This window comes from Perognathus longimembris, chromosome 12, assembly GCF_023159225.1.
Source record: "Perognathus longimembris pacificus isolate PPM17 chromosome 12, ASM2315922v1, whole genome shotgun sequence".
NCBI classification, from domain to species: Eukaryota; Metazoa; Chordata; class Mammalia; order Rodentia; family Heteromyidae; genus Perognathus; species Perognathus longimembris.
In genome coordinates, this window is record NC_063172.1 from 41,289,853 (window position 1) to 41,361,941 (window position 72,089).

General features: G+C 35.0%; 1 non-coding gene across 1 annotated transcript; it reads left to right on the top strand.

Moving 5' to 3' along the window:
- Positions 1-29,197: 29,197 nt before the first annotated feature.
- LOC125361100 lies at positions 29,198-29,304 on the top strand. Its single transcript, XR_007212887.1, has one exon. It is a non-coding gene; the product is annotated as a U6 spliceosomal RNA (small nuclear RNA).
- Positions 29,305-72,089: the final 42,785 nt, after the last annotated feature.

Consider the following 72,089-nt stretch of genomic DNA (forward strand, 5'->3'; position numbering starts at 1 on the left):
CAATAATGTATAAATAATCTAAAAAAGAGAGAGAAGTCAGTTCTGACACTAAATTTTTTCTCAGAGGGTATTCTTTTTGTCAGTGGCAGCCAGAACTTTTAAGATCTAAAGCAAGGCTGCTTTACAATCTCTTGCGAGCAATTAAAGCAAGTGCACAAACAAACATAAAGCAAATGTCAATATTAATGAATGGTTTATGTTCCACTGGAAAAAGTCATTATATAAGATAAAAGTCAGAATGAATCTCAATGTGCTTTTGTATATATACTAAGCATGATTGTTAGCCTGCATAAGGAAAAGCTACCAAAGAACAGAGAAACATTTTAAAATACAGTCCTATGTTCAAAAGTACTCAGAAAAGTTCCACTGACATTAATAAAAATCATATGTGGGGGCTGGGAATATGGCCTAGTGTCAAGAGAGCTCGACTTGTATACATGAAGCCCTGGGTTTGAATCTCCAGCACCACATATCTAGAAAACGGCCAGAAGTGGCTCTGTGGCTCAAGTGGCAGATTGCTAGCCTTGAGCAAAAAGGAAGCCAGGGACAGTGCTCAGGCCCTGAGTCCAAGGCCCAGGACTGGCCAAAAAAAAAATCATATGTGTCATAATTGACCCTTGAGTTTGTAATCATGGAGGAAAAGAATGCCTTAATTTTACTGGAGTGGTAGCATTAATTACAAATCTTACTTGATTTTTCAGTAATGTTTAAGGAATTAGTAACTTGTTGAAGAAGAGTAGACAGAAATGGTTTTATTTATAAGACCATCTTATGCCATAATCCATGTGGCTTTTACTTGAACAACTTAGACTTCAACTCTGTTTTGTCCTTTTGTGCAGCATCAAGCCAGTAAAGACAGCCTATGTAATATTTTCTTCCAGTATAATTCACTCAAAAACTAAACTGCTGTTTTATTTCTGTGGTGTTATTCTGAAGTGGGTTGTGCAACTTCTAGAAAGCATAGGAAAAATAGAGACAATTACCATTTAGCGATCACCACCAGAGTTATATAAATTTTTATAACAAAAAGTATGATAACTGGCCCTTAATTGGCCTCATAATTTATGATGTGTTTTTGTTCATGTACATTAGCATGGATTTAATTTTTCCTTCTTTACCAATGTTATTGATCAGAATTTGGATCAAGAAATTCTGCCACAACTCACTCCATCACTGAGGCTGTAGTTATCCAGTGTTGGAACAGAAGATCTGTAAATGTTAATGATGATAATGTCTGAATTTTGTGACTTAAGGGCAGAAAGAACAAAATGGAAATTGAGCTCGCTGAACATGAGATAGACTCATAACTACCATGGTCTGTTAGGATTATGAATGTATTTGGCACTGCTGTAGGAATGTCAAGGATACATCAGAGGACACACCTTTCCAGTGGCACTAAGTCTTCTGGACTTAACTAACAAGTGTTTTATACTTGAAAATAATTTCTCCTGCAGAAGCATTTAACAGGCAAAGGACCAGAGTCCAGTGTCCCTCCATAAAACAAAGGGCCTCACTAGCTGGTTGGTTCATAGTGGCGACTCTTCCAGCACTTTACAACTCCAGGTTTAGGCCTCCAACTCTCAAGCATAACATCCTAGGCTATAATTGTGCCTGAAATGACTTTTCTTGTCACTCTATCATAAGGTCATGTTTGAATCAGAGATCAATTAAACACAATTAGGAAGTGTAATATTTATTCCTCAATGGAATCCAAGAACTGAATGATGCCCCTTTGTATTTATTTTGTTATCTCTAACATTATTTTAAAAAATAAAGCAATCAGAATAATTCAGTTTCTAAGGCTTATTAGACAAAACTTGACAACAGCCATTTAGATGAAGAAGAAAAAGACAATGGAGAACCATGCAAACTTTCATTGGCAGTGAAAAGGGCAGGAATTTTTCATGGTTTGCTTATATCATTTGATGTTTGCCACCCTTCCACTTTCGTTCTCTGTCTAGGTGTCGCCGTTTCTTTGCCACTGCTCTTCTTTTTAATTTCATCAAGGCTACAGAACAGATTGATATATTCAAAGTACTCTGCTTATTTCCAGAGTGCTAATGCCACATTTACAGATACAAATGAGTAAGTCTGAGAATTCCCTAGGAACCTGATATATCTACATACTCCATATGCACAAGGACCTATCACTTTACTGAGGCAGAATGATATAAAATCAACCTTTATTTTTACACACAAGATTATGACCTAGGAATTATAAGGATGTTGTTAACTGAAAATAGAATGAAATGCTTTAAGATAGAAGATGGAACAGAAACAAATTTCATGAAATTCCAGATGTCCAGTAAGAGTATATTTTAGTCACTTTTCTCTTAACTATAACCATAAGTCTTTGACTAAGACATTTGTAAAGAAAAAAGAGTTTTATTTTATTTTGTTTTGTTTTCCCCATAGTGGGGCTTAAACTCAGGACCTGGGCACTATCCCTGAGCTTTGTTGCACAAGGCTAGCAATCTACCACTTTGAGTCACAGCTCCACTTCCATTTTTCTCGTGGGTTAATTGGAGATTAATGTCCCACAGACTTTTTTACCCTGCTTGAAATGTGATCCTCAGAACTCAGTCTTATGAGTAGTTAGGGCTATAGGAATTTTTAAAAACAACATTCAAATCATAATAGCACCCAGCTAGAAAAGAAGGTTTTAAGTGATTGTCAGTGACTAATGTCTACCATTGAAACCACCCAAAACCAGGCAGGGCTGACAAAACATTGATACTTTTATTTCTGATTATACAGTGAAAAGCACGAAGTACAGTTGTGTCTTTAATAGTACAGTACATGACATAAGTGAAAAAGCCAAGTAAGACCAAGAACCAAGAGTACAAGTTGTTGTATTGGCTTGAATACTTGTGCACACACATGCGTGTGCTCATGCGCGTGCGAGCGCGCACACACACACACAAACACACAAAGTAGTTCATTAGGCCCACAGTTCCACAAGCTGGGAATATCTTGCAACATACATAATATTTTTAGTACACTATGACAGTGCAACAGAGTTCTTTTCCTGGTTAGGATTTTGTATTAGACAAAGTTTGAAGTAGATATTTTCATATACTTTTTAGATTGGGAACTCTGTTGCACTGTCATAGTGTACTAAAAATATTATGTATGTTGCAAATTACAATTGTAGTTTTCTAAGGTTACAGAATTAATAAGAAATAGTGTTGGGGCTGGGATTATGGCCTAGTGGCAAGATTGCTTGACTCGTATACATGAAGCTCTAGGTTCTATTCCCCAGTACCACATATATAGAAAAAGGCCAGAAGTGGCGCTGTGGCTCAAGAGGCAGAGTGAGAGTGCTAGCCTTGATCAAAGAGAAACCAGGGACAGTGCTGATGCCCTGAGTCCAAGGCCCAGGATGGCAAAAAAAAAAAAAAAAAAAGGAATGAAGCTCTAGGTTCGATTCCCCAGCACCACATAATATAGAAAATGGCCAGAAGTGGCGCTGTGGCTCAAGTTGGCAGAGTGCTATTCTTGAACAAAAAGAAGCCAGGGACAGTGCTCAGGCCCTGAGTTCAAGCCCAGAAGTGGCAAAAAAGGAAGAAGAAGAAGGAGAAGAAGAAGAAGAAGAAGAAGAAGAAGAAGAAGAAGAAGAAGAAGAAGAAGAAGAAGAAGAAGAAGAAGAAGGAGAAATAGTGTTATTCATACAAAGGACACAGCACCTTATACATGCCATCATTTCAACTGATTTATTCTTCAGTATGAATTAGGATTAGGTGAAAAAAGGAGCAGGACCAGATTGGTTCCCTGCCCATGACTGTATTGAATTTTGTGAATAAATCTGCACATAATCGGACTAGACCTATTCAGATAAATGCTCTTACTTAAGGGGTTGCTCTGGAGCTTATGCAGAATATTGCATTTTAGAATGATTTTAACAAAAAAAATCTTAATTTAAAAATGTACTTCATGATATATAAGGAGACTGTCTTTCATCAGAATTAGGTCTCCAAAATCAGACTTCCCTGATTAATTTTTACATTATGAATTATTCATAATTTGTTCATTATGAATCAAATAGTCTGATATTGCAGAACTCATAAAACATAATAGCAATGTAGCACTAAATCAAAGCCAGAGAAGCTCTTTTTATTTCCGTGAGTTTCTTATTCTAGAGAAGTGGTCAAATAGTTTCCCATACAATTGTATCAAATCAAAGATCTACTCTACTTCCTTCGTTGTTCACGTTTATCATATACTTGAAATGCTGTTCCTGTGAGCTTGAAAACCCACGGGAGCACGGATGCCTCAAAGCAGTAAGATGGCTTTGCAAGCCTGAAATGTGATTCAAATAATTTCATTGATTTTTTGATTGGTTGAGTTTGTTGTGCTTTTTGGCTCTAATGCGTTAAACATACATGTAGCACATCTTGTATTTTACTGTTTTGCTATACAATTTTTACATAGAGAGCATTGAACAGGATAGCACATTCCTATGTTAAAATGGGCAGTGAAAAAGTATTATACTCAGGAACTAGGATACGAGATCACTTAGTTTGTATGAATAGACTCAAACTATATGAATTCTAGACATTATGGACTGGGGCAGAGGTCAGTATCTTGGAGACTTTCAGATAATGTGTAGATAGTTCTCTAACAAAATACTTCACCTCTGTTTGTGGGCACTGGTCGATATTTTTCCAATGTCTATTCCAAAGTTATTTGATTTTGCTTTTATAAAAACTCTGTAACATATAAATTATCCCCAAATTGATCAGTAGCAAAAATTTTGAATAGCTATAAAATGCTAAATATCATTTTAAGCTATGTATATTGATTTCCTAACAATATGAAACTCTATGACATGCAATCCCTTTGTTAAGGATGCTTTACACATTTGAAAAATAAATTGTAAACAATGTACTTACTTTTTGTTCATTTCATCAAGTAAAAAATAAATACATGAACTTGTATCCAAGCATTTCTGAACAGAAAACAAGGTATAATTGCAAAATAATGTATTCCTTATAACTGGGATATAAAAAATAGTAAAGGCACATAGAACCATTTAAATTATTACTTCAAACTTTTGCTTTAAACCTGTTTTGGCTAACTACTTATTTCTTTAATGACTTTAGCATAATATTTTAAAATATTTTTTTTAACATTTCCAAATATACCTAGTAGCAGTGTAAATCCCAGTAACAGAATCCATTCAAAAAGATGATGCCTTCAATTTATTTTTTATCGCATTTTGTTAAAGATAGTTCCTGTTTTTAGTAGTTGTTATATAGAAAGACAGTATTAACTTCTTAAAAAATAACACACATAATTCTTGAATGCAAACTTTTCATCTATCAGAAAGGAATAGAATTATCTACTTAATTCCAATATTTATTTAAATCAGGAGTTTTGAATTATTTTCAATGTATATGAAGGAAACAGTATATTACTGTTTCTGAATTTATGTTTAAAACCTACAAGCCCATGGTTCACAAGAGTGGCAAAAATGGCAGAAGAGAAGATAAGCACAAAGAACAGAATATCCAATTGAGTTTCATGGTTTGACCTTTGGTTCAATTTAAGATAGGATTCCATTTAAGATACATATATATTCAACCATGTTAACTGAACTAGAGTATATGCTAGGGAAGATTCTCATTGTGTAACTCATTTTGAAAAACAAATGTACACTCTAAAAACTTAATACTGGGAAAATGGAACTTGTATTATGGGGGTGCTGAGGACAAGAAGAAGGATTAGTGAATGAAGAGAGGAAGAGACAACAGCTGTGATATTCAACGTGTGTGTGTGTGTGTGTGTGTGGTGCATGTGTGTGTGTGTGTGTGTGAAAATGGAACTAGGAAAATTAAGGAAAGGGATGTGGTTTGAAATGATAGGAAACCATGCAATCTCAACATTCACACAATGAGAACAAAGGAGAATAGTCTTAGGAAAGGATCAGGAATGCTCAAAAGCTATCTGCATATGATCATAGAAAATGATGCTTATCAATTTAAACTCCAAGAAATGGAAGCAAGAGGGTTGTTGTTTTTTTCTGTCCTGCTTGTAGGTTTTTTTTCCCCATTCTTCTTTTCTTTTTTTTCTTTGGTTTATTCCCTTCTGTCACTGCTTTTGATTTGTATACCCTTTTTCTACTACATAAGTTTATCTGCTTTAGGGAGGGGAAGGGGAAGCAGGACCAAAGGTTAACCAATTCAGCAGTGAAACCACTAGACACTATGTTAGAACTGAACTATACAACTTGGAGGGGAGGAACTCAGGACAGGAAACCTGGGAAATAATGAGGGAAAAGGAATGCACTCATTATCTGACTTATGTAACTCTAACCCCTCTGTATAACCTTGACAATAAAAGTTTTAAATCCATATAAAGGGACAGGAAAAAATGATGAAAGGAGGGACATTGATCAAAATGTGTTATACTCACAAACTGACATGTTTGAAATAATTTGTACAACTACTAAAAGATAATTTTAAAAAGATGAATTTGAAGGAAGGATTACATGTTTGAAATAATTTGTACAACTACTAAAAGATAATTTTGAAAAGATGAATTTGAAGGAAGGATTCCATTAATGGACACAATTAAATAGTTTGAGATAGTTTTCTGTATTTGAAGAATGCATTGCAATGTCTGCTGACATGCATTTACTTTCAAGTCCAATTCTGTACCATTCCTGAGTGGAAATCTGATACTTTTCTTAGGGTACTAAAAGTATATAAGCAATGTATAAACATAGCCTTTGGCTTGGTGATGTTGCGCGTACAATAGTATTTATTTATTTATTTTATTGTAAAGGTGATGTAAGAGGAGTGATAGTTACAAAAGTAAGTGAATGAGTACATTTCTTTTTGAAAAGTGTTACCCCTTCACCTTTCTTTCATACTCCCAGACTCCCAAACCAACTCTTTGTTTTGTTGATTTTTTCGGTGTTTTTTTTTTTTGTCTCTAATTGATTTAATTCTGATTTGATTTTAATTATTTGCTTCCGTCTATTGCCTTGGGGGTTGGCTTGTTGTTCTCTCTCAAGGAAATTAAGGTACTTCCTTAAATTATTGAGTTGCTGTTTGTCCAGTTAGTTGATGTATGCACTCAGAGATATAAATTTTCCTCTGAGTACTGCCTTTGCTGTGTCCCAAAGGAGCTGGTAATTTGTGTCCTCAACTTGGTTGAATTCCATAAACATTTGAAGTTCCGTTTTAATTTCTTCGATGACCCTCTGATGGTTCACCAGTGTATTGTTTAGTCTCCAGGAATTGTAGCATTTTCTGTGGTGGCTGTTTGAGTTGAGCTCTAATTTTATTCCATTGTGGTCTGAGAGAATGCAGGGAATGTTTTTGATACTTCTGAATTTGAACAGATTTTCTTTGTGCCCTAAGATGTGATCTATTTTGGAGAATGTTCCATGTGCTGCCGAAAAGAATGTGTATTCTGTCGTTGCTGGGTGGAATATTCTGTAGATGTAGATTAAGTCTAGTTGGTCTATGCAATTATTTAGTTCTGTCGTTTCTTTGTTCAGTTTTTGGAGTGTTGATCTGTCCAGAGGTGATAGTGGAGTGTTAAAGTCCCCAATTATTAATGTGTTTGGGTCTATGAGTGTTTTTAGAGTCAGTAGTGTTTGTTGGATGAAGTTGGCTGCTCTTGCATTTGGTGTGTAGATATTTAGAATGGTTATATCTTCATGTAGGAGAGATCCCTTTACTACTATGTAGTAACCTTCTTTGTCTGTTCTCACCTTTTTTAATATGAAGTCAATTCTGTCTGATACTAGGATTGCAACTCCAGCCTGCTTATGGGGAACATTTGCTTGATAGATTTGAATCCAGCCTTTCACTTTTAGAAGATGTTTACTTTTGCTGGATAGATGTGTCTCTTGGAGGCAACAGAAAGATGGATCTTGATTTTTGATTCAACTTATGAGCCTATGTCGTTTGATTGGAGAATTAAGTCCATTAATGTTGAGAGTTAGGATTGAGAGATGATCATTTGTTCCTTTCATTATCACTATCTTGTTTAAAGCTGTGTCTTCCCATTTCTTGATCTAGTGTTTACTAATTAGGGTTCATTTCTCTGTCTGTATTGGGATCTTGATTATTATCCCTGTATAGTACATCTTTGAAGATTTTCTGTAAAGCTGGTTTTGTGGAGATATATTGTTTCAGTTTTTCCTTACTGTGGAAGACTTTTATTTGACCTTCGGCTATGAAGGAGAGCTTGGCTGGGTACAGAATTCTTGGTTGGTAGTTATTTTTATTTAGTGTTTGGTATACTTCATTCCAGGCTCTCTTGCTTTCATGGTCTCTGCTGAGAAGTCTGGGGTAATTCTGATTGCTTTTCCTTTATATGTGATTGTTTTCTTTGCCCTAACAGCTTTGAGTATTTTTTACTTGCACTCTACTGAACCTGTTTTGATCGCAATGTGTCAGTGGGATGTCCTATTCTGGTTTGGTCGGTTTGGGTTCTAAATGCTTCTTGTATCTGTATAGGGCTTTCCTTGTGGATATTTGGGAAGTTCTCAGCTAATATTTTGTTAAATAGGTTGCCTATCCCATTAACCTCTTTCTCCAAGTTTTCCTCATTACCTATTATCCTTAAATTGGGCTTCCTGATCATGTCTTGAATTTCCTGTAATGATCTGTCTTGTTGATTGGACTGGATTTGTATTGATTTTTGATCTTTCTCCATAGAATCTAAGGAATCTTCAGCTCCTGAGATTTGATCCTCTGCTTCAGTTAGTCGGGACTGTAGGCTAGCTACTTGATTTTGAATCTCTTTTCCTTCTGACTGGTCTTTCCTGATGATTTCCATGTCATTTCTTAGGTCTTGTATGGACTTCTTTACTTCATTAACTTCATTACTTTGGTTTTGATTGTTGTCTCTCAAATCTTTAAGCTGGTTAGCTATCTTTTCATTTGACGCTTGAAGTTCATTTATCTTTCTATTTGTGGATGTCATGAAATTCTCCACTAATTTTTGCTTTGCCTCCTTACACTCTAGAATAATTGACTGAAGAGATTCAAACTTTTCATTTATCATGTTTATCAGTAGACTTTGTAGAGCATTTTGAGTGTTCTCTTCTATGTCTTTGAAAAGAGTGGAGAGGTTATTCATAGGAAAGTAATTTTTAAAGAACGAGAATGCAAAGAGAGAAATAAAGTAAAAATCATGGAAGACAGATGCACAAAACAAAGAAAAATTATTTAAAAAAGAGAAAAAAAATAAAAAGGAAAAAAATCAGAAAAGGAACAACCCAAACAAACAGAAAAGTAAAAAAAGTTGATAAAACAAACAGGTAGAAATAGAAAACATGAAAAAAAAAAAGCGACGAAGTTTCCGAAGTGAAAAAAAAAAATTTTTTTTTAAGTTTAAAAATGTTGAAAAGAAATAAAAATGGAGTCCTCCTTGTTTGGGTGGTCTTTCCCCAGTCTCTGGTTTCCTTGTGATAGTCTGCAGTCTATATTCCTGATTGGCTTTGTTTGGCTTGATTTCAGTTTGCTCCTCTGTCTGCTGTGGGGCTGTGGCCTTTAACACCTGGCTTTGAATAGGCTGTGGACTCAGCAGGGTGGGACGCCTCTGGCCTGTTTTACCCAGCTGAGAGTTGCTTGCCTGGGTGAGGCTTCTCCCTCCTGGGTGGGACGGCCTCCTTGGTGGAGTTGGCTATGGAAAGCAGCTCCATTTCGGGCTGGGATTTGGGCTTCCTCTGTGACGGGACCATTTAACTGTCCCAGGAAGTACTCATTTCCCCAACTGGTGTTTCCGTGCCACCAGAAGCTGCTCGCTGCTTTCGCTTTAAATTTAGAAATTCCGCTGGGCAGGGCGGGGCACCTCTGGCTAAGCCGTGGCCCAGGACATGCCTCCCGCCTGGGCAGGGGGCGTTCTCCTGGGCAGAGCTGGCTCTCACTGGTCGGTCCCTCTTGCCCTTTTCAAAGATGGCTCCTTTGACCTCGCTTTCCCCAGGCCCACTTTAGTTCCAATCTGGTCTGACCCTGTGCCAGTGGCAAAGATGGTGCTTTGCTCTGGCGGTGGGGGAAGGGCTGCCTTCCAGAAGCTGCTCTGTGGGCATGAGTGAGAATAAATTTCTTGGGGTACTCATGCTTTCTCTGTGATTTCAGGTCGTCCATGCTCAGCCGCCGTCTGGAGTATTTCTCCCTGGTCTCCGCTGTGTGCTTTAGCTGCGTGGAGTGCGGGTTGCTGTGCCAGGCGCTGTGCAGGTGCCAGCACTGGCGTGGTGGTAGGATGCTGCCCAGAGCTCAAATCTGTGTTTTCTGACGAGCAAAGTCGTTTTTCCTTTCTGGCCAGAATCCCTATACTGTTACAACTTACTCTGGTTGTCTTTCTACTAGTAAAAGTTTCTATGGAGTGAGAAAACTGCAATGTTGGAGGGAGCTCAGCTAGTGCACTACAGCTCCTCTGCTGTCTTCCCGGAAGTCCCCTACAAAGGCTTTTTACATAGTCTAAGTCTCAAGTTATGCAGTACTGTTTTAAGAAATACACTTGATAAGATCAGACTTTAGGTTAGGTCTGAGGTATACAATAGAATAAAGTAATATTAAAAAATTATGAATCCATGACATTTTTCATAACTAATGTAACTTCCATTCATGTCGATTACTATCCATATCATCAAACTTCTATTGATGTGCTTTGTTAAATTCTGCTTTGCAGGTCCAAAACAAAATTTACATATTTGCACAGGAAAATACATGCAATGAATATGCTCATATTTCAGATCTTCACTGGTGGAATTCTATAATCTATTCTTGGGCCCAATATGCCCTTAGAATTCTATCAATGACAGCAAGAAATGCATATATTAAGAATCTCAGTGTCTTAAAAAATGCTATTTTTGATATACTTAAATGTAAGCAATATTAAAAATATAGAAAGCATATGCTGGGTTTATTATTTGAAGTAAGATAGATTCAAGGGAGACCTCAAATGGTGTAATTCCTTCAGTGTAAGTCCTCAGAAAGGCAAAGTCAAAGTTCAGCAAAATAAAACATCAGGAAGCAGGTACTTGAAAGGGATGGTGTAGGATCAAGGGGAAAGGAGCAGAAAAGTGAAGAAGAGGGAGATAATGCTGACAGAAATCCAATATGTACTCTATGAAATTAAGAAGAGTAAGGGAAGGAGTTGGCTGAGGAGGGACCGATGAGAATGTTGAAATGCATGACATTGATAAAAATCTGTTTTATTCATAAACTGATGTATTAACTGACAAATCATTTGTACAGCTACTTAAATAAAATGAAATTTCCCTCACTTTCATTTTTAAGCTTTTTTGATTATTTCGCATATTCAAATGTATGTACTTCCTCTTTGAAGTTCTCCCCACAGCATTACCTCCACTAAATGAATACAACGATCACACCATTGTAAGCTTTCATGTATTTAACATTTAGAAACATCATCACAATATCATTTTCTTGTTTCATATTTATATTTTCATACAAATAAATTATCTTCCTTTTGATTAATGGAATCTCCTGCTGATGAGGAAATAACAGAACACTTACAATTAAAGTACCTACATCAATGAAAGTTTTGTGAATGGATACAAATTTCTCAATAGATGAAGCATGCGACATTCATTTGCTACAAGGGACAGTTGTTTGGATATGTCTCATCTCAAGTTTTGAATCAATAGGTAAATTTCCCATATGTCTAGTGTCTGGTGGATAATGTTGACAGAGGCTACAAATGGCACTTAGCAATATTTTAATTCATTCTCTTAAGGCATTAATCTAGACAGTAACTACAGGATATTAGCATTCAAAATTTTAAAAAAATAACACTGGGTAAACACAAGTGATATTGGGCCTTTTAAAATATAGTGCCCCTAAATTTAAAAAAAATCTGTTAATTATAAAGTATGATCTATCTTAGTCATTGAAGCAAAAAATGGCTACAAGAATCAATTAGTAACAACTTGAGATTTAGATAAACCAAAGGAAAAAGTGCTCTTTCTGAGAGAATCTTGCCTGAGATTGATAGCAGTTGTATTGGACATAGTATTGGAAGTGTTTTATTCTGTCTGATAAATTTTGAAGGACATTTGAACCAGGAAATAAGCAGAATATTAGAGATATACATTGTCTTCTTCTTATATATTGAACTTAAATTCTCTTTATGGCTCGTTTATGACTTCATTTGTGCACAACATTTGTTTTGAAGAAATAGCTATTGTAAGATCCCTAGCTAAGCTCCCTCCGAGATCCCAGTTTTACCACTGCAGAGAAACTTTTACTTCCAGAAAAACAGCTCAAGTAAGTTATAACAGTATAGGTATTTTGGCCAGAAAGGAAAAATTGACTTTGCTGGCCTGAAAACACAGATTTAATCTCCAGGCAGCATTCCACCACCACACTAGTGCCAGCAAAGCACCCAGGACTTCATGCACCTAAAGCACACAGCAGCAAGCAGGAAGAAATCCTCCAGACAGCGGCAGATAGACGCGGATCAAATGCTGAGCATGGACAGGCCAAAACTGCAGAGAAAGCATGAGTACCCCATGAAAGACATTCTCACTCCCGCCCACAGAGAAGCATCTGGAAGGACGCCCTTCCCCCATCACCAGAGCAAAGCACCATCTTTGACTCCAGAATATACCCAGCCAGAGCAGATTGGAACTAAAGCAGGACAGGGGAAAGTGAGGAGTAATGGGCCATCATTGAAAAGGGTAAGAGTAACTGAATGGTGAGAGCCAGCTCCGCCTAGGAGAAGATCCCTGCCCCCACATGGGAAGATCTCTTCCCAGACTGCAGCTCACTGATTGAGATATACTCAGCCAGAGGTACCCTGCCCATTCCCCACCCCCTTGCTGTCTCTGCTTGGTCTACACTTCAGCTGCCAACTCAACAGCAGCTGCAATTTCTAAAATCAAACTGAAAGAGGCAAGCAGCTACTGGCAGCACAGAACAAATAGACAGGAGAGTAAATGGTTCCTGAGACAGATAAATGGCCCCATTACAAAGGACGTCCAATCCCTACCAGCAAACTGACCTGAATTCCACAGCCAGCTCTTCCCAGGAGAAGTTAGCCCTGCCCAGGAGGGAGGAACCTCCCCCAGGCAAGCAGCACTCAGCCAGGTAACCCAGGCCTGAAGCACACCACCCTGCTGAGTCCTAGACCTATTCAGACCCAGGCATTATAGGCAGCAGTCCCACAGCAGACAGGATAAGCCACAGTTCCCAAGACTGCTCAGCGTTCCACAACTACAGAGGACACCCAAGTCCTACCTATAAGCTATGTGAACCACAGAGCCCCAGGATATAAATAATAGGGGAAGAGCATGAGAGCAGATCAACCCCCAGAAAACAAAAAGAAAATAAAACCAGCCAAGCAGCAGTAAAGCAGACTGCAGACCATTGCAAGGAAACCAGAGACTGGAAAGAGTCCACCCAAACAAGGAAGACTCCATATTTAAACATTATTTTGAAACTATTTTATTTTTTATTTTTCATTTTTAAGGTGTCATTTGTTTTTTGTTTGTTTGTTTTCTTTTGTTATATATATTTTTATTTTGTGTGTTTGTTTACCCGTAGTTTTTGTTTCTCTTTTCACATTTTCTTTCTTTTTTTTTTTTTTTTGCCAGTTCTGGGCTTTGGACGCAGGGCCTGAGCACTGCCCCTGGCCTCTTTTTGCTCAAGGCTAGCACTCTGCCACTTTTGGCCATTTTCTATATATGTGCTGCTTGGGAATCGAACCTAGGGCTTCATGTACATGAGGAAAGCACTCTTGCCACTAGGCCATATTCCCAGCCCCCACATTTTCTTTCTTTAAAATTACTTTCCTTTGACTAATGCCTTTACTCTTTTCTTTTGACACTCCATTGTCTATCATGTTAACCTGTTCTTTCCACAGATTCTATTCTTCTCCACCTTTCCACTTCACTGAAACTAAGCAAAAATCATCATCCCCAATTCCTTTTACTCCAATCTCTTCACAACCCCTAACATACTTGCCTAAATTTACTTCCAGGACCTCCAGAATTCATTGATCTCTGGTTATCATCAGACTAGAGACTGGGTATCCCTATTCAATCTGAATGAGTCAAAAGGGTTCATAGAGAAATATCACCAGTCCAAAAAAAAAATAAATAAATGTGAGAACAAGATTGCTCATATGGTTATAACAGTAAGTAAGTAACTACTCAATACAGGGCTCAGGGTTGGTTGCTATATTAAAATGGTATACTTGGGGGACACCAAATCTGCTTTTATATACAAAAAGGAGAGGGAAGGTATCTGGATTTGATTGTGAACTTCTAAGATTTATACAACAGTGCTTGGTAAGGTCTGCTGTGGGTTTTAAACGGTGCTCACAGATGCTTGTAGATTGACATTTCCAATCCAAAAGAGCAGAAAAAGCACAAGAAAGATGGCAAGCCAGGGAATCTCATCTCTCACTCAAAACAAGCAGGGAAGAAAAGCAGTCAACTAGAGACCTAGAAGAGAACCCTCAAAATGCTCTACAAACTCTACTGATAAAACTGTTAAATAAAAAGTTCTAATCTCTTCAGACTACACTTCTAGGGCATGAGGAGGCAAACTAAAGAACAATACACAAATCTGCCCACAAAGAAACAGGATTTCATGACCTCCACAAATAGAGAGATAAATGAACCTCAAGATCCCAATGACAAGATACCTACCCAGCTAGTAGATTTGAGAGACAGCACTCAGAACCAAATTAATGAAGTAAAGAAATCCATACAGGACCTAAAATAAAATTAAAGCAAACACATAGAAGCCATGAAGAAAGATGAGTCAGAAGGAAGGGAGATATGAAAACAAGTAGCTAGCATATAGAGCAGACTACATTAAGATGAGGATTGAATCGCAGGTATTCACTAGACTCTATGCCAAAAGAAGAAAGGAAAATACAAAGCCAAGCCAATCAGCAAGGCAGGTAACTCCAGGAACTCGAAGATACAATTAGGAAGCCAAATTTAAGGTGAATATGTATTGAGAAAAACCTAGAGAAAGAAATCAATGGAATACGCAGCTCATTTTACAGAACATTATCTGAGAACTTCCCGATTATCCAGAAGGATAGCCCTATCCAGATATAAGAAGCATTTAGAACCCCAATCTGACCAGACCAAAATAGGACATCCCACCGACACATTGTGATCAAAACAGGATCAATAGATCTCAAGGAAAGAATCCTTCAAGTAGCTAGAGAGAAGAAAACAATCACATATAAAGGAAAACAATCAGAATTACCCCAGACTTCTCAGCACAGAAAGCTAGGAGAGTCTGAAATGAGGTATGCCATACCTTAAAGCAAAATAAGTATCCACTAAGAATACTATATCCAGGTAAACTCTCATTCATAGCAGAAGGTCAAATAAAAGCCTTCCATAGCAAGGAAAAACTGAAACAATTTATCTCCACCAAACCAGCAGTACAGAAAATCCGCAAGGATGTCCTACACTTGGAAAATATTCAAGATAACAATACAGACAGGGAAATGAACATAAATAGAAAACCTGAATATTAGATAAAGAATGGGACGAGACAGCTTTTAAAAAGTTAGCTATAATGAACGGAACAAATGATCACCTCTCAATTGTAACTCTCGACATTAATGGACTTAATTCTACAATTAAACGACATAGTCTCATAAGTTGGATCAAAAATCAAAATCCTCCTTTCTGCTGCCTCCAAGAGACACATCAACCAAGCAAAAGCAAACATCTTCTAAAAGTGAAAGGCTGGAATAAAATCTACCAAGCACACAGCCCCCATAAGCAGTCTGGAGTTGCAATCCTAGTAACAGATAAAATTGACTTCAAATTCAAAACCGTATGAAGAGACAAAGCAGGTTTCTAGATACTAATAAAGGGATCTCTCCTACAGGAAGATATAACCATCCTAAATATCTATACACCAAATACAGGAGCACCCAACTTCATCAAACCAACACTACTGACTCTGAAAGCACTCATAGACCCAAACACATTGATAGTTGGAGACTAACACTCCACTGTCACCTCTGGAGAGGTCAACACACCAAAAACTAAACAAAGAAACCACAGAACCAACCAACTGCATAGACCAACTAGACTTCACCTATATCTACAGAATATTCCATCCAGCAACACCAGAATACACATTCTTTTCAGCAGCACATGGAACAGTCTCCAAAATAGATCACATCATAGGGCACAGAGAAAATCTGTAAAAATTCATACGTGTCAAAATCATTCTCTGCATTCTCTGAGACCACAATGGAATAAAATTAGAGTTCAACGCAGACAGCCACCACAGAAAACCCTACCATTCATGGAGACTAAACAACACATTGCTAAACCACCATTGGGTCATTGAAGAAATTAGAACAGAAATCCAAATGTTTATGGAATTAAAGCAAGATAAGCACACAAAGTAACAGCTCCTTTGGGACACAGCAAAGACAGTACTCAGAGGAAAATTTATATCTCAGAGTGCCTACATCAACAAACTGGAGAAACAGCAATTCAACAATTTAAGGAAGCACCTTAAGCTCCTTGAAAGAGAACAACAAGCCAAACACCAACCCAATAAATGGAAGCAAATAATTAAAATTAAATCAGAAATATATGACTTAGATTAAAAAAAAAGAATCAACATAACAAAGAGTTCGTTCTTTGAAAAAAATTAACAACACAGACCCCTAGAAAATCTCAGAAAAAACCTGAAAGCAATACATCCAAATAAACAAGATCAGAGATGAAACAAGTAACATCACCACAGAAACAGCCAAAATTCAGAGCACAATAAGGGAGTATTTTACAAACCTCTGTGCCAACAAATTAGAGAACCTGAAAGAAATGGACAAATTCCTAGCAAAATTGATATGTCCAAACTTAACTATGAAGATTTAAACCTTCTAAACAGATCCATATGCAGCATGGAAATAGAAACTGCAATAAGAGATCTCTCATCCAAGAAAAGCCCAGGTCTAGATGGATTCACTGCAGAATTCTACAAGGCCTTCAAAACAGAACACACACCAATATTTCTCAAACTCTTCATTGAAATAGAAAAAGAAAGTTCGCTAGTAAACACATTCGATGATGCCAGTATAACTGTCATCCCAAAACCAGGCACAGACTCATCAAGAAACAAGAACTGTAGACCGATATCTCTGATCAACATCGATGCAAAAATCCTCAATAACATTCTTGCCAATTGACTTCAACAGGTCATCAAAAAAATCATGCATTATGATCTAACTGGATTCATCCCCAGTATGTGGAGCTGGTTCAGTATATGCAAGTCAATCCGGGTAATCCACCACATCAAACAGAACAAGGTCAAATATCACATGATTATTTCGCTTGATGCGGAAAAGGCACTTGATAAAATCCAGCACACATTTATGATAAAAGCTTTGAAAACTAAGATTCCAGGCAACATTCCTGTATATAATTAAGGCTGTGTATCACACCCACAGTGAACATTACTGTTAATGGGAAAAGCTCAAGCCATGTCCTGTAAAATCAGGAGCAAGACAAGGTTGTCCAGTCTCCCCTTTCCTCTTCAACATAGTACTAGCCAGAGCAATAAGGCAAGAGGAAGACTTAAAGAGGATCCAAATAGGAAAAGATGAAGTCAAACACTCTCTCTTTGCAGAGGACATCATCCTGTACCTAAGGAACCCCATAGACTCCCATGTTACTAGAGCTGATTCAAAACTTTGGCACAGTAGCAGGATATAAAATAAACCCTCAAAAATCAATCGCTTTTCTATATGAAAATGACTGGAGGTCCGAGGCCAAAATATGGAAAGCAAGTACTTTTTCAATAGCCTCAAAAAACCTAAAATACCTAGGAATAACCTTAACCAAAGAAATGAAAGACTTTTATGATGAGATCTTTAAAAGCCTAAAAAAGGTAATTAAGGCAGAACTGAAGAAATGGAAAACCTCCTGGATTGGAAGGATCAATATGGTCAAAATAGTAATATTGCCAAAGGCTATCTACAAATTCAATGCAATACCCATTAATATCCCAACACCATTTTTTAATGAAATAGAGGAAGCAATCCAGAAATTCATATGGAACAATAAAAGACCCAGAATAGCAAAAACAATCCTAAGTAGAAAGAATAGTGCTGGAGGAATTACAATACCAAACTTTAAGCTGTATTACAAGCTATAGGAATAAAAACAGCTGAATATTGGCAAAAGAACAGGGCTGTTGACCAGTGAAACAGAACTGAGGACGCAGAAATGAACCCACAGAATGCCTACTTAATCTTAAAAAAAGGAACTAAAAAACATATGATGTAAGAAAGATAGCCTCTTCAACCAATGGTGCTAGCAACTGCTTCAACACCTGCAACAAATTAAAACTAGATCCTTATATACCACCCTGCACCAACATCAATTCCAAATGCATCAAAGACTTCTAAATAAAAACAGATACCCTGAAAACACTACAAGAAGGAGTAGGAGAAACACATGCCTCCTTGGCACAAGACAAAATTTCCTTAACAAAGGCCCAGAAATGTAACAAATCAAAAATAGGTTGGACAAATGGGACTGCATCAAACTGCAGAGCTTCTGCAGGGCAAAGGACATAGCTTGCAAGATAAACAGAAAGCATATAGATTGGGAGAAGAACTTTTTCAGCCATACAATGGACAAAGGCCTTATATCTAAAATATATGCAGAACTAAAATAAAATTAAATTCCTCCAGAGCAAAACTGCAAAGAACCAATAGCCCCCTCAACAAGTGGGCTAAAGGCCTAAAAAATAAATTTCCCTGAAGAGGAAATGAGAATGGCCAAGAGACACACCTCACCCTAGTAAGACTGTCCATTATCAGGAAAACTAACAATAAATCCTGGAGGGGATGTGGCCACAAGGGGACCCTACTACACTGTTGGTGGGCATGTAAACTGGTTCAACCACTCTGGAAAGCGGTGTGGAGATTCCTCAGAAGGCTAAACATAGAACTCCCCTAGCACCCAGTAGCCCCACTCTTGGGCATCTACCCAAAAGTTTACAAACAAGAACGTACTAAAGCCACCAGCACAACAATGTTCAACGCAGCACAATTTATCATTGCTAAAATACGGAACCAACCCTGATGCTCCTTAGTAGAAGAATGCATCAGGAAAATGTAAGACATATACACAATGTAATTTTATGCTTCTATCTCAAAGAATGACATTGCCCTATCTGTAAGGAATTGGAAGGACTTGGAAAAAAATTATTCTACGCGAAGTGAGCCGGACCCAAAGAAACATGGACTTTATGATTTCTCTCATAGGGAAAAATTAGCACAGGTTTAGGATAGTCACAGCAGAGAATCACAAAAGTCCAAAAGCTATGCCCTTATGAGCACATAGGATCATGCTAAATGAAATGAACTTCATGTTATGGAAAGAAGTGTTATATCACTGTTGTAATTACTTTCAACATGCTATGTGAAACCGTATTTTTGTTGTTGTTGATGATGATCCTCTTACCCCTTCCTGTGGTTGTCCCTGCTCTATCACTGTATCTCATCTGGGTACCCTGGATAATGTATATACTGGTATTAGAACTAGGGAGGGAAAGGGAATATTGAAATCGAGAGACAAAGGATTAAAAAGACAAATAAGTCCAAAAGCAGTACTTACATTTGGTGTAAACCAACTGAACAACTCATGGAAGGACAGGTAAAGGGCGAGGGGGGAGTGGTTAAATAAGGGAGGAGATAACCAATTGTACAAGAAAAATACCCACTCCCTTACATATGAAACTGAAGCCCCTGTACATCACTTTTCATTAAAAAAAAGAAATAGTATTGCAGATCTACATTACTAAATCTAATCTTAGAATGTGATATGTTAACATATTTGTCTTTTCTACTTTACTTGAAATTTAGCGACATGTATTTTAAAATAATTTCATTGTTATTGCTAACATGCTTTTAATGTATAATGTCATTCTTTGTCATTCTCAGAAGAGTTTTGTATATAGTATCAGATGGTTAAAAAACATGGTTCCCAAAGCAGTTATGGCAGCAGTAACTGGAGTAAAGTTCAGTTGCATAGAAAGATTTGTGAATTCCAGACTTCGTTCCTACAGAATTTTCCAGAATGTTTAAATACTTGTTCACTTTATGAATACAAAAAGCATTTTTGGAAAAAAAGTTGTTTCAAATGTCTTTAAAAATTTGAAAAGACTTTTCACTTTATATAACTTTGTGAATGGATTTTAGGCAACACGGAGAATATCGTTAAGTACTATGAGGATGCAGTTACTAATTTAAATATTTTCTAATGATTTTGTTAATCAAGTTTTACTTTGGAAAAATAATTCTAAATAATATCAGTTATAAAACATCTGATGACTTCATTTTATTCTAGTTAGGCGTGATTTTACACACCTAAATTTGTGTTCATAAACACTTCAATAAAATAATGACTATCAAAATAGAGTTAATTTTTGAAAATATGAATAAAAGACCAATGATACTAACCTTAATTCCAATTTGAAAAAGATGAATGATTTATTGTTATATTCATCATTATCTCTAAATAAATATTGCCCTGTGCTATCAGCTTTTATCCTGCATACAGGATAAAAGGAAAAAAATTACACAGAAATAAAGTAACAAATGATACCTGTGATAACACAAGTAATAAGAACATTACACTGACTAAAAATAATTCCAACTGTATCTTGCTTTATATTTCACTGATAGTGAATTTTGAAATGTCACAAGTTTCTGCAGTCAATTTTTTTCAGAGCTGAGATGGAGACTATCTTCAAAGGGCCCTGGTAACTTCCAGATGAGGTGGGGTACGTATTCTATACTGTGACTATGGTATCACTTATCTGGTTCTGAATATTTCCCAAGATTTGGAAACTTAGTTTCTTAGGTCACTGTTTTATTTTTATGTAGACTTTCTTCCTTAGTGGTGTTTTTATGAAAATAACAAAAAGTCTTTTCGATCAGTCCAGTCTTCATTTCTTCATACCTAATGTACCATATACTATCATGTATTTAATTTTCAGCCCTTCTAAATGCTTTTTATTTTGGTCACCCACGAGGTTCTTCATGAAGAGAAAAAAAATATTAGTATTCATTTTCTCTGTCATTTATTAGCAATAAATCGACACAACATTTCAAGGATTAAAGATTTCAGAGAAAAAAAGCCTCAGAAAAAATACAGCCATTGCTACAGAATAGTCTTATGGATATTCAAGGATAGTATTAAGAACCACAATAAAGTCCATTTTGAAAATTGGATGTACGTTTACAAACTTGAAAATTACTCAGTCTGTTTCCGTGCAGTATATGGTGGAAGGAAAATGAACACAGCCATTTAAGACCCTTGTAGTAGGTCCTAGCACCTTAACAGAAACAAGATATCTTATTAAAATGTTTCATAAATGACCTTTAAGAGATAAAGGGAAAAACTGGGTGTGGTTTCTCAACCCACCACCTAAACTGATTGAGGGGTTATATGGAAAAATCTTGGCTCAAGATCAAACCAAAGGAAAACCATAGAGTCTATGCTTCTTTGGGTCTGCCTCACTTCACATAGTATGATTTTTTTTTTCCCATTTCCTTACAAATTGGGCAATGTCATTGTTTCTGATAGAGTGATAGAATTCCATTGTGTATATGTACCACACATTCTTGATTCATTCATGTACTGAGGGGCATCTGGGTTGGTTCAATATTTTAAAGGAGGACAAATTGTTCTGCAATGAACATACTTGTGCTGGTGGCTTAAGTGTGATCGTGCGTGTAATCTTTTGGGTAGATGCCCCAAAGTAGGGCTGGTGTGTCAGAGAGGAGCTCTATGTTTAGCCTTTTGAGGAACTTCCATACCCCTTTCCAGAGTGGTTGAACAAGTTTGCATTCCCACCAACAGTGTAGCTGGGTTCCTTTTTGGCCACATCCCCTCCAGCATTTGTTATTTTTAGTTTTCCTGATAATGGCCACTCTTACTGGAGTGAGGTGGCATATCAATGTTGTTTTGATTTGTATTTTTTTATGGCTTGTGATGTAGAGCACTTGTTCATGTGTCTCTTGGCCACTCTCATTTCCTCTTCAGAAAAGTCTCTTTTTAGATTTTTAGCCCATTTGTTGAAGGGGCGTTTGTTTCTTTGAGGATATGATTTGGAGGAATTTAATTTTATGATCACAACAGCTCAATAGCTATATCCATATGAACACAAAAGATGATGATAAGTAAAATGCACTCCAAGTTATGAAAACAAGTGGTATACCATTGTTTTTGTTATTTTTTAAAATGTCATGTGAAATTATGTCCTTTTTCTGTATTTCTTTCCCATTGTTTTACCCTTGATATCACTGTAACTGATTTTAGTGCTGTGGATATTGTATATACATGTGTTGAAACTAGGGAAGGGAGGGGGAATACCAAAATAGAGAGACAAAGGATGAAAAGACAAACCAATGCAACATTAACACTTACATAACTATGTGGTGTAAACCAGCTGTACAACTCATGGGTGGGAAAGAGAAAAAGGCATAATTTCATAGGGTGCATTGGAAATAACAACACCAAAGATGAACTAATTATTTCCAAATCTTGTGGTGGGACAGTATTTTTTAAAGCATCTGAAATATTTACCATGTTAATTGCCAGTTGCTAATATAATCAGGTTGTTAGATTTGAAGACCTATTTTTATGAGGAAAGGAAAGAAACATTATGTTAACATAAGATGTCTTATTTTAGTTTTGGTTCACATATACATATGAGCATATGCATATACACATATGTATTCATATAAATGGATATACAGATATACACTCACACAGATACACAGGGAGAAATTATTCTTGAAATTTTTAAAATCCAATTTAAAATAAAGACTGTGAAATGAAGAAAGGATCAATGTATCAATTGTAAAAGAAGAATCCTCAAAACTTGAAGAAAATAAATATTGTTCTAGCCAGGCACAGTGACTCAGATCTGTAATCTGAGCTACTCAGGGGAAGGAGCTCAAGAGAATTAAGACCATGACTGAGATCAGCCCTGGCAAAAAAAAGAGAGTACCAGAAAAATGACAAAACCCAAAGGCTTTGGGACAGGCTAAGCAACAACTTCAAGGCCCTGTGTTCAAAACCAAACTATGCCTTCCCCGTCAAAAAATCTCTTTGCTTGTACAAAGAAAGAAGAGAATATGGGAAGAAAATTATACTAGTAGGGTCTGTTTCTTCCCAGGTCAGGGGTTGATAATATACTTTGTAACTTGAGATGGTAAAATGCAATCTCTTGAAACTTTGAAGTTTTCCAAAAGTTTCCAAATCAGCAGTATCTTAAATCCACCCTGACATATTTATTTGGAACACCAATGGCTGTAGAAGATACTCAGTAGTTGGGCCTAAATAAAACTATTCCCTAGAGAGAAAAGGCAGTAGAATCTGTTCCATGAATGCCCCCTTGGAGAATTTAAAGAAGAGCCATAAGCTCAGAAAAAAAGGCAGCTAGAAAATACAACATCTCATAAATGAAGTCAATGGTTGATTCATGGTAATTTGCAATGGTTTCTGATCCAATTAGCTGTTAAGATCTTTCTGGCAAAGTCAGTACATAAAGTTTAGGAGGATCAATGACCTTGTGGAAAAACCTCTACCAGAATAGAGACCAAAGAAAATTTAAATGGCTTAAGAACATGGACCAAATGAGAACTATTCACCAGGGTTTAGGGATAACTGATACTACCAAGCCACTACTTATGTGCAAGTAGAAGGTGCACACAAAGGAAGCATTTAGAAAAGAAAAAAAGCTCCCAAACTGCTCAAAACCTCAAAAACATTTAAGTAGAAAGAAAAGGGATTTCTTTCACTTTTTTAAGTGGAAACCTGAAAGTATGATCACTAGAGAAAGGCAAAGTCTGGTGTCAATTCGCTGCTTGAATACATGAATTTTAAGTGATCCCCTTAGATTTATCTTGCCAAGTGAATACTATCCTCTTTTCTGGTTTGGATAATACAAAAAAATAGGCTCCTGTGGGATGCTTGACTTTTCTAAGGTATCTATGCAAAAGGACTGGTGAAACCATACCAGAATCTGTTCCTCTGGGCTCTGAATTCTGTATGTGTGCATGCTTATACTCCACCTTCATGTCTTTCTCTCCACACAGGAGCTGGAATTAATGAATAAGCTAATATCCTGTGATCTTTCCTCACTGTGGAGATACCTGACTGCCTCACCTAGCAAAACTGCTGTAAAAAGATTATTTCTGCCTTTTTCCCTTAATCCTTTAGCCCATGTGGTTTGGAACTCAAAAGTTCACACAAGGACATGCAAGACTTAGATAGTTGGAAGTCATTTTCTGCTTTTAAGATTCAGTGTCTGAAAATTTGTTTTTAATTATCAAGTCTTTTATTTCCTGGGGCTATGAACTTTGCATAACTCCTCTGAGGTTTACTTTATTAATCCCTAAGTGGAAGATATCCTGCCTGGCACAGAGATGACTTATGAACATTACTTGGAATAATATATGTACAAGTGCTTTGCAAGTACTAAAACATTCAATATATACATACAATATTTTAAACATTAAAATCACATTTGCTTTGTAAGGGGGCTCCTGTGTGAATGATCAAACACAACCACTGGAATATAGTTAAAAAGTACATATGTTATAAAAATTGCTTGATAGTATGTGCCACTTATGGAAATTGGTATAATATTGATGCAAATTCTGAAGACAATAGTAAAAGTTTAAACACAAACCTGTTAAAGAATAAATTTTACTGACACTGGTATATTGCTTTTAAAGTGTATTAATACACATTCAAAATTATAGAATGGAATTGGTACCAAGTTCTAAATGTGTGATGAATTCTTCATGAACATAATACATAATATAGTTTATCTTAAAGGATGAGATTTAAATTTACTCATGAATGTGAAGAAGCCTTCTGAAATGTAACATATAATTAGCACACATAAACAGATATAAGCCTTAGATTTTATTGACAATTACTCTCGTTAGTCTTACAGATCCATAGAATAATGCATTAGCTCTCAGAAATAAACATTGACTAGTACTAAGAAAAGTTAAACGCTTGTAACAGCAAACTTAAATTCTTCTTGAATAAAAGGATATGGGAGGAATGATGGTCTTTCATTACATTTTTATGATGCCTTAAGGTTTTACATTTTATTTAAGGAATGGGTTAAAGCCATATGTACAGATTAAAATCATATCGACAGTAAGTGTTCAATTAGATAATTTATTTTCTATGGAAATACAGAAAAATTCTACTATCTGTTAATCAAAGATATAAATTCTGTGTTTACTCAAAGCATCATTTGTTTTTGTTCCTATCATTCCAGAGTATACAACAGTTCTGGTAAATGTCAGTGAAGTTCTTTGTATGAATAAGTGAATTTTCAACCTTAATATAGTCTGAGAATAATATACTGTTTGTTTTTCTTAATTTTTCTTTATTGTCTAGGTGATATACAGAAGGGTTAGAGATACATATTTATGGTAGTGAGTACATTTCTCGTCAAACTTGTTACTTCCTTCCTCATTTTTCTCGCACCTTCCCTCCTCCCCACCAAGGCTTATAGTTAGTTTACAATATATTGTCTTGTAAGTATCACCGTTGCATTATTTCACCATTTTGATGCTTCCTTTCCCTTCTGTGATTCAGATAAATGTATATATAATACCCAGAGTACCAAAATCAAATACAGTCAAAACAGGGTCTAAACCATAGGGAAGAAAAATGCAAGGGAAAAGAAAAAATTTCACATAGTACATTAAAAATAACAACAATGAAAAACCAATTGTTTTCATATCTTAGAGTTCATTTTGCTTAGCATTCTCTTATATAATCATATGTACATAGTCATTGAGCTATTGTGATCCTCTGCTAGGACTACCCCAGACATAAACTAATTGTGGAACAAACCCAGATGTTCCTCAGTAGATGAATGGATCAAGAAAATATGGCAGATATACACAATGGAATTCTATGCTTCTATCATAAAGAATGGCATTGCTCCATTCATAAGCAAATGGAAAGACTGGAAAAAAATCACAGTAAGTGAAGTGAGCCAGACTCAAAGAATCATAGATTCTATGTTTATCCTCACTGGTAAAATAGTCTCTTATAAGCCCAATAGCTATGCCCCTATGAACACACAAGATGATGCTAAATGAAATGAACTCCATGTTATGGAAACAACTGTAATATCACTGTTGTAATTACTTTCAACATGCCATGTGTAACCATAGCTACTATTGTTGATGATCATCTTGTATCCCCTTCCTGTGGTTGTATCAGCACTATCACTGTATCTTATCTGAGTACATTGGAAATTGTGTATACTGGTATTAGGTACGAGGTAAGTGAAAGGGAATACCAAAATTGAGAGACATAGGATAAAAAGACAAACGACTACAAAAGCAAAACTTGCAAAACTGTTAGGTGTAAACCAACTGAACAACTAACGGGAGGAGAAGGAAAAGGGGATGGGGATGGGGGAATGAGGGAGGAGGTAACAAACAGTACAAGAAATGTATCCAATGCTGAACGTTTGAAACTGTAACCTCTCTGTACATCACTTTGACAATAAAAAAATAGTCTCTTATACAATTATTTCATTTTAAAGCATTCTTATTTTCCCAGTAATATAGATAAATTAATGTATTACTGAGATTAGAAACAAATGTACTGTATCTACAAATTTTGATAATTTTTTTATTTTTTCTGTACAGTAAAAGAACTTCTAGAGAGTCTTTACACTATATTTTTCATATCTCTCTTTGAAAATACGTTGAAATTTGAGTGTGGGAATGCATCTCAATGGATATCATTAAATTTAAATTATATGCCGATAAAAATTAAATGATTCAGTAATAAATCAGTAAAAGAAGGATAACATTAAAGTCCTTGATTTCAATAAATAATATTATTAGCACATAAATTGTTTCAAATTGATCTGCTTATTCAAGGTCTTCCAATCCATACTGTAGCTAATTGTCCCATAAATATTAGCAACATTTCAAAACAGTTTGTGTTAGAAAGCCATAATATCTTGAATATTATTTTAAATGGAAGTCTTAAACTACTTAATTTCAAAGGCAATTCAAAAGATACAATGGGAAAGGCAGTCTTATAATATAAAATACCCTTTATCTTGTATATAAGTTTACCTGATTTGGGGAAGGGAAGGAGAAATCTCAAAAATGCAATAGTGATAGTCACTAGACACTATTTTGGAAATTAACTTTATAATTTGTGGGAGAGGGAAGTTGAGGTGGGTAGGAAAATGGGAGAAAATGTGGGAGGCTAACACTGTTCAAAAGTAATGTACTCATTACATTAGTTCTGCAACTGTAACTCCTCTGTACATAACCGTTACAATATTTTTTATTTCAACATAGAAGTTTGTTGTTGTTTGTTTGTTTCTTTGTGCAGACACTGAGGCATGAATTTTTGATTATTGCCATCTAGCATTTCCTTTTCTTTTTTCTTTCTTTGCTTAAGGCTGGCACTGTACCACTGAATCACAAATCTACTTCCAGATTTTGGGTAGTTAACTGGAGATAAGAGTCTCTCAGTTGAGAGTCTAGCTTTGAACTGCCGACCTCCCATCTCAGCCTCCTGAGTAACTAGGATTGCATGCATGAGCCACTGTCTCCTAAAAGTACCTAAGCACAAACTTTCAGTTACCAGCACCTCTGTAGTTTCCTTCTAGTAATTTTTTATACATGGACTCTCATTTTGTTTCTTAGCTGAACAGTCCCTCTTGCCCATGCATTCACAGATAAATCAATTTCTCCTCTTCACTGTATGCTTCCATTGCAGTGGACCTATAACCAAGATACATTTATGTATGATTAAAGTTCCGTCTTGTCTTGAGAAGCGTCACAAACATTTTTTCTTTGATTTTTTTTATTAAAGATACATATCTTTAGTATGCAATCTTCCAGTTCTAATTGAACAATATCAGTAGTAGGTAGATGATTAAGAGGTACCTTATGCAAATATGCTGTGCTATTGTGGCATCATGTGCTGAGTTATCTTCAAACTTTGGAAAGGGTTTATTAGTTAAAATAATTAAACAACTTATTGCCACAGAAAATACCTTTGAATATACTCTTTCCTGATATTTTGACTGCTGCTCTTCTATTATCCCTTGAAGCAAACAAAATTCTCTTCCAGCTATTTTATGTGAAAGACATGGTCAAATTGCTTCCATAAGACTTATCTTGTATTAAGTGATTGTCCAACACTGCTATGTTGTAGGCACTGGGATATGCTCCAAGGTCCAAGAATGGGAAGAAACAAACAAACAAACAAATCTTTTTCTCCTCAAGTTCCCATCCCCTTTTCTCAGAATTTCCTATTCCTTAAGTAAATTAATCCTAGATAAATTCACAAATACATTCAAAACCATAAATTTTTTTTGGTAGCTGTAAAAGAGTGTGATGAATCACATTTGCTTTAGGCTATATGCAGTACTTAGTCATTTTCATGGTGATTGCCTGAGGATGAATTTAGTATGTTCTTTTGAACAACTTTTAGCAACAAAATGTGACAGTAGAAAAGAGAGATCTGGAAGTACCTTTCTCATATGCATTTTCCCACAGATAAGGAAGAAGAGTATCAAAGAATTCAATTGCATATTGCTATTTTCTCCCTCAAGGTTTTTTTCTTTTTTAATCATTTTTCAGATAGAGAAAATTTAGCAGATATGTATATGCTCATGCATTTTATTGAAGTTTTTATTTTAATTTCAGGTACTAAATCCTTCAAATTCACCATTGGCTGTCATTCTCAAGTTTACTTCAGAGCACATTAAAAATAATTATTTTGTTGGGGATTTATCTGGTTCAGTAAAAACATATGAACCCCAATGCTGACATATCACTATTTGCAAACACATTACATGAAATATTAGCCTAAAACAATGAGAGCTGCAGTTGTTGTAGTAAAGTCTATGGTGGGTCTTACCCTCTAGACAAATGAATAAATTATCCTCAATACTTGTTACTCAAAAAAGAATTTGATGCAGAAAAATTATATTAAGATAAAATTTATTTTTGCTTTGTCAGTCACTAGGCGTATTGTTCTGCTGTTGTTGCAGTGTAGGTTCTTTAGAAGATTGCTAAGTTATTTTGAGATTTTTGTCAATTTTGCATTGTCATTGGGAATAACGGTTTTGATAGACACTTAAAAAGACTATTGTGTGCATTCCTTAGAATACATTATGTCATGCTCGCTCCAGCAGCACATATACTAAAATTGGAATGATACAGAGAAGATTAGCATGGCCCCTGCGCAAGGATGACACGCAAATTCGTGAAGTGTTCCATATTTTTGGAAATGGAAAAACCTCCCATGCTCCTGGATTGGAAGGATTAATATAATCAAAATGGCAATATTGCCAAAGGCTATCTACAAATTCAATGCAATACCCATTAATATCTATTTTTAATGAAATAGAGGAAGCAATCCAAAATTCATATGGAACAATAAAAGACCTAGAATAGCAAAAACAATCCTAAGCAGAAAGAACAGTGCTGGAGGAATTACAATACCCAACTTCAAGCTGTATTATAAAGCTATAGTAATAAAAACAGCTTGGTATTGGCACCGGAACAGGCCTGAAGACCAATGGAACAGAATTGAAGACCCAGAAATGAACCCCCAGAACTATGCCTACTTAATCTTTGATAAAGGAGCTAAAACAATAGTATGGAAGAAAGATAGCCTCTTTAACAAATGGTGCTGGAAAAACTGGCTCAACATATTCTACAAACTAAAACTAGACCCTTATATATCACCCTGCACCAAAATCAATTCCAAATGGATTTAAGACCTTGAAATCAAAACAGACACCCTGAAAACACTAAAGGAAGGAGTAGGAGAAACACGTGGACTCCGTGGCACAGGACAGAACTTCCTCAACAAAGACCCAGAAAGACTACAAATCAAAGAAAGGTTGGACAAATGGGACTGCATCAAACTGCAGAGCTTCTGCACGGCAAAGGACATAGCTTGCAAGATAAACAGAAGAAAGCCCACAGACTGGGAGAAGATCTTTACCGGCCATTCAACGGACAAAGGCCTCATATCTAAAATATATGCAAAACTAAAAAAATTACCTTCCTCCAAAACAAAACCGCAAAGAACCAATAGCCCCCTCATCAAGTGGGCTAAAGACTTACAAAGAGACTTCTCTGATGAGGAAATGAGAAGGCCAGGAGACATATGAAAAAATGCTCTACATCACTGGCCATAAAAGAAATGCAAATCAAAACAGCATGGAGATTCCATCTCACCCCATTAAGAATGTCATATATCAAGAAAACTAACAATAACAATTGTTGGAGGGGATGTGGCCAAAAGGGATCCCTACTTCATTGTTGGTGGGAATGTAAACTGGTTCAGCCACTCTGGCAAGCAGTATGGCAATTCCTCAGAAGGCTAAATATAGAACTCCCCTATGACCCAGCAGCCCCACTTTTCTGTATCTATCCAAAAGTCCACGAACAAAATCACAGTAATGCCACCAGCACAACAATGTTCATTGCAGCACAATTTGTCATAGCGAGAATCTGGAACCAACCCCGAGGCCCCTCAGGAGACAAATGGATTAGGAAAATGTGGTACATATACACAATGGAATTTTATGCCTTTATCAGAAAGAATGACATTGTCCCATTTGTAAGGAAATGGAAGGAGTTGGAAAAAATTATACTAAGTGAAGTGACCCAGACCCAAAGAAACATGGACTCTATGGTCTCCCTTATTGGGAATAATTAGTATAGATTAAGGCAAGTCATAGCAGAGGATCACAGGTCCCAATAGCAATACCATTATGAACACCTAAGATGATGCTAAGTGAAATGAACTCCATGTTATGGAGACAATTGTTATATCACAGTTGTAACTACTTTCAACGTCCCATGTGTATCTGTAGCTTCTATTATTGATGATGTTCTTGTATCACCTTCCTGTGGTTGTACCTACACTATCTCTGTAATCTTATCTGAGTATATTGGAAACCGTGTATACTGGTATTGGAACTAGGAAATTGAAAGGGAATATCAAAATTGAGAGACACAGGGTAACAAAAGACAAACAACTACAAAAGCAATACTTGCAAAACTGTTTGGTGTAAGTGAACTGAACACCTCAGGGGGGGGAAAGGGTAAGGGGGAGGGGGGAGGGGGATATGAGGGACAGGGTAACAAACAGTACAAGAAATGCATCCAATGCCTAACGTATGTAACTGTAACCTCTCTATACATCAGTTTGATAATAAAAATTGGAAAAAAAAGAATAGATTATGTCATAATTTGTAATTTAAAATAAATAGGTCCTAAAATAGGCATCACACTGCATACAAACATGCAGGGATAGTTTTCTAGATTTCTCTATTTGAGGGAAGTTTTTGTATTGTAGTTATGGACAATATGGACAATCAACTAATTATTTACTAAATATTGACAGTTATAGAATGTCAAATTAGTACACAGAAATTCAGGATCTTCTTCACACTTCTCTTCTTAGGAAAGTTCAGTATATTTCCTGCATTTAAGAATGCAAAATGGGAGGCAGGGCTGTTGAACTACAATAGTGTATCCAGAACAGTGTTACCTGCCAAAGTTTATGCATAAACATAATAAAGCTGTTTTAATTTATTACATTGGTTCTAGAAATAGAATATTTGCGATCTCACATATTTTTCTCATAACTACCCAACTAAAATATAAGTTCTTTGCAATACGTAAAATTAAACTAATAAAAACATAACGTATACACACGAAAATCAGCTCCCTCTCTTAATGTTGCTCTTATCTTACTGCTGAGTGCCTCTCTGTATTTTTTCTTTGAATATTCAAACAAATAGGATTGTTCATATAAATAATGTTAATTTTACTTACCAAAGGTACTTTTGTTGTGCCAGCAATGGGCTTGAACTTATGTCGTGGGCATTGTCCCTGGGCTTTCTTTGCTCAGATCTAGCACTCTACCCATTGACCTTAGCTCCAATTAGACTTCATTAACCGGAGATTAGAGATTCATGGATGTTCCTGCCCTCATTGGCTTCAAAGGTCAATCATCATACAGCAGTCTACTGAGTTTTAACAGTTACATGTTTTCAAATGAGAAGTTTTCAATTTTGCATTTAATTTTTTAATAGTTATTTATTGTCAAAGTGATGTACAGAGGGGTTACACTTTCATACATTGGGTCACGGGTCCATTTCCTGTACTATTCCTTACCTCTGCCCTCATTTCCATCTCCCCCTTTTCCTCTCCTCCCCCCCTCCCATGAGTTGTTCAGTTGGTTTATACCAAATTGTTTTGCAAGTATTGCTTTTGGAGTCGTTTGTCTTTTTATCTTTTATCTCTCGATTTTGATTATCCCTTTCACTTCTCTATTTCTAATACCAGTATATACAGTATCCAAGGTACTAAGATGTGATACAGTGATCGCGCAGGGACAACCACAGGAAAGGGATACAAGTGGATCATCAAGAAAAGAAGCTACAGTTTCACATGGCATGTTGAAAGTGATTACAACAGTGATATCACAGTCTTTTCCGTAACATGGAATGCATTCCACTTAGCATCATCTTATGTGTTCTTAAGAGCGTAGCTATTGGGCTCTTGTGATACTCTGCTGTGACTAGCCTAAATCAGGGCTAATTATTCCCTATGAGGGAGACCATAGAGTCTATGTTTTTTGTGTCTGGCTCACTAAGCTTAGCATAATATTTTCCAAGTCCTTCCATTTCCTTACAAATAGGGCAATGCCATTCTTTCTGATAGAGGCATAAAATTCCATTGTATATAGGTACCACATTTTCCTGATCCATTCGTCCACTGAGGGGCATCTGGGTTGGTTCCATATTTTAGCTATGACAAATTGTGCTATGATGAACATTGTTGTGCTGGTGGCTTTAGTATGTTCTTGTTTGTAGTCTTTTGGGTAGATGTCCAAAAGTGGGGCTGCTGGATCATAGGGGAGCTTTATGTTTAGCCTTCTGAGGAATCTCCATACCGCTTTCCAGAGTGGCTAAACCAGTTTACATTCCCACCAACAATGAAGTAGGGTTCCCTTTTGGCCACAACCCCTCCAGCATTTATTATTGTTAGTTTTCTTCATCTTTTTTTTTTTTTTTGCCAGTCCTGGGCCTTGGACTCAGGACCTGAGCACCATCCCTGGCTTCTTCCTGCTCAAGGCTAGCACTCTGCCACCTGAGCCACAGCGCCCCTTCTGGCCGTTTTCCATATATGTAGTGCTGGGAAATCGAACGAGAGCTTCATGTGTAGGAGGCAAGTGCTCTTGCCTCTAGGCCATATTCCCAGCCCTAGTGTTCTTGATAATGGACATTCTTACTGGAGTGAGGTGGAATCTCAATGTTGTTTTGGTTTGCTTTTCTTTTATGGCCAGTGATGTAGAGCACTTTTTCATATGTCTCTTGGCCATCCTCATTTGCATTTAATTTTGAAACACAGATAGAGACAAAAGTTGGTATCTCAGTCACTAGCCTTTCAATAGAATATCAATAGTAACTTGTAGATGTATTCTCTTTTACATCAAAAATTTAAATACAACAAATGAATTGTCCATTTGTATAACACACAGTCCTTAAGAGTCATTGAATTGAGTACAGTGTTTTCTCAATATAAAGGAAGGGATCAATTCAATGTTAAAGAATTTGAAGAGTGTGGTGCATCACAGTTTTTAGCAGCATGCCAATACTGTGGACTGAAGCAGATGGCATGAGGCTGGAGACACAGGGCCAATCTGATGATGTGTAAGATACTTTGAAGTTCATAATGAGAGTTTGGACTTTGTTCCAAGTTATCATTAATAACAAAAAGTTTTATGCAGGCAAAAACCACCACAATAAAACCTTACTTCTGCTTTCTAATGTACACTCTGGTTAGAGAGGTAAAATGGATTTTCAGTAGAAAGCAAGGGACATGTAAGTCAAATCCAGGGTTACTCAAAAGGCTAAGAGAAGTTGACAATATCATTAACCAAAAATATTTTCAAGGAGTTGGAGTGAAATAGTTGGGTTTGAATCTTGCATGATTCATTTACATTTTAAATTAAATTATGAGTCAATTCTTAAAATATATGCTCTACAGTTAAAACTTTTTATTTTTCTAATTCGTGGATCAGAAAATCTTGAATTCTAGAGGATATATTTTAAGTTTCTTATCTATTTGAAAGTAATTTTGTTAGCTAAGAAAGCATCAATTATTTTATGTAGTTACCTACATCTATTTTCCTTGAAAATACCAAAAATTATATTGCTGTAACTTTTAAGAGATACATGATGACTAGAGTCCTAATTATTAGACTTAAGTAAATAAGATATAATATTACAATAGAAAACAAGCTGAATCAATTTCTACTCAAGTGAATAAAGTGCTCATTTTTAATAGTTTAGCTATTATAATATTTTGCAAAGCACTATTTGAGAAATATTTATAAACAAATAATTATTGTGTGTGATTGAATTTTCAATGTCTCTTTTTCCTTAGAGAAAAAAATACATTACGGTTGAATTTTTTCTTTACTTTAAATATTAATGTTCTAGGTAATGAAATAGTAATGGAAACTTTTACTATAAGAAGAGATAGTTTTGTTTCTTGATATTTCATTTTTCTTTTAGAAAACACATTGATATAAAAATGAATAAAGCATAGCACTGTACATCTTGAAATAGGTAAATAATTGCATTGCTGGAGCATAATCAGAATGAATTTTTAATGCTGTTCTTGGAGCCACTATTACTATAAGCAAATCTGATGGGCCAAAGCTTTATGAAAATATTAATGTTTAGAAAATAGGATAGAAGAATCATAACTAAGGTAAATATCCAAATTTTAAATATAATGTTTAATTGTTTAATCTACTCTCATTGAATGTAATTAGAAACATAAGAAATATACAATCTTTGCTATTGATTGTTTTTTCTATAAAGTTATGGTGAGATGTATGCCCAATGGTAAACATTGTTAGGTGTTAATCTTTATACACTAGGTGTCCATTACCTACAATTTTACCTCGCTTGCACTTTCCAACTAATCATCAGCCATGGAATTATTCTAGACCGTTTCTCTTCATTCATTAACTTTTATCATTATTGTCAGTCTCTTAAGGATTAACAAATATTTTTATTATGTTTTGCTTTAGTTTCATAAATTCAAGGGTACAACATTATAATTAGTACATGGATATAATGTATAATAATCCAGCCAGAATAGTCGAAACTTTCATGCTTTTAAACTTTAAAAATGCATATTAACCCAATAATTATATATATTATGAAGTACATATTTATTCCCACTCTTGTATAAGCTATATAATAATTAAATGAGAGTATCTTTTTATCATTGATTTGTGATTGGTAATTTCAAACTGCTTTCTTCCAGGCATGCTTGCAAATTACTGTTAACAGTATGGGTATGGAGTGTAGAAAAATGTCTAGTGTGAACTGGGAAATGGTTCATGAGGAAGGTAAAATTGATACTTTAAAGCAGTTATATTTTATAATTAGTAGAAATACTAGAAGGATTGGGGAAGAGACCTCAAGAGTAAAGCAGCAACATGAATAATAACACAAGCAATAAGGGATTGAAAAGTGATTTGTGGATATAAAAAGCAGACTGAATGGATGCAGTCTGCTTTTCTTTCTGTATTTTCATCTTTATGAACAGACAAAACAGTGCAATGCTGTTGCTGTGATTTCAATGTTGCAAATCCACTGATCTTTATCTTTGCCATTCATCCAACTCACATAACATAGACACACATTGTGCCTGGGGGTCTGCATTCAATTTTCCAAGTGGATTTAAAAACAACCTTAAAGAAAGATTCTGTATCCTCATTTTAGAAATCACTACCCTGAGGCTTAGGTTAAATTACATTCCTAAAGAGTACAACTGAAAGGAAAATAATTCTCATCTCTCTTTTCTTAACATTAAATTGGAGTCCCATTGTGGTTCTAAGATGCTTCTGAACAAGTTTTATCATATTCATTTAATTTCAATAGATAAAAATATTCACTCATTCTATGTTCGTAAGCTGTATGTGAGCACACTGTCACTTGAGCAATACCCTCACCCCAGCCTTTGAAGAGTTGATGGCTTCCTTTCCTTGCAATAAGTCTGTGTATAACTTCGTGTATTTTTGTTATTTATATTCACATATCTAATTATACTCAAATTCTGCATGTAAGAAAAAGTGTATTTGTCTTTCAGAGTCTTTCTTACTTTAATTAACATAATGTTCTCCAATGTATACATTTTCCTACAATCCCTGTATTTTCTTAGCTTTAATAGTAGCATGTGTAAAGCCACACCTATAATGCATACCAAGTTTTAAACAGTGAAGCAGTCACAATAATGGAATATCTGTTCTGGTTAGAGCCACACTATTGAGGAAATTGTCAAGAATTAAATTATTATAATTATCAAGCACTTTCTAACAAATCAGTGTTTTCCGGTTTAAATAAATATGGTATGCTAAATATAAAATAATTAAATGTTTCATTTCAACTAGTAATATTTATAGATTTATAATATTTATAGATTATGAAATGAAATTAACTATTAAGTAGAATGGGATATTGTAAAATAAAACATAAAGAAGTTCAATTTCATACAGTTTTGAATTTCCTAATTTCTTTTCAAATGAAAAGTGATTTCTCTTTGATGTCTTTCTAAATCTAAAGTAAGATGTACTTCAGTATTTTTACTTTCACTTGAAGCATGTGTTTTAATGTGGAGTTACATATTTTAAAAATATTCATATTAAATAATTTTGAAAAATAATAAAAGACGAGATAAAAGGTAAAATATATATTTTAACAAATTGAATATGGACAGTCACTTATGTAGAGTAACATTAGCAGTCATGGTCAAACCAAAGAACCATCAAAAGACTTGAGTTTTTATCTGTAGGATTGCATGTTCATAGATATCCCATATTTGAAAGGATTTACTTTAGAACAAAGCTTAGATGGAAGTTTCCACCTGCGATCTTACAAGAGTATCTTCTATAAAGAATAGACATTGAACTTGCAAAAATCATTGTCTCATTCTTTAAGATCAATGAGCTATTTAGTTCCAAGGCATTTGGGGAAATAACCTTAATTTATTTGATTATGGTCTCAGGATTATGGAAAGCATTTAGTGTTTCTCTTGGGCAGAAGTAACTTCCAGTTATTTCTTTTGGAGTCTTTACAAATGGATAAATTTTGGGCAATGCCGTAAAATAAATGTAGAGCATATATAGCATTGAAACGTGGAACAAATAGTAACGAAGAATGAAAAAGAGAATGTCACTAAATGACAAAATGATGTACAAGAGTCTCATTGATGATTTTTTTTAAATTTCCATACAATAACTCCTCATTCCCACTACACAAACTGGATTTTTTATCGTTTGGAAATGAGCAAGGATAGAAGTTTTCAAATTTGCTACAAGGAGTTACTTTGTCAGGTTTGGATGCCATGTACTTTAAGTGATTTTTTTTTTTTTTTTTACCACTTACTGAATGTCAAGGCTTTGGTATATATTAGTTATACTTACTCAAAAGATTATGTCTATCGAAAAAACAGAAACAGGGCTAACATTTCATTATAATAGGCACATGAGGTCAAGTACTATATTAAATATAAACCTAATTGAATTAAATTCTAGCCTGTAATAAATAAAAACACTCAAAAATTGATTTTTTATATATACTTCCACTTAAAAAGTGAATTTGACTGCATTTTTTCAGCTGACTTTGCTTCTGTTTCTCTACCAGCACAGCTTTCAAGCCTACTTTTAAGAGGAAATTAATGTTTTTTCCTTGAGTGCATTGGGATGACTCAGCAAAAGTGAAAAATACTGCTGAGTTGATGACACCTTTTAGAGCTCAAATCCAGGTTTTAATGAAGTCTCCTAATCTCTTGGCAAGTGATAGCAAAGCCAAATGTTTTCCTTGGTTAACAACATGAGAGTGGAAGATGGATCTTTATTTATTAGAATTTTTAGTCAGGACTGCTTCTTTTCTTGTTTATAACTGAAAAAAAAATCTGCTTTAATTTGAAAAGACTTTGTGATCTAATTACAAATACTGGACCCAGATGAAACAGCAAACATATATACACTTAAAAATTCTTTTTTTCTTTTATAAGTGGATGAGTCGTGAAAATAATGGGTCATGATATATTCATAGAATGACATTTCCTTTGGATTTCTGAGTATTATATTATGAATGCTTTCAACTTTATTTGTGTCACTGCTTTGTCATTTCTTATGAATCCTGACAAGAAAAAGTGTAAATATTTGCAGAATTTCTTTTGCCATTGTTATCTAACTTATATATAAGTCATTGATAGTAACTACCCATAAAGGGAATTAGACAAACTTTGTTTATAGCAACATTTAGAGAATGTAATAACCAGTACTACAACGCTCCCACTCAAAGTATTTTCTTTGGGTGTTGTATATGCTTTTGCTCATTCATTAAATCCCTGAGTGTGAATTGAATACCAAATTAAACAAACACTTTGAAATCACTTTTGAATATGTGATTGACTCGTTCCTGAAGGAATAAGGAATTTTATACCAAATGAGCCACTATTTGATAGGAAGTGTTTCATGTTGGAAAGTGAATGGGATCGATTTTTAGGTGCAGAAACCCATGGTACCACAACATGAGGTAGGTAGAAGATGAGAATATAAACGTAAAAAAATGATAGTTTACAACATAAGTTCCATGCTTTAGATTTTTGGGCATGTCCTGTTTTAATTTTTTTTTTAATAAATATGAATGTTTCAGGGCTGTAAGAACAAGAGTAAAGGATCCCAGATTTCATGATTTCCCCCCTTTTAAATAATAAACATCTAGTGTTTATATGAGGGATTATAGATGCATTGAGGAGGTTATCATGAAAAAGAAAATAAGATCTGGAGACCAGTGGCTCAATCCTGTAATCCTAACTACTCAGGAGGCTGAAAGCTGAGAGCAACTACTGTTTGGAGACATCTAGAAAAAATAAATGCTCTAGACTCTTATTTCCAAATAATCCACAAAAAGCTGAATGTGAGGCTTATCTGAAGTGGTAGAGCACAGCCACGATTGAGTGAAAAAGCCAAGTGTGAGCTTGAGGTCTCATGTGCCAGTAAAAGTATCGAAAAAGAAAAAAAAGGAAAGGAAAATTGGAGACCTTTCAGCAGCAGTAAAGTAAGAAGAGTGTGTCAAAAAGAGTGTGTCAATCCATCTTTCTAGATAATAGTTTGGGTTTGTTTGAGACCAGCACCAAGTTGATATGGTTGAGTTTTAGCACTTTGACGGAAATACAGAAGCCTGCTTTCTCCCAAACCAGAAAGGAGCACTGAGATTTATGAATAAACTATGAGGAGAACTTGGATATAGTTTAAAATAGTATAATTTAAAAAAACAAACAGATCACTCACAACGCATTTTTTAAAAGTATACTGTTATAAACTACAAGAGGAAAAATAGGAAGGATAATTTTGTATTTGAAAGAAAAGTACAGCTGATGTAGATGGTATTGACATTTGGTATTTAAAATTGAATAAAGAAATAGCGAACAGCTATTGACTTCAAAAGTAAGAATCTGATCTTTTGTTAGTTTTCTGTTTTTATCTTCTACCTCTTTCTACACAAATTGTGAAAACGTATTTTCATTTCTTCTGCTAGTTTCCTACTAGGCCTCCTCCTTGAAGAAAACATCATGATTTAGCCTTTTTGGCTAAAATCATAGAAGGAGACGATTTCTTTGGTAAAGGTCATGTTTTAAGACCCTGGCCAACACTGAGAGCTGTGAGTTTCTATTCAGGGTTCTTGCCTATTAATTCTTTATTTCTCACATGTTTGTGTTGTATATATTAAGTATTTTAGTCCTGGAGTTAGTCAATTTTCTGCTTCTTTGCAATGAAATAATTCTAAGAATTTTGTTGTAGAAATTATATATTTCATGTGTGGGGTGAATGACTTTTTATGTTTTTCTTTGAAGAGCCTTGGATTTTAGTCTAATATACACAAGTGTCTTATTGGTGAGCTTAATCCTTTTGAGTTTTGCTGATAGGTTGTAGTGTGGCCAATGTAGAGTTGCACTTTTTCTGGGACTAGTTTAGCTCCATTAATGGGATGAATGTATCCAATGTTCTAAGAGTTACAACTTTTCTCTTCTCAGGCTAATGAGAATTCTATTTCACATCTTTTTATCCTCAGAAATTATTTGACCTAATGATTTCTAGGAGTCTCAGAGTTTCTTTTTATGCATGTAAGATCAGTACTTAACTGAATATAACAGGAAATAGCTCCAGTTCCTCTCTCAGTGCAGTCCTTTCCAGGACAATATTCTGCTCTACAAATTTAGTGACCTCATGCTTCATAACTTCACATATATCATTTCTCACCAGAATGGGATTATTAGCGTTTGTTTGGATCCATCTTTTTTGAGGAGTACTTTTCTGCAGGTAATCTTGTAGGTTAGTTAAAGGGAAAAGTAAAACAAAACCAGACTATCTTTTGCAATATATTTATTTCTACCTAACTCTAACCACCATTATTTCAGACAAGTTTCATTTACTAGCATCATTGAAAATTACTCTTATTGTGTATTCTTCATGTGTCATTGTCACCTTCATATCCATGCCAACTCTTATTTCGGTGTTTTACTGGAAATGATTTGGTATAGGAAGATGACAACCATTCAACTGTCTGCCAAGTAATCAATGTGTGTATAATTTTCAAGCATCTTTTAAAATCTTATGATAGTCTTATTATATTTTATTTTAATGTTATCTGTCAAACTCTTTTTTTAAAATCTAATACAGTATTTAACTTTATTTCTATAGGGTTTGTAATAAAGAAGATAAGGCTACTTCTTCGAAAAGAGGTCTTTAATTATGAGCACTTCCTGAGCAGTAGAAAAAAAAAAATAATAATGTTTGAGACTACGCAGAGACAATGCTGATGAATTAACATTAACAATATGATTTGCCTTTAGGCCATAAATGTTTTTCATGCAATAATTGCTTGAGGGGAAATGATTGGTTATATTCATCTTTCAGAGCCATAAAAATAATATGAGAGGTCTAGAATTAAAAGCAAAGAGAAAAGGTTGGCTGTTGTGTTGGAAGCCTGATAGTAATACAAAAGAATGATGAGACAACAGGTTTAATTAATTTTTGTTAAACTCAGTGTTTTCAGTGGTCAAAGGTAAAATGGGTAATGGGACATGAAGAGGTTTTCATGTACTCGTCTGGTAAGATAAATGTGTTCTCATTTGACATTAAAAGCACAGAAATATGAATTTCTTGAATAAAAAGTACTTTTGATTTGTTGAGTTCAAATGCCTGTGGGACAAACAGACAGAAGCCTGAGGCCTATAGAAAATATTGACTAGAGTGGCAATTTAGAATAATGAGCTCAGGTATCATTCGAAGGAGTTTTATATAAAATATATTGCTCTCTTTCTTGATGTCCCTTGCCTAATCTCAATCATTAAATTCTATGTCCAGTATCTAATTGTTAAAAATGGACAAAAAGATTAAATGTGATAATACTGAACCAATGCCAAACAAGAATATTTTATATTTTCTTGATAATTCATATCACAATTGGTGAAATACGAAGCTAATAAATGTTTAATTATATTCTATATTAAACATTAGAGAAGGGAAGATTTCACTTCTGGTCAGTAGCACAGAAAATGACCCTTAGTTCCATGAAGAGAATTTGGTTCCTGTGAATATAGACAAAATCTATAAATGGTAAAAAAAAAAAAATGTGGCACAGGTAACCAAAGTTTTGGTCAACTAATATTTATTGTCTTTTCTGTAAGTTGTTTAGATATGACATTTAGGATGAAAAAAATAAAGGTCTGACAAACGCACAAATTTTGCTTATGTTCCTTGACATGTAAAATGGACCATTAACCCAACAAAAACAACTAAAATCAACAACTAAGACTCTGGAACCTACTTGTGGTATTAGATCTTCAGTAACTGGGAGATTGCACACTAAAAGCAATGATGTTTATCACAGTAATGCATAAGTATAATTCTAGAGGTGAGCAGTACTATTGGCATTCAGTACAGTCAGCAATCAAAGCTCATCTTTCCTTATGCATAAGGAAAGTTAATGGCAGATTATCTAGGCAAAATTGTGATATGCTGGGCTAAGAACCTTTTTATACTCCCTGTCTCAAATTTTAGTCCTGATATTCATTTTCTAAACTTCAAAATCAGCCATATTTTGACTTTTCTGACATTGTGATATTACATCTTGTTCCCAGCTGTGCAGCACATCTCTAATAATTGTAGGAGATAAGATGCTATTAGTGTTTTCAAAAGTTCCATCCATATGTAGAAAGCAAAGATTTGAAAGAATGAAGGATAGACTGATAATAATTGCATCACCATCTAGATCTCAGGCCATCCACAAGGCTGAAAACATCATCCATGGTTTAGGTACAAAGCATTTCTCTGCTATAACTATTGGACAAGAAACAAGAAAAAAAATGGCCTTCATATTTCCAGAGAAATTTTCAATGTCTTTTTATTCTGTAATGTTATGAAACTCCTAGGACTTTTGGAGCCAATTCTCCCAGTTTGAATTTTGCCATAAGTGCAAATGGTCCATGATGAGATTAAAGAAATCAAACAGCATTATATTCCTATACATTCAAAAATATGATGTTCCTCCTTACTCCTAATTTAACCTGAAGGAAAAATACATACTATTATAATATATGGAATGATTTTAAACATAGTAATCACGCTTAAACTACTTTTTTTTTTTTTTTTGCCAGTCCTGAGGTTTGGGCTCAGGATCTGGGCACTGTCCCTGGCTTATTTTGCTCAAGGGTAGCACTCTACCTCTTGAGCCACAGCATCACTTCTGGCCTTTTCTGTTTGTGCGGTGCTGAAGAATCAAACCCAGGGCTTCATGCATATTATGCAAGCATTCTACCATTAAGACACATTCCCACCTCAACTTTATCTTTTAATTGTACATTTTCAATGCCATTGAATTCTGGAAAATAATCTCCAAATATTAGTTGTCCAAAAATCATAAAATGTAAAATATCAAGATATATTTAGAATAGAGGCATTTCAGCAGGAAAAATGATATCTTTCTAGGAGAGCAAATACAATAAGAAGACGCTATTAATATGAAAAATAAATTATTTATTGAAACCTTACTACTTTAAAAATGAACTAGTCTTTTCTGATAAAAACTTAAAATGTAACCCCTTTGCATAACCACATAAAGATAACAATAATAAAAATTAAACTGTGCACATATTAATGGGATATCAATAACATGTACCTATTAAATATTGTTTACATCAGAATAAGCACATATATCCACTCAAAAATGCATCAGTTTTCATGGTAAAAAATATCCAAAGTGATTTCTTAAGCTTTATGAACTATGTCATACACAAATGTTATTTATAATCACATTCCTGCACAATATCACAAGAGAAATGTTGCTTCTGTTAATGATGACCCTGTACCCATTGATGCCTATCAGTTCTTCACTATTGCCCTACCCAGTTTCTGGCATTTTCCAATCAACCATGAACTTCTATGAGCCATTTTTTAAAAATTCCACATAAGAATGATATTCTTTGATATGGATCTTTCTGTGTCTGGAATATTTTGTCTCATATAATGGTCTCAAATTCCAACCAGGTTGTGGTGAATGAATAATATTCCATTCTGTGTGTATGTGGTGTGTGTGTGTGTGTGTGTGTGTGTGTGTGTGTGTGTGTGTGTGTGTGTTCTATTCTTTATCCTTTCAATAGCTGATGTACACTGGGATTGTTTCCACTTCTTAGATGTTACCAAATCTGTAATCAATATGGAAGTGTAGGTCTCTCTTCAAGGAACTAATTTTATTTCTTTAGGAAACATACATGGGAATGTGGTTGCTGGATTATAAAATAATTTTACATTTTTGATTAACCTCCAGTTTGTTTCCAATAATGACACTAGTAATTCATATTCTCATTAGCAGTGCATTGTTGTGTTCTTTGCTCCTTATCTTCACCAAAACTTTTTATATTCCATGTTATTTATAAAAGTTATTTTTAATTTAATTTAATTTTAAGGTAAAGGTGATGTACAGATGGGTTAGAATTACATAAGAAAGGTGCTGAGTAGCTTTCTTGTGGAACATCTTTATTCCCTAATTTTTTTAATCCACTTTCCCTCCTTCACAAATAGTAAAGTTAATTTCCAACAAAATGTCTTGTATGCCAGTTACATTGGTTCACTCTTTGTCCTTTGTCTCACCATTTTGTTATTCGTCTTCCCTTCCCCAAATCAGATAAATGCTTATGCAGCGACAAGGTGCCAAGATAACAAAAAAAAAATGACAATAGGGGATAAACCAAAGGAAAAAAAGCAAAAGAAAAAATAAATGACTTCACAAAGTACATTAAAAACCTGCCTCTATAGTTTTGTTTTGCACATGCTTCTACTGGAGAGTGATGGTATTTTTTCATATACCAATTGCTGATAATTGCTTTGAGATATATTTGTTTATCCCTCTTAACTAGTTCCAACTACCAAAACGAACTTGCTCTCATCATTCTGTCTTATGAAACATAATTTTACTTTGTTTCATGCACCAACAAAATGAACATTGCTCTGTAAAACTTCTTATGTCACAAATGATAGAGGGGATTTTGTTACTGCTAACAAGCCTGGAATACTTTTATTTATGTTAACACCACTCTCTCTGTTATACAAATCTTTCATTACCTCACAAGGTCCTATCTTCATATACTTTTATTGTTAGTTCTAACATTATTTCTCTATAAGAGCTACTTTGTAAATGGCTCTTCCTGTGTCATTTTGTTATGCTTTTTTTCTAATACATATAATTCTGAGGAAACATCAGAAAGTTTCCAAGAATATGTGTTCCTTTACTTTTCTAAACACTTTTATTTAGTTACTTTTAAAATTTATTTTTTATGTTTATGTGGTACTAAGGAATCAAACCCAGTGCCTCACACATGCTGGGCAAACACTCTACTATTAAGCGACATCCCTTGTCCGATGCTTCAATTCTTACATAAGGGAAATTAATCATTCATTCATAATGATCCCTGGTTTTAACTTAATACAAAACTTTATTTATTTGGTTATTCATCATGGTCCTATAGGAAATAAATAGATAATTATATAAATTAGTATAAAAATTACACACCTGATAGTTTTCTACTGGTATATATTAAGTTGCAAATGTGTTAAGAAATATTCATTCATCTCACCATCAAGTTTTTATTTATCCAGTGGTTGACTGAGGCTTCATAGTTTTCTGTGTTTTCAGGCTACTAGTATTTCAAGAAAACCTTGAATGTAGTAACTTTGATTTTAAAAAAGGACTTCATTGGTAGATAACGCTAAGTCTGCTTCTCACATGAAAATCAGAAAATCACATTTGTCCTCTAGAATGTGCTTATGCTGTCTCACTCATTTTTTAAAACTGTTAAATCATGATCAAACCTTCACAATATTGCACATAATTATGTTTTTCAACTCAATAAAAAATAGGTCCATTAATAAGAAGTTTCTGTTATTTTTTCTGGAGCCCCTCAATTATTCTGCTTCTACCTTTCTCTACCCTTCCTTCCCCTATCTCTGTTTCTTCTTTCCACCCTTCCTCAATTCCTTTCCTTTCTCCCCCTCCTTCTTGTCCACCTTCCCTTCTTCCTTTCATGCCACCCTTTCCTTCCTTCTTCCCTTTCCTCCTCTTCTCTTCTTTCTTTTTCAGGAGTTAGATGTCCATAAACCTTCACAATATCTGATTAGAAAAACAAAAATGTCTCAGTAATGTGACAATTTTTAGCATATTTTTCTTGGTAATACAAAAATCTAAATTATTATTCTGAGCTCTGTGGTTTTGGTTATTTTTCAAATAAACAGGTTGTTTGCTAAAAAAAAGAATAGAGTAAATGTCTCTGAAGATTGATGTGGCTTGGAAGGTTTCTTGAGTATAGAAATTACTATGCTATACCATATAATTTTGTTGAAATTTGATACCAGAGTTTATTTAATTTATACACTAAAGTTGGTAACTCTAGGCTTTCTATTCTGATTTATGCTAGAGGAACTGTGGGAAAAGAAGACATTATTTTGCAGTCATGCTCTGTAAGTGTTACATGCTGTAAAGACTGCTGTGGTAAATCGAAATAATTACAATGTTATCTGTTCACTTTGACATGCTTTCCATTCTCCTGGGATGGCAAACCACACTAAAAATTCTATGATTTAAACATCTGCTGATAGTATTCTCCAGTTAACTGTGAACTATATGATTGTCCATCAAGGAAAGACTTACCTTGGCTGACCCAGAACAGGGAGATGGCCATTATGATATATGGGAGCCTGTCATTCCTTATTTTCTATTAACTGGAATTTAATTTATGTGACTAAGGAGAAACACTGGGAAAGTGATATGAAATTATCAGACACTGTCACATCTAGAAAAGAAAAGGTTTTAAAAATGACTAAACCAAGGTTTGTCTCTCAGTTTTATTTGTATTTATTTTCATTGTTTGTTATTACTTTCATGTGCATCACTGATTATTCAAACTTGAATGACTACTATGGGTACAATTTGTTCTTGAAGATTTTTGTGTTTGGTGTGTGCATATGAATAAAATTAAATATTTGCCTGTTATTTTTAAATAGTATGATACATATGTAAAAAATTTTAAAGAAAACTTTTTCAAATAAATACACTAATATTAAACTAATATAAAAATACATATTTGTGACTATGCAAATTATTTTTGAATAATAAATGGCTACTATCCACGTAATTTCTGTAACCTGATGCCCTTTTTGGCATTTAGCATGGAACTCATAATTATTACAAAAACCTACAATGCCTCCCATATTCTGGCTTGTTTAAATCACCATTCTCACATCATATTCTTCTGATTAGAGTCTGTGACTCACTATACCCTTTCTACTTGCTAAAGGTGTCACTATATTTCCTCCATAACATTTTCACTCTTGTTGTTGTCTCTGCTTCAAAATCGCTGCTTAAAGATTATGTATTATTGATTCTTGTAATTCAATTCTCAGCCAAAGTATTACTTGCTCAGATAAGCCCAACTACATTGCTCCATTTATTTGCCCATGAAATCGTTTTTATAAAGAATAATTGTTTGGGGCTGGGGATATGGCCTAGTGGCAAGAGTGCCTGCCTCATATACATGAGGCCCTGGGTTCGATTCCCCAGCACCACATATACAGAAAATGGCCAGAAGTGGCGCTGTGGCTCAAGTGGCAGAGTGCTAGCCTTGAGCGGGAAGAAGCCAGGGACAGTGATCAGGCCCTGAGTCCAAGCCCCAGGAGTTGGCCAAAAAAAAAAAAAAAAAAAAAAAAAGAATAATTGTTTGTAACACTTATTGCCTCAAATCCTCATTTTGTGCAGTTAAACAATTTTGATTTCTGTCTTTCTATTTAATATAATTATATGCAATAGATTCCTGAATCAGCCAATTTATATCAGTAGCTATTAAGGGATACTGAAACATGATGAGATAAAAGATAATTGAGCAGATTTAATCTATTCCTTCACAAATTAGTTAATGATCAAATGGGAAAGTGGTAGCTTCACAACAAAGAAGCCTGTGGAACTGTACCTTAGGTAACAGATCAAGTGTGGCCGCATCACTAGGAAGCACTAGTTGCCATCAAGTTCCTTTTTTTGTTGAGATCTCCAGCATTGAATCAGCATGATGTGATTCGAATATCACATAAACTGAAATGAAAGATGTTTGACCAAAATAACTGGGCAGTAAAGTCTGAAAATTGAAATGATTAGAAACAAAAAACCCACTATGGAACTGTATCATATTAAAGCAGATTCAGTTAAAAGAGAATATTGGAAAGGGACAAATGAAAACAAAAAATAGTTATATACACAATGGAATTCTATGCCTCTATCAGAAAGAATGGCATTATGGCATGAGGAAATTGAAGGACTTGGGAAAAATCATACTAAATGGAGTGAGCCAGACTCAAAGAAACATACTGTATGGTTTTCCTCAGAAAAAAATAATTAGTACATGTCTAGGATAGTCCTAGCAGATCACTATAGCTCAGTAGCTATGCCCTCATGAACACATAAGATGATGTTAAATGAAATGTACTTCAAGTTATGGAAAGAAGTGGTATATCATTGTTGTAGTTATTTTCAACATGCCATGTGAAACCGTACCTTATAAAAATATATATTTTATCTTCTTTCCCTTCCTGTGGTTTTACCGCTACTATCACTGTAACTGATCTTAGTGCTCTGGATATTGTATGTATGTATATTGGAACTAGGGAAAGGAAAGGGAATACCAAAATCAAGACAAAGAATAAAAACACAAACCATTGCAACAGCAATACTTACAAAACCATTTGGTATAAACCAACTGTACAACTCATGGGGGCGGGGGAAGAAAATGGGGTGGGGGAGGCAGAGGAGGATGAGGGAGGTGGTAACAAGTTGGATAAGAAATGTACTTGCCTTACAAATAAAACTGTAACCCCTCTGTACTTCACTTTGACAGTAAAGAAGAAAAAAAAAACTTAACAATAATTCTGTTGTTTGGCTAGCTACCTGCTGGGAAGAGGATAGTAATACAACATAGGAAGGCCAAAATCTGATATATTAGTACTTATTAAGGAACTTGAGAGGGGGGTATGAAGGACAAGGAAACAAACTGTACAAGAAATGTATCCAGTGCCTAACGTATGAAACTGTAACCTTTCTGTACATCAGTTTGATAATAAAAATTTGGGAAAAAAAAAAGGGGGAACTTGTTACATATTTCTTAGACATTTTTGCTCCTTGACTTTGATCTTCAAAATTTAATTGAGATCTAAATAAAATTGAATATGAGGTATTCATTCTTCAACAAACAGGTTGTAATATATTTTCTTTATCTATTTCATCAATAGCAATTGTGATATTGTTTTCTCTTTGGAAAACAGTGAAGACTAATTTTTGTCCAAAATTCAATGCAAACAGTGGTAAAATTTTCAGATATATAAAGTCTAAACACAATACTTTTTTAATACAATATGAAGATGGTATTTTTACATTATAGCTCATTATAATTTTTCAATTATATACAAATAAATACAACAAAGTCTTATGTCAAAATTTTCAACTCTCTAAGTGAGTTAAACACAATGATTCCCACCTATGGTTTTCATGTTTGCTGGACAAATTGACTTCTAAGTTAAGAACACAATAAGTGGAAATAAAGTAAATCTATTTAGATACTTTCTTTATTTTTGAATATTTTCCCATAAGAGTTAATATTTTTGAATTTCCTGCTAAAATAGACGATTTGAGATTCTTTCGTTAGCTAAATACTTATTTGTACTGTGTTAGGAGGAGAAGGCAAGAATTTTGATAAGAAATCAAAAGGAAGAAGCTAGATACAAAGGCCTGAATATATCGGGGATAAGAAAGAAATAGCTAGAGACCCATCGAAGGAGGAAATTTTTGTTTTTTGGTTGTTGTTTTTTTTCTAATATTTTTTGCAATAGCGTTAAGAGGAAGAGTTCTTTTTAATAGATCAGATAATCATTAAGCAGTGACTGGAAATAGGTCTCATGGAGTTTGGAAACGAGGGCCTGGGGTTTCTGCAGGGCAATAAAAAACACTAGGACAAGCTCTAGTGTAGCAGTGAAAGAAACAAATTGATCATGGCCTCCGAGTCACTAAAAACTTCTGGGATGCATAGATGCTGACTCTGGAAAGACAGTATCAATAATGAGGGCAATTAATCAAGTGGTAATAAGCATTAGATTGACATGGATCACTTCCCACACATGTAGAGCAATCACCAACTTCATAAATCAAGGTGGGAAAAATGCTCATGAGCTACTAGTGACGGATTTAGAAAATATCATGTATCCATACCACTTCTCATTATGAATAAAAAGGATCCAATATTTCTACTATGGTATGTTTAAATTTAATTTGCATTAAAACATTCTGTTTTAGTTTGAAGAACATAGGGTTCATGTAAACTCAAATTACAGTTCCTCAAAATCTAGTTCAAAAATAAATTATCATCTCACATGAAGCATAAATTTACAATTATATTATGTTTTCTTTTTAGAATCCTTCCCAATATTTACAATTTATAATAGAATTTCTCTTTGGTTCTATTTTTCCCTTTAACTTACCCACCATATTAGACACACAGATTATTTTAACTCAGGAATCATATCATTGTACTTTTACCCCAAACCAATTTCAAGAAAAATAATTTACATTGTCTTTTAGGACCTCCAGGTAGGACAACCATATAATTTTTTACTTAGAATATTTTCTAAAAAAAAAAAAAGATACCATTAAGAGTAATGGTAGAACAACACCACTGGCTTCTTGTCTAGGAAGGTTTAGCAGGTGTGAGCCACTGGAACTTGGCTAAAATATATATTTTAGGGAGGCTCATGGTAGTCAACACAATTCTAAAATCAATTATCATGTACTCTCCTTTACAAAATATAAAATAGGGTCTCTCTCATTTCATTTTGTTCTCTTGTGACAGGACAATATTTTATCAAAGTTATTACTTGATAACTGATTTTGGAATTGTGTTGACTACCGTAAGTCTTCTTGAAAATGTATTTTAGTCAAGTGCCAGTTAAGGCTTAACACCTGTTAAGCTTACCCAAAGAGGGTGCCGAGATGTTAGAATCAAAGTTTGAATCCAGGTAGAGCAAACAAAACCAATTAGCCAGCAAAAATTTGACATAGGAGATGTGGCTAAAGTTGTAGAGTATCTGCCTTGAACAAAATACTAAGCAAAAGACATTGGGATCAAGCCTCAATGTCAGAAAATATAAAAATATAAACAAACCTTCAAAACCACCTACATTTTATATTACATTATTTTGTGACTTATTTAAAAATCATCTACCAATAAATCATCACAATATTTTCACATAGCGGTATAATCGTCAACTTATGCTTATTAGAACCAGGGCTCTCTGTCAATTCTTTTAGATATTTATGAGTATGTCAAATACAGCCCTCAGTAAATTTTGTTTAAAAATATGTATTTAAAACAATGGTGCTCACTACAAATTCTTCAGTTTCCAAACTTGTTCTGTATCCTACTAGTGCCTTGTTATGGTGCTCTTAGGGAACTGTCTCATGCCATGTAAGTCAGTGGGTAAGGAGGGGGTAGGTTATTCAAGGAAGGCATGTGAACATGTTGGGTACTGTTTTTGTTAGTTTGAAGAAGTTAGGGTCACATAAACTCAACATCCAGTTTCTCTAATTGTTACTGTTAATTGTAACTTACTATTGAGTAAGCAACATACAACACTTAGCCAATGATGAGATGTTATAACTAAACACTAGAATTTTAGTGAGCACCATTGTTTTAAATACATATTTTAAACTGAATTTACTCACATGATTAAAGAGAACTAGACATAATCTGCAAAGTGAAAAGAGATGAAAGTATGGTTCAAGTGGTAAGTAGTTGCTTAGAACGAGCAGGATCTTGAGTTCAATCACCAATATAGGAAAAAAGAAAAAAAGTCCATGGGACACGTACTCACTGATGTTGAAGGACCATTTTAAACCCTCTTGACTGAGCAGAATTAAATGGCATGTTTGTTTAAGCCCAGATACATACATCCACTTAAATGTAATTTTATGAGCAACCAACTGTGTCTCTATTAAGCTACCATGATTTCACGTTAATATGTCCATTGTGCCATGGATCCAGAAAGCCTGTCCCATTGGATAAAATTATTTTTTTTCAGTTTAATTCTAAACATTTTATTCTTTTTTTTGTAAGTGAGATTTAGCTATTTTTCCCTGTTAAAATTATTCAGTTACCAGAAATTACTGAGGGAAAGATTAAACAGAAAGACCAATCTAAAGTGGGCCTGGGAAAAGCAAGGTCAAATTAGCCATCTTTGAAAAGGGCAAAAGGGACCGAACAGTGAGAGCCAGCTCCGCCCAGGAGAACACCCCCTGCCCTGGGCCTCGGGTTAGCCAGAGGTGCCCCGCCCTGCCCAACGGAACTTCTAAATTTAATGCGAAAACAGCCAGCAACTCCCGGCAGCACGGAAACACCAGATGGAGGAACCTGAGACAGTTAAATGGTCCCGTCACAGAGGAAGCCCAATTCCTAGCCCGAAACGAAGCTGCTTTCCATAGCTACCTCCACCAAGGAGGCCGGCCCGCCCAGGAGGCAGAAGCCTTGCACAGGCAAGCACCTCCCAGCCGGGTAAAACAGGCCAGAGGCGCCCCACCCTGCTCAGTCCACAGCCTATTCCAAGGCAGGCGTTAAAGGCCCTGCAGCAGACAGAGGAGCAAGCTGAATTCTGCCAAACCCAGACAATCAAGAATATAGACTGCAGACTTTCACAAGGAAACCAGAGACTGGGGAAAGACCACGCAAACAAGGAAGACTACATTTTTTTTCTTTATCTTTTCAACATTTCTTAAACTTAAAAAAAAAATTTTTTTTTCAATTCGGAAAATGTCATCGTTTTTTGTTTTGTTTTTTTTTTCCATGTTTTCTATTTTTACCTGTTTGTTTTATCAAGTTTTTTTTCTTTTTTTTTTTTTTTTGCCAGTCCTGGGCCTTGGACTCAGGGCCTGAGCACTGTCCCTGGCTTCTTCCCGCTCAAGGCTAGCACTCTGCCACTTGAGCCACAGCGCCGCTTCTGGCCGTTTTCTGTATATGTGGTGCTGGGGAATCGAACCTAGGGCCTCGTGTATCCGAGGCAGGCACTCTTGCCACTAGGCTATATCCCCAGCCCCAAGTTTTTTTTCTTTTCTGTTTGTTTGGGTTGTTGCTTTTCTGATTATTTTTCTTTTTCTTTTATTTTCTTTTTTAAATATTTTTTTCTCTGTTGTGTGCATCTGTCTCCCACTATTTTTACTTTATTTCTCTCTGCGTTCTCTTTCTTTAAAACTTACTTTTCTATGAAGAACACCTCCACTCTGTTCTGCTAACTCTCCATTATCTATCATTGCAACCTTATTCTCTCTACTGATTCTACTCTTCTCAACACTTCCACGTCACTGAAACTAAACCAAAATCACCAACTCCCCTCCCCAATACATTTTACTCTATTCTCTTTACTACCTCCAACTTACCCTCCTGACATACTGCCTGGACCTCCAGTCTCCAATGACTCCTGGTTATTGGATAGAGGGTATCCCAGCTTAATCCGAGTGAATCAAAGGGGTTCATAGAGAAAGCCAGTCCTAAAAGAACTTAATATAAAAATAAGAATTGCGTATAGGGTTGTAACAGTAAATAAGTAACTACTGAATACAGGGCCGAGGATCAGTTGTTATATTGAAATTGTATTCTTTAGGAACACCAAATCTAATTTTATAGACAGGTACACAGGGTATCTGTACATAATTGTGAACTTGTAAGATTTATACAACAGTGCTTGGTAAGAGCTGCTTTGGGTCATAAACGGTGCTCACAGGTGCTGGTAGACTGGCATCCCCAATTCAAATGGGCAGAAGAAACACAAGAAAGTTGGCAAACAATGAAGTCTTATCCCCCACTCAAAACAAGCAGGAGACAGAGCAGTCAATCAAAGACATAGAAAATAACACTCAAAATGCTCTACAAAGTCTACTGATAAACATGATAAATGAAAAGTTTGAATCTCTTCAGTCAATTATTCGAGAGCATGAGGAGGCAAAGCAAAAATTAATGGAGAATTTCATGGCATCTACAAATAGAAAGATAAATGAACTTCAAGAGTCAAATGAAAAGATAGCTAACCAAATAAAGATTTGAGAGACAACAATCAAAACCAAAGTAATGAAGTTAATGAAGTAAAGAAGTCCATACAAGGCCTAAGAAATTACATGGAAATTATCAGGAAAGACCTGTCAAAAGCAAAAGAGATTCAAAATCAAGTAACTAGCCTACAGTCCCGACTAACTAAAGCAGAGGATCAAATCTCAGGAGCTGAAGATTCCTTGGATTCTATGGAGAAAGATCAAAAATCAATACAAATCCAGTCGAATCAACAAAACAGATGGCTACAGGAGATTCAAGACACGATCAGGAAGCCCAATTTAAGGATAATAGGTATTGAGGAAAACTTAGAGAAAGAAGTTAATGGGATAGGCAACCTATTTAACAGAATATTAGCTGAGAAGTTCCCAAATATCCAGAAGGAAAGGCCTATACAGATATATAAGAAGAATTTACAACCCCAAATCGACCAGACGAGAATAGGCCATCCCACTGACACATTGTGATCAAAACAGGTTCAGAAGAGTGCAAGGAAAAAATACTCAAAGCTGTTAGGGCAAAGAAAACAATCACATATAAAGGAAAAGCAATCAGAATTACCCCAGACTTCTCAGCAGATACCATGAAAGCAAGGAGAGCCTGGATGAAGTATACCAAACTCTAAATAAAAATAACTACCAACCAAGAATTCTGTACCCAGCCAAACTCTCCTTCATAGCCGAGGGTCAAATAAAAGTCTTCCACAGTAAGGAAAAACTGAAACAATATATCTCCACAAAATCAGCTTTACAGAAAGTCTTCAAAGATGTACTATACAGGGATAATAATCAAGATTCCAATACAGAAATAGAAATGAACCCTAATTAGTAAACATCAGATCAAGAAATGGGAAGACACAGCTTTAAACAAGATAGTGATAATCAAAGGAACAAACGATCATCTCTCAATCCTAACTATCAACATTAATGGACTTAATTCTCCAATCAAACTACATAGGCTCATAAGTTGGATCAAAAATCAAGATCCATCTTTCTGCTGCCTCCAAGAGACACATCTATCCAGCAAAAGTAAACATCTTCTAAAAGTGAAAGGCTGGAAACAAATCTATCAAGCAAATGGCCCCCATAAGCAGGCTGGAGTTGCAATCCTAGTATCAGACAATATTGACTTCAAATTAAAAAAGGTAAGAAGAGACAAAGAAGGTTACTACATACTATTAAAGGGATCTCTCCTACAGGAAGAAATAACCATTCTAAATATCTACACACCAAATGCAGGAGCACCCAACTTCATCAAACAAACACTACTGACTCTAAACACCCTCATAGACCCAAACACATTGATAGTTGGGGACATTAACACTCCACTATCACCTCTGGACAGATCAACATGCCAAAAACTGAACAAAGAAACCAAAGAACTAAACAATTGCATACACCAACTAGACTTAATCTACATCTACAGAATATTCCACCAGCAAGGACAGAATACACATTCTTTTTGGCTGCACATGGAACATTCTCCAAAATAGATCACATCATAGGGCACAAAGAAAATCTGTACAAATTGAGAAGTATCAAAAGCATTCCCTGCATTCTCTCAGACCACAATGGAATAAAATTAGAGCTCAACTCTAACAGCCACCACACAAATTGCTACAATTCCTGGAGACTAAACAACACACTGGTGAACCATCAGAGGGTCATTGAAGAAATTACAACGGAACTTCAAATGTTTATGGAATTCAACCAAGTTGAGGACACAAAGTACCAGCTCCTTTGGGACACAGCAAAGGCAGTACTCAGAGGAAAATTTATATCTCTGAGTGCATACATCAACAAACTAGAGAAACAGCAACTCAATAATTTAAGGAAGCACCTTAACTTCTTTGAGAGAGAACAACAAGCCAAACCCTAAATCAGTAGATGGAAGCAAATAATTAAAATCAAATCAGAATTAAATCAATTAGAGATGAAAAAAACCATTGAAAGAATCAACAAAACAACAAAAGAAAGAGTTGGTTCTTTGAAAAAATTAACAACATAGACAGACTCCTGGCAAACCTGACCAAAAAACAAAGGCAGCACACTCAAATAAACAAGATAAGAGATAAAACAGATAACATCACCACAGAAATAACTGAAATTCAGAAAATAATAAGGGACTATTTTGCACACCTTTATGCCATCAAATTTGAGAACTTGGAAGAAATGGATGATTTCCTAGATAAAATTCATATCCCCAAACTGAACCATGAAGATTTAAACCTCCTAAACAGACCCATATCCAGTATTGAAATAGAAACGGCAATAAATGATCTCCCATCCAAGAAAAGCCCAGGTCCCGATGGATTCACTGCAGAATTTTACAAGGCCTTTAAAACAGAACTCACACCAATATTTCTCAAACTCTTCAATGAAATTGAAAGAGAACGTTCACTTCCAGACTCATTCTATGAAGCCAGTATAACCCACATCCCAAAACCAGGCAGGGACTCATCACAGAAAGAGGACTACAGACCAATTTCCCTGATGAACATAGACTCAAAAATTCTCAACAAAATTCTGGCCAATCGACTTCAACAGGTAATCAAAAAAATCATACACCACGATCAAACTGGATTCATCCCAGGGATGCAAAGTTGGTTTAATATACGCAAGTCAATTAATGTAATCCACCACATCAACCGGAGCAAGCTAAAGAACCACATGGTTTTATCTCTGGATGCGGAAAAAACGTTTGATAAAATCCAGCACCCATTTATGCTAAAATCCCTGGAAAAACTGGGATTCCAGGGAACACTCCTGAATATAATCAGGGCAGTTTATGACAAACCAACAGCAAGCATAACTCTAAATGGTGAAAAACTAAAGCCATTCCCTTTTAAATCAGGAACAAGGCAGGGATGTCCACTCTCTCCCCTGCTCTTCAACATAGTACTAGAATTCCTAACCAGAGCAATCAGGCAAGAAGAAAATATAAAGGGGATCCAAGTAGGTAGAGATGAAGTTAAACTTTCTCTCTTCGCAGATAACATGCTCATATACCTAAAGAATCCCATAGACTCTACCCCCAAGCTACTAGAGCTGATCCAAAACTTTGGCAAAGTTGCAGGATATAAACCTTCAAAAATCAATGGCCTTTCTCTATGCTAATGACCCAAAGACCAAGGCTGATATCAGGAAAAAACTCCATTTGCAATAGCCCCCAAAAACATAAAATACCTAGGAATAACCTTAACCAAAGAAGTGAAAGACCTCTTTGAGGAGAACTTTAAAACCTTGAAAAACAAAATTAAGTCAGAACTAAGTAAATGGAAAAAACTCCCATGATCCTGGATTGGGAGGATTAATATAATCAAAATGGCAATATTGCCAAAGGCTATCTACAAATTCAATGCAATACCCATTAATATCCCAACACCATTTTTTAATGAAATAGAGGAAGCAATCCAGAAATTCATATGGAATAATAAAAGACCTAGAATAGCAAAAACAATCCTAAGCAGAAAGAACAGTGCTGGAGGAATTACAATATCATACTTCAAGCTGTATTATAAAGCTATAGTAATAAAAACAGCTTGGTATTGGCAAAAGAACAGGCCTGAAGACCAATGGAACAGAATTGAAGACCCGGAAATGAACCCACAGTACTACGCTTACTTAATCTTTGATAAAGGGGCTAAAACAATAGTTAGGAAGAAAGATAGCCTCTTTAACAAATTGTGATGGAAAAACTGGCTCAACACATGCAACAAACTAAAACTACATCCTTATATATCACCCTGCACCAAAATCAATTCCAAATAGATTAAAGACCTCGAAATCAAAACAAATACTCTGAAAACACTAAAGGAAGAAGTAGGAGAAACACTTGGGCTCCTTGGCGCAGGGCGGAACTTCCTTAACAAAGATCCATAAAGGCTACAAATCAAAGAAAGGTTGGATAAATGGGACTGCATCAAACTGCAGAGCTTCTGCACGGCAAAGGACATAGCTTGTAAGATAAACAGAAATCCCACAGACTGGGAGAAGGTCTTTACCGGCCATTCAACAGACAAAGGCCTCATATCTAAAATATATGCAGAACTAAAAAAATTACCTTCCACCAAAACAAAACCTCAAAGAACTAATAGCCCGCTCATCAAGTGGGCTGAAGACCTACAAAGAGACTTCTCTGATGAAGAAATGAGAATGGCCAAGAGACATATGAAAAAGTGCTCTACATCAATGGGCATAAAAGAAATGCAAATCAAAACAACATTGAGATTCCATCTCACCCCAGTAAGAATGTCATATATCCAGAAAACTAACAATAACAGTTGTTGGAGGGGATGTGGCCAAAAGGGAACCCTACTTCATTGTTGGTGGGAATGTAAACTGGTTCAGCCACTCTGGCAAGCAGTATCGAGATTCCTCAGAAGGCTAAATATAGAACTCCCCTATGACCCAGCAACCCCACTTTTGGGTATTCATCCAACAAACCACAAACAAAATCACAGTAATGCCACCAGCACAACAATGTTCATTGCAGCACAATTTGTCATAGCGAGAATCTGGAACCAACCCAGATGCCCCTCAGTAGACGAATGCATCAGGAAAATGTGGTACATATACACAATGGAATTTTATGCCTTCATCAGAAAGAATGACATTGCCCCATTTGTAAGGAAATGGAAGGACTTGGAAAAAATTATACTAAGTGAAGTGAGCCAGACCCAAAGAAACATGGACTCTATGGTCTCCCTTATTGGGAATAATTAGCACAGGTTTAGGCAAGTCACAGCAGAGGATCACAATAGCCCAATAGCTATACCCTTATGATCACATATGATGATGCTAAGTGAAATGAACTCCATTTTATGGAAGTGATTGTCATATCACTGTTGTAACTATTTTCAACGTCCCATGTGTATCTGTAGATTCTACTATTGATGATGTTCTTGTATCACCTTCTTGTGATTGTATCTATACTATCTCTGTAATCTTATCTGAGTATATTGGAAACCATGTATACTGGTATTACAATTAGGAAATTGAAAGGGAATACCAAAATTGAGAGACAATGGGTAAAATAAGAGAAACAACAACAAAAGCAATACTTGCAACACTGTTTGGTGTAAGTGAACTGAACACCTCAGGGGGGGGAAAGGGGAAGGGGGTAGGGTGGTATGAGGGACTAGGTAAGAAACAGTACAAGAAATGTATCCAATGCCTAACGTGTGAAACTGTACTCTCTGTACATCAGTTTTATAATAAAAACTTAAAAAAATTTACAGTCTTAAACAAAAGATTTTTTCCTTTACCTCCACAATCTCCATTCCTCCAATAAAATATTGTGTAGATAATCACAGATAAGTAATCAAAATCATACCACACAGCAGTTACATGAATCCTGCAATGTATATATCTGTGACTATGTGGGTGTTCATATATGTGTGTATGCATGTGGGCATGTGTATGATTTCAGAGTTCAACTTATTTTACTTATTCTTAATAATTCTTTCATAATGTACATAAAGCAATCATTCAACTTATAACAGCACAGTAAACACTTTCTCTGAGTATAACGGTTTGATAATTGGAGTCAAAAGGAGTCCCAGATAAACCTACTATCAATAGATTTATTCCTTTCCATATGTGGTACCTAATTAGTAAGCAAGCCTTAGTATAGGAAAGAAAAAAAATATTTAGACTTGTATTAAGAATGAAATTACATTAACACGTTAGTTCTTTATGGGTGTGGAGAATATTCTGATATGCAAAATAATGGCAACATTAGCATAATAAGCTCTTCCTATGCATGACTCAGAGTATTAGAGGATCCCAGAGTTGGCTTGTCTAAACAAGCACAGACAAGCACAAATTAAAGAGACTTGTTAATTTGTGTCTTTGGTGTTCAATGCAAGTTTTTTTAGGGGAATATTAAAAAGGTCTTAGTAGTAAAATTCAAAGTGATGGTGAAACAGATTGTATTTAGGAAGAGAAGAAAAAAATTTATTTAATTTTTTTTAATTTTACAGTAAGGAGTATGCACAATTAATTGAATAAAACTCAGTGTTCAAATTATGAAATAAATAAAGTGATTAGTCTGGTTTTTGTAATGAATTTGTTAAAATATTTTGGATTTAGAAATATTATCCAGGTTAAGTGTGAAATAATTATGCATGCTCTCTTAAAAACCTTACCTTTTATATTTCATATTATTATTACCTTGTTTCCTCTAAATTTGTGCTTCCTGACAGATACAAACACATATGTACAAACACACACACACACACACACACACACACACACACACAGAGAAAGTCACATTGATACAGTCCCATGCTTGGGGAAAGGATATAGTTCTTCCACTCGGCTTCAAGACAGTAGTGTAGAGAATAATGTGTAATTGCCTATAATACCCAAATTTTACATGTTGAAAAACTTTCCAGGTTTTTCATACATCCTAAGGTGATACAAAACTCAATAATGGATTTCCATATTTGATGCCTATAGGTTATATGCATTTCTTTACCATCTTTTATATACTATCTTTGTTTAGTCTTATGTTAACTTTATAGATGTAAGGGATTGAGAAAATATATCGCTAGATGTTTATTTTGATAACAATTTACTGTACCATTTGTTATTCTTTTCTTCCAGGAACTTTCAATTCTTTTCTTCATTTGATAAATTCACTCTAATTTTAGATCTTATATAACATCTTTGTTAATAGCTATAATTTTTGCCGTATTAATATAAGACCTAAATAGACGAATATAATTTTAAAAATCATATTAGAACTCAACTCACTATTCATATAATTTGAACAAAGCATTTAAACTAGTCTTTTACATCTTGTTCTGTGATGTTTATTGCTCATTACAGTCAGTTGTAGTATAATCTCATCACTCCCAAGACAGATTCCATGATCAATGGTCACTCATTGTCTTTCTTCCATTCCCTTCCCCTACACCATTTACCTTCTTTCTGTTTCAAATCTTTTATTATTGTCAAAGTGAAGTACAGAGGGGTTATAGATTGATACATAAGGCAGTGAGTACATTTCTTATCCAACGTACTATTTCCTCTTCCATTTCCCTTCCTTCCTATTTCCCTCTCCCCCACCAAAAGAGTTATATAGTTGGTTTACAACATATAGTTTTGTAAGTATTACTGTGGCACTGGTTTTTCTTTTTATCCTTTGTCTCTCAATTTTGGTATTCCCTTTCCCTTCCCTAGTTCTAATACCAGTACATACAGTATACAGGGTACTCACATTAGATACAGTGACAGTACGGGGAAACCACAGACATGGGATACAAGAGGATCATCAACAACAACAAAAAACTACAGTTTCACATGGCATGTTGAAAGTAATTATGACAGTGATATAACACTCATTTCTCTAACTTCAAGTTCATTTGACTTAACATCATCTTATGTATTCATAAGGTTATAGCTACTGGGCTCTTGTGATCCTCTGCTGGGACTAGCCTAAACCTGTACTAATGATTCACTATGAGGGAAACCATAGAGTCCATGTTTCTTTGGGTCTGGTTCATTTCACTTAGTATAATTGTTTCCAAGTCCTTCCATTTCCTTATGAATGGGGCAATATCATTCTTTCTGATAGAGCAATAGAATTTCATTGTGTATATGTACCACATTTTCCTGATCCACTCATCTACTGAGGGGCATCTGGGATTGTTCCATATTTTAGCAATGACAAAATTGTGCTGCAGTGAACATTGTTGTGCTGGTGGCTTTAGTACGTTCTTGTTTGTAATCTTTTGGGTAGATGCCCAACAGTGGGGCTGCTGGGTCATAGGGGAGCTCTATGTTTAGCCTTCTGAGGAACCTCCATATTGCTTTCCACAGTGGCTGAAGATGTTTACATTCCCACAAACAATGTAATAAGGTTCCTTTGGCCACATCCCCTCCAGCATTTGTTATTATTAGTTTTCCTGATAATAGACATTCTTACAGGGGTGAGGTGGAATCTCAGTGTTGGTTTGATTTGCATTTCTTTTATGGCTAGTGATGTAGAGCACTTGCTTATATGTCTCTTGGCCATTCTCATTTCCTCTTCCAAGAAGTCTCTTTTTAAGTCTTTAGCCCACTTGTTGAGGAGGCTGTTGGTTCTTTGTAGTATTGTTTTGGAGGAATTTACTTATTTTTTTTACTTCTGCATATATTTTAGAAATGAAGATCTTTACCGGCCATACACCTGCTAAAGATTTTTAAAACAAGTTCACATTTTGCTTATCACCATACTAACAACCTTTTGTCATTGGTAATACAATAGGAGACTAGATACCTTTGATAGGTAAACGTGTTTTCATTTGTAAATATGCCCTAATGTGTTTAGTATCTTTGCTTGGTATCCTGGAATCCTCACAGTAAAATTCCATTAGTTGTTACTCAGGCAAAGACCAATTTTAGTGCTCCTGGAGAAAGAGTTTAGAAGATAATTGTCCAAATAAGACAAGGCTTAATACATGTCTTTAAATCTTTCAAACTTCAAGGATATGTAAGTTGATAAAATGGCAAAAAAAATTGCTGTGGTGGATTTAACAGACAATAGCCAACCTGTTTGGAAAGTATTAGTTTCCATAAGTAGTAAAAGAAATTCAAACGTGGACCAACAGGAGGTTCAGCATCTCATGGGGATGCTTATAAAGGGTAAAGTCATAAACATCAGGCACTTTCTAGATCACATTGTTTTTAATTTTCCCATACTTACATCTTTGCATTCACTAGTTCACATACCATTCCATTATTAAGAAGAGATAGATTTAAACAAGGTTATTGTAGTTTCTCAGCAAGGCAATGAGAACTAGATGTTTTTAACTGGTCTTTATCAGCATTTAGGAAATTGAGATGGGTATGAGTTCCTCATCACCATATTCTAGCTATCCCAAATGATACAAGGATATTGAATATTTCACCTCAACAGCAATGTATTCAAGGAGGAAAAGCTAAATCGCTACCAAAGAAACAACGGGAAATTTGGACAGATAGAATGAAAATATGATGAATATCCATAGATGTCACTAAAAAGTAGCAGTAGGTATCTAATATAAAAAGTAACAGAGCCAAGCAATTTGTAACCTGTTGCACTTGTCCTTTAAAATGCCAGATGCTGTTCAGTTTGTCCAGTTTGCTTCTCTGGATCTTGTCATACACTTGCTTGTTGCACTTAGGTTTCCGTCTTATTGTATTTCTCAGACATTAATAGGAATCCAAACTCTCCCTTCATATTGTACAAAATGGATTGTGAGAGAGACAGAGATGGATAGTTTGAACAAATGTGAGGACAATTTTTAGGATTTACTTTTAGAATACCCAAAACTAAAATATAAAGACAGTAATTTCCACAAACCTGACAACATACTTACTAAGAAAGGAATTTAGGTTTAAGTAAATTAATCTTCACTCTTTTGGGGATCCTAATCTAATTTCGACTATATTCTTATGAATTTACTGATATAAAGGTATTTGTTCATACTTCTAAATTTTACCCAGAGATTGCTATTGGATTTTGTGTGTTGAGAAGCATCAAACCGATTGCTTGATACAAAGTAATAATTAGTACCAAATTATTTTGGAGTTTTATGCTCTCCCAGAGTACTTCAGAAAGGCCCAGATCACTAAATATTGTATTTTGAAATCTCAAGTTAATTATATTTTCAAAGTAGAATATATCAGTATTCCCTCTATATTGCTGTAACATTTTTAAATCTATTGGCATATTAATAGCTAACTGCAAAATACATTATGGGATGATATCTACCTTAATATCTTATTTTGGCAGCAAAATATCATACTTGAAGAAGTAGGAATTATTTCATTATCTAATGGTCTCAGTATGAACTTACAATGTATACTATCGAGGGGAAATATATATGCATAATATATATTGTTCTTAATAATCAGTCTTTCAAAAACAAAAGTGGCTGAATTAAATGAGATCTATTGCCTGCTGGTATAACAATCTAGACCTATTATATCTCCTCATTAGAGAGGTTGTGTTCAATGAGGTCAAGGTCAAAGGCTATTTCTCCATTTGAGAAATATCAAGATAGTCATTTAATTCCTTGACTTCACAGTGCACACCTTATTCTACTCAAATATTCCATGAATAATTTCAAGAGACCAGAACCTGAACAAGAGAATGAATACACACACACATATGCACGACTGTGTATATAGAGATATGCATATAGCTATATACATATATAAATGTCTCAGTTCATTCTCAAGATAGTGAAGAGAATGTTTATATACTCTGACCTCAAGAAGATAAGATTGTTGCCCCACAAGAAGACTGCATTTTTATTTGATATGCATCCTTTATACACTCAGTAAATAATCAAAATGTATACTTTATGATTAATTTTATTTCAACTGCATAGCATTATGCAATTAGTTGACAGTGATGGATTTGTAAAATAAAAAGTAAGATTTCAATGAAACTGCCAGTTAATGTAAAGCATCATTTTTAGGTTGCATTTTGTACAAGTTTGGTCCTATTAAAATAATGATGGAACTCAAATCATTTTAGATATTTGGCCAAGGGATGCAGGAATTTAAGAATTCTGTCTTTGTAATCAACTTTTCCTCCAAAATATCTCCTTGTGAAGTATATGAAGATGAATCAAGCTGACAGAAAATCAACATGGTATGGTATTATTAAGGAAGTTTATGATTCTAGACAAACTAGAACTGCAGAAGATTACAAAGGTCTTAACTCTCACATATGTGTCTATGCCCAAATATATATATATATATATATATGCCCAAATATATATATATATATATATCCATATATTTTATTTATTTATATAGAGAGATGTATGTATGTATATGTGTGTGTGTCTGCCTGACTATCTATCTATCTATCCATCCATCCATGCATCCTGAGGAATTTTTTGACTCCCAAATTTTCATGAAGAGATTTTATTCCAAAAATAAATATTAACATACTCTTCTCAATCCAAGTTTATCAACACATGATATTTGTCAACCCTACATCATGCTCTGAAAATTTTGCACATTAAAAGTCATTATTCCAATTGTAAGAAGCAGACAGAAATTGGAATGATAAAAGCCTATTAATAACACTTAACAGCAGTATAATAGTAAGGCAAGCTCAGTTATTAACCTTAAAATTTAAATAAATCAAACACTACTTTTGAGAAATGAGGGCTACATGTTTGTCTTCTTTTCTTTTTTTTTTATCTTTCTTTTTTCTCAAATTTTTATTATCAAACTGATGTACAGAGAGGTTACAGTATCATACGTTGGGCATTGGATACATTTCTTGTACTGTTTGTTGCCTTGTCCCTCATGCCCCCCTCCCTTCCCCCCCTTTCCCTCCCCCCCCAGGTGTTCAGTTCACTTACACCAAACAGTTTTGCAAGTATTGCTTTTGTAGTTATTTCTCTTTTTTTACCCTGTGTCTCTCAAATTTGGTATTCCCTTTGAATTTCCTACTTCCAATACCAGTAAACACGGTTTCCAATATACTCAGATAAGATTACAGAGATAGTGTAGGTACAACCATAGGAAGGTGATACAAGAACATCATCAATAATAGAAACTACACATACACATAGGACGTTGAAAGTAGTTACAACTGTGATATATCACTTGTTTCCATAACATGGAGTTCATTTCACTTAGCATCATCTTATGTGTTCCTAAGGGTATAGCTATTGGGCCTTGTGATGCTCTGCTATGGCTTGCCTAAACCTGTACTAATTATTCCCAATAAGGGAGACCATAGAGTCCATGTTTCTTTGGGTCTGGCTCACTTCACTTAGTATAACTTTTTCCAAGTCCTTCCATTTCCTTACAAATGGAACAACGTCATTCTTTCTGATAGAGGCATAAAATTCCATTGTGTATATGTACCACATTTTCCTGATCCATTCATCTATGGAGGGGCATCTGGGTTGGTTCCAGATTCTCGCTATGACAAATTGTGCTGCGATGAACATTGTTGTGCTGGTGGCATTACTGTGATTTTGTTTGTGGTCTTTTGGATAGATACCCAACAGTGGGGCTGCTGGGTCATAGGGGAGTTCTATATTGAGCCTTCTGAGGAATCTCCATACTGCTTGCCAGAGTGGCTGAACCAGTTTACATTCCCACCAACAATGAAGTAGGGTTCCCTTTTGGCCACATCCCCTCCAACAATTGTTATTATTAGTTTTCTTGATATATGACATTCTTGCTGGGGTGAGATGGAATCTCAATGTTGTTTTGATTTGCATTTCCTTTATGGCCAGTGATGTAGAGCATTTTTTCATATGTCTATTGGCCATTCTCATTTCCTCATCAGAGAAGTTTCTTTGTAAGTCTTTAGCCCACTTGATGAGGGGGCTATTGGTTCTTTGCGGTTTTGTTTTGGAAGAAGGTAATTTTTTTAGTGCTGCATATATTTTAGAGATGAGGCCTTTGTCTGTTGGATGTCCGGTAAAGATCTTCTCCCAGTCTGTGGGCTTTCTGTTTATCTTGAGAGCTATGTCCTTTGCCATGCAGAAGCTCTGGAGTTTGATGCAGTCCCATTTGTCCAACCTTTCTTTGATGTGTAGCCTTTCTGGGTCTTTTAATTCACATTTTAGACGTGATGGTCTTTTCTCCTTGTCTAACTAGCTAAGCACATTAAAACGTTAGAAACCTCGGGTATATAAGGAATATGATCTCCAAACATTCAAAAATTTCCTTTTCCTTCTCATTGTATCTTATAAGACTTTATTCGTCATTAGAAATCAGAAGTAGACGATGTGTTACTGGTGACATCAAAGCCCTACGTAAATAATGGTGTTTACTCTAGGAATGATAGAATTTTACTAGATGGGAAGGCTCTTCATTAAAGTAATGAAAAATATAAGTTAATACATAATAAGTAAGTATGCGGGTGAAGTTTTCAGGTGGCATAAAGCACTTATGTAGAATCCACATTGAAACTGAAAGTTATTCTCCAAAGTAATAGAAATCATCCTGCTCAATATTGGTTCTATACACTAAATCTGCCAGAGAGGGTGGGGACAAGATGCTGTTCTCAGTTTTTACTTATGCTATATAATTATGAATGGTCATACATCAAGTTGTGAAACATATGAAAATATTTACTATATATCAAAGTCTAAAATTGTGTGTATAGGGTTTGCTTATGATGACATCCAGAGTGGACCATAACATCAATTTTGATCATTGGTGTGAATGAAGTAGTAGTAGTCAATGAAGTTAGGTAGTAACAATGATTAAATCTCCTAAAATATACTGTGAATAAACTACAATTAATGTTTTCTAGTGGCTTTGATATTGTCAGTTTCGATGTGGAATTGATATTGAAATTTTCATTTTCTCTGCTTTGTTACAATTGGTTATTAAAACTCCTGGAAAGAGTTGCTAGAATGGGAAATCAATACAGCAGCAAGGTATTATCAAGGTTCAATATTGAAAAGTACACGAGAAATATGTTGGGTTTGCCTTGTGACTCTTGTCTTGGAAACCATCTCCAGAGAGAAATTCTATTTGAGCCACTGCATGGAAATCTTTGTTTATAACTATGTAGCGTAAATCTCAGGAATGAACAAAGACACAAAGGAGACACCTCAAAAGCTGTTACCTATTGTAAATACTTTCTGTGTATATATTTTTTCAATTATTGATTTTGAGTTAAAATGCTATTGTTTGTTACTTTTTTGTCACTGACTTAAGGTTTAAATATTGCAAAATAAAATGATCCTAGATTATTGATTTGATTTGTAATAGTATTTATGTCATTGGCTAGGAAAACCACACACCTGCTAATGCATTTTAGAAGTAATAATACCATACATACACTGTTACCAACAATTTACATTTCTTTTGTTCCCAAAGGAAAACTTCCTCTTTCTCCTAGGGCTCTAGCCAGCTGTCTGGCTCTTGGAACATTCTCAGTTTGTGGATTGATCTCTGACAAACATGTATTTGCACTCCAAAGCTACATAATGCATTCAGTCTCAGCGTGAGAATATGCAGCTGCTAAAGAATAAGGGTGTTATGTATATTCTTAATGATTAAAATGAAAGAAGTTTCCTTCCAGGGTTCAATATTTTCCCTCAAAATAAATTCAATCCTAGGCTTTCCTTCCTTCTGCAATGTTTAAATGCTGTTGTTTAAAGAATTTGAAGAAGGATGAACCAGTGACATAAACACAGAACACTGGCATGTCTAAAAAGCATCTCAGAATAAAATTGTAGCCCTGCTTAGAAAATAATTCTTTCATGCTTGCATTGAATTCATTTGATTTTTTTTAAATCAATAGAGCCTGTCCTGCTGTCAGAGCATCTAACAGCAAGAGTAGGTTCTGTTTGCTGAGCCCTAATTGAGTAAAATCATCATGCTGTCTTCCTGTAGAATTTGTCTTCTGATTGGTTAATGTTAAAACCCATGTAAGTCTTTTATATTTTTATTTTTTGCCAGTCCTGGGCCTTGGACTCAGGGCCTGAGCACTGTCCCTGGCTTCCTTTTGCTCAAGGCTAGCACTCTGCCACTTGAGCCACAGCACCACTTCTGGCCGTTTTTTGTATGTGGTGCTGGGGAATCGAACCCAGGGCCTCATGTATACGAGGCAAGCTCTCTTGCCACTAGGCCATATCCCCAGCCCCATGTAAGTCTTTTCTCTATCTGAAATATGGGATTTCTTTTGTCTCCCTCTTCTTTTAGCTATAGAAACATTTTGCCTAATTTGAGTCAATCCACTGGTCTCCCAAACTGTGCCAACTCTTACTCTTTCCACTTTCATCAAATAACTTTAATTTTCCTCTTCCTTCCTTCCTTCTTCCCTTCCTTTCTTCCTTTCTCCCTCCCTCCCTCCCTCCCTCCTTCCTTCTTCTCTCCCTCTTTCCTTTTCCTGTTTTCTTTCTTTATCCTTTCCATTACTCTCATTCTTCTCTTTCTCTGTCTTTCCTTTTTCATCTTTTCTATATCTTTTCTAGGTTAGGTGCTCTACCACTTGTGCCACACTTCAGTCCTTTCCTGCTTTACTTAATTTTCATGTACTCTTTGTTTTTGACCCAAGATGACATCAATTAGTGATCCTCTGCCTCTTTCTCCATTATACCTTGTATTATTGTCATGTTCTACTGTATTTGACTTACTGTTTTAGGTTCAGGTCTCTCTTTCCGACTGTGAGATCTCCAATTTTTATTTCCCCACTCTACTTCCTCAATAGCTCTCTCAAGAGATGTATTAGTCATGTAATAATTCTGGTTAGAAATTTATATCAATTATCTGCTATCTGTAGTATAATTTTAGACTTTTCTATAAAAATTGTTATAAATTTAACTGTACTTTTTCTTTTTTTGGTTCTATACTATTTCACTGTTTCATAATAAAGAATGTGTCTGCTTTGTCTAACTTTCTTTCTCTTAAAACATTGCTATATTCCATAAATAGTGATATTTTTAATATTGTATGTTGGGTGCTTGACTCACATCTGAAATTTTGCTAATGAAATGATTCTGTATGAGATCTAGTCATATTATAAATATTGGCTTTATGAGAGGAGACTATAGTTGTTCTCATCCCAGTTCCTGAAAGAGGATGATCTACAGAAAAGGGGATTGTGTTTAGACTTGCAAGTAATGACTCAATTATCCATAACTACGTAATGAAATTTCAGTTCAAACGTTGAACACCACAATTAGGGTAAGATTCCTGCATTTTGGACAAGAGTATGAGGAATCCAGAGTTCTTTGCAAAAGAGCACAGATGACTCAAATATGGAAGTCTCCCAAACTGTGCCTGATTTGACTCTTCATTTGGCTGATCCTCATCAGTAAGCATAAATTAGAAGCAGAATTAGTAAGCATAAATACAGAATATTTTGAGTCTATGAGTCACTCAAATGAATTATTATAAGTGAAGGAGACATGGGAATTTGTAGAAAGTATCAAATGCTCTGGAGATTCTTAAACTTCTGGCTGTTGAGAGGCAATTTCATAGAGGCTTCTGAGTTAAATCTCTGAAGTCTATACTAACTCTGGATAGTTAGTATGAGAATCACTTCATAGCACAGATGTCATAAAAATGTATCTCTTCTCCAGATAAGCATCCCTGTAGCTTCATTTCTCAGCACGCAAAAAATAATTTTTCATAAAAAATTTCATAAAAATAAATTTTAAGAAAAAATTACCTATATTTTCTTATTCAAAATAATTTTAGAAAGCATATACAAATTCTTCATGTTACTTTTTTTTCTTCTGATGTTGGATATTGAATTTTTAAAGTTTATTTTGGTTTGGGCTTTGATTTCCATTTCAGCTTTAACTTTGTCTTTTGCTTCTGTACATACAATTGATAAAGGTTTCATACTTGATATTTAATCTGAATATTATAATTTATCCTCAGTATGTAAGTAATAAAAATCAGAAAAAACATATAATTCAGCAAAGACATTCCATTTTCTAGATTATCAATAATTCTTAACCTTACATCATTATGTATAGACCTGATAAATGCTAGGACTATTAGATACTCTATTAGCCATTGATGAAAGACAAGCTACTGAAATATATTTGCTGTGCTTATTAAGTTACAGTGATACATTACAGACCAAAATCAGCTTGGACCTCCAAGCTTTCCAGAGATAAATGATTTATGATTATTATAAATAAGTCTAGCCTATTAATGCAGAATAAAGATAAGGCTGCCTTGGTTATTACTGCCAGATTTATTAATACATATCAAACATATAAGGAAACACTAAGCACATTTCTACATTTGATAAACAAGGTGCTATTTTATCATCTTTAAATCAAGGTAGAACATAGGAGAAGATAAAGGACCAAAATCATATTGAATGAATTTTTGCCAATAGACATAATGCCATTTTTAGAGTTCACATATTGTTGAGCACACACACTCACATGTGCGCACATACACACATGTAAACCACAATGATTTTTTTCTCAAATAACAGGAAAACAATTGACTTAAAAATTCATATATTTAAAACGCTACAAAGAAAAAAGATATCAAAAAATGCCTGAGAGATTACTATATCCTGTTAGGAATTAAGGGAAGCAAATCAATGAATCATTCAAGACCAAATAAAATTGCTGTAAAATGTGTTTTGTCTTCCTAAGCCATTTTCCTGAAAAGTTTAGGAGAGAAAACAAAAATACTGAGAGGTAGCTCACAAACATCACAGACAAACCTGTGCTGTTTTACTTTTATGTTAACCATAGAAAAACTGCATAAGGAGGAAAAAACAAAGTGGATGACTTTTTTTTACCTGCCTGAAGCCAAGCTTATCTAAGAAGGCTCATCTATCAAAACATCTATTGTTGAAGAGAAATCTTTTAAAGTTATCATCAAAAGACATAAAAAAAATCCCATATCAGATGATCTCATTCAATTCAGGAAAGAGAAAATAGATGTATAGGAAACTACCACATTCACACATGCTAATTTTACATTGGAGGTTCAATTTCAACCTTGAGATAGTTTATAATGTCATTACGTTTTATATTTTTATTAGAGAAAATGTGTGCTTATTCAGTTTTTCTTATTACCCCAAAGAACCAAAAATCCTAAGACCTCACAGGAGATATATAGCCTTGTAATTTTTTACTTGCAAGATTACATTAAATAGATAATACTTCCCCCTAGACTATGTTTTATAATCTGGATAAAATGATTTCAATAGCCCTAGAGTGATGATGTGAGTCTCACTATAAAACAGGTTAATATGCCTATAATGTATACTACTACATTCTGTGATAGCATGAGTATAACCAATCTATTTTTATTGGAATTATTTAATTTTGGAGGTCTGAGTTAATACTTCTGGCCTCAGGAGAATAATACGATGTTTATGCTTAGGGATCAAGAAATAATAAATTCAGTTATTAGACTCAGCCTTTGTATAACCATGTATTACGTTTTAGTCCTGTATTGCTTACCAGAGCCTTAAGCCATTTGTCTATAAAATAGGAAATACATCCTACATATTTTATTTTATCTATGCTACCTTTGGAGGGGTTGTACTTGGACTCTTACTATGAAGCAAAGAAAACAGATCCTTTACTAACATATTGACGTGTTGTAAATTATTATGTTCCACTATAGTGCTGTCTTAATGGAATGTAGAACCAACAATGCAAATATTGTATTTCACAATCGTACATTCACATAAGGAAACTCTCTAGGAAGATGATTGTCAAAGTAGTGTGTGGTAAGTAAAATGAGATGGCTAAAATTGACAAATTAAGATAAAGTAAACTGGATGGTAGCATGTAGTAACTTCCATATTTGGGACATCAG